Source organism: Egretta garzetta, unplaced genomic scaffold, assembly GCF_000687185.1.
Source record: "Egretta garzetta isolate BGI_Z169 unplaced genomic scaffold, ASM68718v1 scaffold325, whole genome shotgun sequence".
Classification (NCBI taxonomy): Eukaryota; Metazoa; Chordata; class Aves; order Pelecaniformes; family Ardeidae; genus Egretta; species Egretta garzetta.
The window spans coordinates 1,562,638-1,630,115 of record NW_009259833.1 but is presented as its reverse complement, the minus strand read 5'-3'; the positions used below and the strand labels follow the sequence as shown (position 1 = coordinate 1,630,115).

Below are 67,478 nucleotides of genomic sequence, written 5' to 3'. Positions count from 1 at the left end.
CTGACTATGACCCTGAGAAATATGTTATAACTTTGAAGTTGGATCTAACCTCCGGCTTGCCCTGCTTTGAATGGGGATTCAGACCAGAAACCTCCCGAGGTCCCTTGTGAACTGCATCACTGCTCAAATCTGCCCAGGACAAGCTCCCAGTGGCAGGGGCTTCAGGTGTTCTTTCCAACACTGGATGTAAAGGAAGCTTTAAGGAAGTTCACACCAAGCTCTGCAATCAAAGGTGACTGCCCATCGCTGCTCAGAGCTGTGCTGAGTACACATCGGGCACACCCAGCGGTGTGAAGCGACTCTGTTATCTCATACACAAACAAGGGAAGTATTAATTCTAATTTATTTCTTGGCAGCAAGTGGGGGAGAGAAAAAACCAAACTGCCTGATGATGTTTATAAATGGTCATAAGAATCCAGATACTTCAAAGTACAAAAGTACTGAGTGGTTTTGCCCGCTCTGAAACTGCTAAGACAATGCAAACCAACGCTCTCGCAGGGTAAAACCCTCAGGTTACAAATATTCAACAAAGCCACAACCAACAGAGGCACCATTAAAAAGTTTATTACAATAATATCTGTAAATCAAACAGTGCCTTGTCCATTCTCTGGGACTTGGTCTTCCTGATACAGAATCCCAGAATCACAGAATGGCCAGGGCTGGAAGGGCCCTCAGGAGATCACCCAGTGCCACCCCCCTGCCCAAGCAGGCTCACCCAGAGCAGGGAGCACAGGACAGCATCCAGGTGGGCTTTGAATATCTCCAGAGAAGGAGACTCCACAGCTCCCCTGGGTAGCATGGGCCAGGGCTCGGGCACCCTCACAGTCAACAAGTTCTTCCTCATATTCAAATTAAACCTCTTATGATTTGAGGCAAGTAGTATGTTGTTCCCCTCTCAGCCTTCTCTTCTCCAGGCTGAACAAGCCCAGCTCCCTCAGCCTTTCCTCATAGGGGAGATGCTCCAGTCCCCCCATCATCCTTGTTGCCCTCCTCTGGACTCTCTCTAGGAGTTCCTCATCTTTCTTGAACGGGGGAGCCCAGAACTGAACACAGTATGGTTTGGCCATGTCCCTACTGTCAAATTCAGCCTTCAAAACAGGGTGGTCCTTTTGAAGGACTCCTGATCCACAGCTGGAAATTGCTTGTGAGAGTGGTGCAAGGTAATGCTGACACCATGTCAGGGACTTGACATTAGTTATAGTAGTAGCCAAAGTTGCCAGTCACTCAAGTAAGTGGTCTGGTCATCCATACACACACTCAGACACACTTTTGGACTAATTCACTCCTTATATTTACCAGTGCATTCCCGGTGATCCTCGGGGCACCTCACTACTGGGAGTAGAAAATGTCCTGTTAAGAATCTTCACACCTCTCATTAAAGAGTTGACGAGGTCACTTCAGTGAAGAGTCAGAGCTGGGCAAGGCGGTGACCTGCCCACAGCAGCAGAGGTGGAGGATTAATGAATCAAAACAGTGGGTTTGGAAGAAGAGAAGTGTAAAGGCTATCCTTGCTCACTGGAAGGAACCCATCTGCACTGGGGTTTGTGGCAGTGGCATAGCCAGCTTTCTGCAAAACTGCAGAACCAATTTCTCACTCCTGGCCAGACTGTCAGACCCAACATTATTATAATACTTAGCATCATGTGAGGGGTTGAATTCTGGATTAATTTCAGTGGTCTGAAAATCATAATAGCTCCTTCAAGTGTAATCTCCTTACTCTAGATTAATACTACGGTGATGGAGAATCTGTATCTAAACTCGGTGCCCTGAAAGTCCAAAGCAATGTAAGATACAAGTAAAATCAGTAACAATATCTTTTGCAGCCATGAAAAGGACTGAAGTCTCAGTTTTTTGTTTAACTTTTCACCTTTGACGTGGTGTAAGCATACCTTGAAAAGGTTGGGACAAAGACATCACACAGAAATTGTCTGGACGGAACCTGAGACCTGAGACCAGGGCCCAAAATCACATTGCCTGAGCTAAAGAGTAGTCCCTTGAGCCACTCTTATGACAGAGCAAATCCTCACACACCTTGGCATTGCAAGTACATGTGCGTTGAGTAAAGTTGTTTGCTGCAGCGAACCACAGGCACGCGTAGGGGCGAGCACCGTTTCGCCGCACACTGGCAGGAGCAGTGGGCAGGATCCCCTCTTGCCTGCCGGCCTCAGGGGAGCACAGGGATATTTACCCGCCGCACTCAGATCCCTGTTTGGCAGGGGATGGATGGATGTTGTCATCTTTATTACAAAACAGGGAAGCTCTTCAGCAGCTCACTGGGAGGTAGGGTGAGGGCATGATTTCATACCAATCACACCAGTATGACTATGCCAGCAACCCTACCAGACTTGTTCTGCTGGGCTGCGCTCCCAGACATTTTGCCCAGAGCATAGCAGAGCATGACTGCTCCTGGTGTCCCCAGCAACCACAGTTCTAACAAACCCTTCCCTCCTGGGCTTTTCCCAGCCTGGGGCAGCTCTCAGACCACCACGGACTTTTCTGCCTGTATTTACACATGATGCAAATTGTACTCCCTCCCTGAAACAACATCTGCCTACTATGGCCTTGATTTTGAACTAACCATCCCATACTCTTTATGTAAAACCTCTCTGGAGGCATCTTTTCCTTTCCATTGGCAGGGAAGACCCAAAGGTTATGACACACCTTACTTAGACAGCTCGGGAAGGTCTTAAGTGAATGTGGGATGAACCTGGGGATGACCAGGCTGCAGAGGTCAGATAGTGCTTTGCAGGGAGTCCAGGTGTGGGCCTTGTGATGGGGTAAAGGAGGCTGTCAGTGCTGGGCTATACATAGGATGGGAGGCTGGGTTTCATGTGCTGGGCTAAAGGCATCTTCTATTCACAGAATCATAGAAACGTTTAGGTTGGAAAAGACCTTTAAGATGATTGAGTCCAACCATTAACCTAAGACTGCCATCCCACCACTAAACCCTGTCCCTAAGCACCTCATCTGCCCTGCTTTTAAATACCTCCAGGGATGGGGACTCAACCCCTTCCCTGGGTGGCCCGTTCTAGCACTTGACAACCCTTTCGGGGAAGAAATTTTTCTTAATGTCCAGCCTAAACCTCTCCTGGTGCAACTTGAGGCCATTTCCCCTCATCCTAAGGCCATTTCCCCTTGTCCTACTGCTTTACCCAAAAGAGGCCTGAGCTGAGGCCATCCCACGGTCTGGATCTGACCCACTAGCCGTCATGCTATAGGTGTAATCACTAAATGCTCAGATGAAAACTGTGCATCAAAAGTGCACATTTTGGGATATTTCTTCTCCTTCTGGTCTTGGGGTGCTGCTCTCCTCTCAGCTTCCCCCCATGCTGGGGAGACACAATGGGCAAATGGCTCATCCCGGACCACATGAGCTCAGCCCTCCATTTCCTTTCATCTCCTTGAGGAACTCCTTCATCTTCCCCACCACTCTTTTAGAGGACATCCAGGTGGACACTGCCCTGCAGATCTTAAACTCAATTGCAGGGGTCTCACCCTGGGAGCTCCAGCAGGAGCTTGCACCTCATCCCTCTGCAGTGGCTCATTTTGCGGTCATGAAGGGCCTTTGGGCTCTGTGAGAGGCTTTAGGAAGCCAGAGCCAAGATCTGGTGCCCCATTAGAAAACTACTGACTCCCATTAGTGGCTATTTCCAGGGGAAAATGAAGTGAACCAAACTCGTCCTTGAAGGTGGAAAGCAAAATAAGGAGAAAAAAAAAGAGAGAGGGTCTGAGAAGATATTCCTTACGATCTCCATTTACTCTGTAAATGCCTACAGCTTCACTGGATGAATTCAGGCTGATGCAGATGACATTGTGGAAAAAAAATAACTATGAAAATCTCTGCTTTGCAGAAACTACCTTTGGAATGAAGGCAAGCCCTCAAAGTGGAAGTGTTATGGTATGGCTAGAGGAATCAGTTAAAACTGCTTGCAAAGCAGCTGATTCCTGCTAGGAGCTTGCATCATCTAAGGAGAATAGAAGACATCAAGTCTGTTGCTGACATGCAGCTGTATTTTAGTATAGCTGCAGGAGATGAGGAATGAGTGCTGGAAGGCACAAGGACCAGGCGAGAATGGAGCCCTTTAAAGCATGGTCATGTGGTGGGCGGGGGTGTGGATGTTACAGGACTAATCAAGTCCCTAATGCTCTTAGTGCTAATACATTAATGCCTTAGCATATAAGGCAGTTGTCTCTTATACAGATTTTGGGTACAAGGAAATTAGTAGGAAAGGTCTATCATCTCTCGCCCTCGTGTTCTGCATCGCACCTGTTGCTCTCTGCATTGTACGGTCCATTGCAAGACACAGCACCTTGGAGGGTGAAAAACCCCAGTCCTGAAAACCCTTACCATTACCTGCTGCAGCTGTAACTGCCGTAAGGCCAGAGACCTTCACCTCAGCCCAATGAGGCTTGTGGTACTTCAGCTGCCTCCCAACGGCAACCTGAGATCCTAATCTCAGGGCCCACTGCACAGAGAGCGTGGTAAGGGCAGGGGTGTTGGACCGAGGCAGCAATATCACCCCGTGCATCTGCTGGTAGGCTTTGCCTGGCTGCGTCACAGCGCTAAGAGATGAACCTGTAAAGATATGTCAGAGGCTGTGCTCCAGACAAGATAAGATAAGCGCAGCAAAGCCTGGCAAAGCTCCAGCTCTCCTTTTGGTTCACTCAAAAGATCTGATGATGATGGAGGGTCCTGCTCAGATCTCCCGCTGTGGTCATGGCCCCACCGGAGGGCCAGGGTTGTTCTTAGAGAGGCGCCCAGGCAGAAGGTGAGGTCTGGTGAGATGCTCGAGCATCCCACAATGATCTCTTATCTCTGTAATGGACCAAAGCAAGGTAATCTCACCGTCCTGCCAGTCAAATGCCCCCAAGGTGATTGGCATTTTGAAACCTGTGGTTTTGGCCTCCCCGCTATCCACCTTGATGGGTCTAGTCTTTTTGGTGCTGTGGGGCAGCAGAAGACAGCATGGCCATTGCCTGTGGCCTGGCTCAGAAAAGCCACATAGCTGCGTTCAGAAAGGTGCTTCCCACCTTAGGGGTAGCAACGCCTTTGTAACAAACTTCATCAAATCTGCTTGATTTTACCTATGCCTTTTTAATAATTTAATTTTTTCTGTCCTTGTCCTGAATTAATAACCTGACCATCCCTTCAGCTGCTGAGGGATAAATTCCTCCATCTTCCCCAGCAGCGCAACTCCAGAGCCATTTTATGAAAGTGAGCAGAGGGCGATGGAGTAACTTCATCTTCACTCATGCTGGCCCCAATAGTTTAATACATTTACACAGCTGCATTTCAGGACAGAACGGGGTTTCCTAGTTTGGTTTTCAGGCATTTCTATTTTTATAAAACACAGGAGTGAATGAAAAGTTTTTTCAAATGACCCTGCAACGTTGAAGTAGGATGTATGTTTGGTGAAGAAGGAGGAGAGATTTGGCAAAGAAATAAATTTAGCCTCAATGGGAAAGAGGGCTCTACTGTAGCTGGGATTCCTAAGTTTCTAGACTCTCCAGAGGGCATCATATAGTCTTGGTAACTCCTAGGCTTCATAGTCCTACTAGAAGTTGGTTATCCACAGTTGGGATGATCTGAGCAAACCAGTCCTTAAGTACAGTCTGCCTAAAATTATACAATATTGACATACTGCCATAGACAGGGGGACTGCAGTGAGCATTATTAGTTCTGGGAATTATTTTGGGAGAGAGCAGTAACTGATAACTGAGACAAACATGGAGGTCTACGCTCATTCTCTTCTGCTGTGCAACACCATTACCTCTCCATGAATACCTCTGGGAGCTGGGACTGAGATCCTTTCACTACATGTAAAATAACACTATATAGAGAAAATCAGGCCCTATTCAGCAGAAGACAAACTAGGAGGAAGCTAAGCACCTCCTAGAAACGAGGTGCTGGCTTGTATTTCTCTGTGAGTAAGGAGTAAGTGATTTGCCCAAAGTAACCCCAGTTGTACTGTACTCAATTTTTCAGAGTGAGACCTAACACCCTTGGCCATTTCAGCTGTTGAGTGTAAAACCTTTAAATAATGGATTAGAAACAGGCGTTAATAATACCCAAACGTAAGGAGGGGTTTATGGGAGTCAAAGAGCTTAGGTTCTCCCTGTCTCCCAGTCAGCAAATTCCTCCTGTCTTCTACTAAATTTCTCCTTGTGGGGCAAGAGGTGTTTATTAACGGAGGAGGGGGATTAGAAAAGGGGACCCCTGGGTTTGCAGCATGACCCGCTGCTGTGCCACGTTCAACGTGCAGTTTCATCTGCCATTCTCTCACTCTCATTGCAGAGCATCATGGCTTTTTCTTGGCCTCAAGACCTTGTAGGAGTCTTTATTCAGAGAGGAGACAGAGTCGGGGCAGCCACCGTGGTGTGGAGCTGGGACCTACAGCATGATTCTTAATTTATTAAAAAGACTTGAATCCAGGTCAATAGTTATCCACCCTGGGTCTTTTCTCTCCCCTGTAGATTTGACTAGGGTTCAGCCCTGAATTTGAGAAATGTTCCCAGCAGGAGTTTTCTCAAACCTAACATGTTTTCCAAAATGCCTTTCCCCCCCTGAATTCTCCCTTAACACTTAATAAAAAAAAATCCTCAGCCACCTCTGCGGGTGAGTCCATTTTCATTAATGCTATGAAGGTGCATGGAGATTTACAGGCAAAATAAGCCAGGGAGGCTGCCAAAATGCAAGTAACGTTAATAAACAATTAATTATTAAGACAACCTCGGAGGAGAAAAGCAGTGGAAGTCCCGCTCTGAGTAACTCGATGTGTAATCTTCTTTTGGAAAAAAAAAAAAAAAAATCCAGTCAAGAACTGCAGCATAAGGTCAAGCTGATCATGTGCAGCTTTAACTTAGGAAGCCATTGCACAGGCTAAAGCTGGGGAGATTCCCCTTGTTCCGATGGTAAACAGCCCTCAATCCCTGGGGAGATTTAACACGACACCCAGCCGAAGTTGCAGCCTGCGCCATGTGGAGCCCTCACACATGTCTGAAGCGAGCCCTGTTTTCAGCTCCAGTTTGAACATCACTGCAAATGTTATTTAAGTTTCAGATGGGACAGGATGAGGAAGGAGGCAGGAGTACGGCACACGGAAAATCTTTTTACGCCACTATTCCTACACAGAAGGAAAATCTTTTTACACCACTATTCCTGTGGCCTTTTTGGAGTATTATTTTGGGCAAATCGTGCAGAATTAGATACTGCTCTAGTTAAACCCGTTGAATAATACATTGCAAACAGCCTCTGGTCTGTCATCGATGGGGCAACAGGCTCTTCCAAGGGCAATTTAGAACTTGGCTGAGGTCTTTCCCTTTTTCCTTTCACGTAGAAGAAACAGAAGCACCTGAAGGTAGATAGTGATTGCTGCGACTACTTATTTGCTGCCACAGCTCATGTGGGGTAAGGATGGGAATCACCGTATAAGCTCAGACATTGAACTCTTTATGCTTATACTGTATGCGTTTTGCATATGATGTTCCTCCTAGATAAGACATGGTCAACAGAGCGTGGAAAATCACAGAATCACAGAATCACAGAATCGTAAGGGTTGGAAGGGACCTCAGGAGATCATCTAGTCCAACCCCCCTGCTAAAGCAGGCTCACCTAGAGCATGCTACACAGGACTTCATCCAGGCGGGCTTTGAATATCTCCAGAGAAGGAGACTCCACAACCTCCCTGGGCAGCCTGTTCCAGTGCTCTGCCACCCTCAGAGTGAAGAAGTTCTTCCTCATATTCAACTGAAACCTCTCGTGTTTCAGTTTGCATCCATTGCCCCTAGTCCTGTCGCTGGACACCACTGCAAACAGACTGCTTCCGTCCTCTTGACTTCCGCCCTTAAGATATTTGTATGCGTTGATGAGATCCCCTCTCAGTCTTCTCTTCTTCAGGCTGAACAAGCCCAACTCTCTCAGCCTTTCCTCGTAGGGGAGATGCTCCAGTCCCTTTATCATTCTAGTAGCTCTCCTCTGGACTCTTTCTAGGAGTTCTTCGTCTTTCTTGAACTGGGGAGCCCAGAACTGGACACAGTACTCCAGGTGGGGTCTCACCAGGGCAGAGTAGAGGGGGACGAGAACCTCCCTCGACCTGCTGGCCACACTCCTCTTAATACACCCCAGGATACCATTGGCCTTCTTGGCAACAAGGGCACATTGCTGGCTCATGGTCAGCTTATTGTCCATATGGCAAGGAAGCATGATCTATGGTGAAGATATTAAGCTAGGCTTTAGGACACTTGGGGTCTGCACCTGGCCTGACTGGAAAAGAAACCCCAGAATTTGAAGATGCCTCTTTTCCCACTGGTGAATGAGGAATAATATTTCCCCTCCTCTCTCTGGGGTTGTGATTTTTGTCATTCCTTATAATTTATAGGTGCCCTTTAAGATCCCCTGATGGAACATATCAAACTTGTCCTGGATTCTGAGTTTTCCTTTTTGCCACTCATGAGGGGTTTTTCAGGTTGGGAAGGACTTTTGCAATCATTTAATCTGATTTATTTACTGTGTATCACAGGCCAGAGACTTAAAATGTGGGCTCTGTGATGAGAAAAGGCAAGAAAGCCTTTGCCACCAGGAGCCAGCTCATGACTCAAACATGTGTTCAGAGGAGAAGGAGGCACTGGGTCAGGTTTGCCAAGCAGCAGAGACCACGACGCAGACATTGCTGTAAAATTTCTCAGTCATCAGACCTGTGTGAGGGGCAAGAAAAACACCCTCTTTAAAAGCTCATTAGTTAATTATCGTCACTGCAGATGGTGCCCAGCTGTAAGCTCCTTTCTGCTCATCTTAATCCCATTCCAAGTGGCTACCCTAGGCAGAGGAGCCCCTTTGCTTCTTTATCTGGAGAAGTGGTTGAGCGCAGGAGCACATGGCAGTGGGGAAAGCTGGGGGGGAGAGATGTGAATCTTTAGGAAGGGAGGTGGGGGCCCACCCCCCTGCGTAGGCAGCAAGAGAGCAGAAGCGTTCTGTCTTTTGTCTGTAGGGCTGAGAAACGTGAACCAGGGCGATTTCTCTGCCTGGCTTTTGATCTCCGCTGTGAGCCCTCAAGGGAGGCCTGACCTGGGATGGATTATTGATCTGAGCAAAGCTATGTACCTGGATTACCTTTGCTGTGGTGAGTTGAATCTGCCTCTCTCTGTCCCTCTATACCCTTGTGGATCGATACAGGGAAAAGGAACAACAAGGGAGACACTGGAGTGATGGAGAGCAGGCAGCAGCAGGAGGTCTGATGTTAGTATCGATTGCCTTTTTTTCTTACACCTCTGTTTCTTTTTGGGTAAGTGAGATGTGGTTGATGTTTGCATGGGAAAAATAGGTGCTCGTGATAAATAAGAGTTGTACTTATGGGGGCAGGTTGCTGACGTGATCAAGCCGTAGCTGGTGGCTGTATTTTGCGTTGTTGAGCAATGCAGATGTTGTCCCTGGATGATTTCCAAAGGCTGGGTTTGTGTTTTCCTGGGAGGCTTTGCAGTGGGCTCTGGGTCCATCCTTACTGAGGCATTTCCCAAGCAAACAGGTCTCTTTTCTGACCAGAACTGGATTCTAGTTTTCCTGATATAACTTGCTGCGGCCACTTAAAGCCTCTGCTGCTATTCATGGACAGAAGGAGATTGAGTGGGTCAAGCCCGTAAGAAGATATGGGCTCCTGTGCACAGAGAGGGGACTCCTGTCCCTTTTAAGCAGTGCTGCCCAGACAGGGAGCCAGGCTGGTTGTGGGCTTGCTCCAACACCAGTTCCCCATGGGAGAGATTGTGACTTTCACCATAATCCCAGCTGGAGTCTAAACCAGAATTTCTGCTCTGATTTTATCTGTAAGATCTGAATAGCCCACGAGGCCTTTTTTTTTTTTTCTTTCTTTTTCTTTTGTTGGCAACACCTCAGTCTCCCTAAGCAAAAGCTAAAAGGGGACCCTTGTGTTTTTTGGTTAATGCAAGCGCCAGGTCATTAACCCTTGACGGTTCTTCAGTGAATTACTATTAAAAAAAAAAATTCATTTCTTGGGCTGAAGAGAGGCTCATATAGTTGGTGACATAAGGGTCATTTAGGTTGTCAGATCTGACCCCTTGCATAGTAGGGGCATGGAATTTCATCCTGTAGCTCCTGGCCTTTCATTTATGGTCTTTGTACACAGCGTTAGGAAACTCATAATGTCAGGACCATGTAACTGTAGGGGCTGAGTTAACATGGAAGAGAAGAAGAGTGCTGATATAAATTTATTGGGAGGCCATAGGTCAGTAGCTCATTGAGCCTTTCAAGAGAGGAACCTGACAATACTCAGTTGCCTCTTGCTTAAAACCCACCTGTGTCATCTGTCTGCTATGGAAGATTATTGCCTGGTGGCCATACTCCTGATCTGGGAATTTCTGCATATCTCTGACTCTTGTTGTAGGGTTGGGAACAAGATTTGTATTTGCTTTTGAATGTGTGAAACTACAGTAGGTTCTTTGCCTGCCTATAAACACTATGAATTATTGGTTGTGATGGTGATTTATTGGTATTTATCTTCTACTCCCCCAAATTGCTCCTTACAGAAACTGAGGACTCAGGATAATATTTCTATCTCCTGCTGCTTTGGTGTTTGTTTTTTGGGGGTTCCCCCCCCCCCTCCCCCGCTTCACTGGATCTCCCTTGGCTCTCCTTTGGAGCTTTAATAGGCTTTTTTTTCTCATGTCTTTAATTTATTTCCTTGTAATCATGGCTGTTGTCTTATCGTGTCTTGGAGAAACATGAATCATTGGCCAATAGGTGAGTTTTATTGCTATCAGTTGTTGTTGTAATTAATTTGCGCCCATTAATGTGAAAGAGGGACAAACTGCATGTTTAAGTGTAAAATGTCATTTAGTCGGCTTAGGTGGGTTTAATATATGAAAAACTTAGTTTGGAGAGATAAACAATGGATGTCTTCATCTCTTCCCTTCATGGTGCAATTTTTTTTTTTTCCCCTGAAGTCTACTGTCCCTTAAAAAAAGAAAACCACCTTCCCCATTCCCCCCCCGCCCCCAGTCTAGTTTTAAATAACCTGTGAGAAGGGGCTTCCACTACTTCATCTGAAGATTATTCCAATCTAAATGACCTCACTTGCCCTTTTCTCAGTTTTATCCCATTGCATCTATTTATACCCTCTTGCTCTACATTAAGCGGTTCCTCCGCACGCTTGGGAAGAATTAGCGCCTTAACATTTTGACCACGCAGAGAATGAAAAACACAGGAGAAAATCAAGACCCAGGTGCACTTGGGTGTCCAAAAATGTTTCAGAAAGGACTTGATTTCATCTGTTTGTGCAGTGCCTCCTCTCCTTGGCTTCCTCTCAGCCTAACTTATCTCCTGGATCACAGCACAGAGTCATTCCTCATCGTTCACTTACAAGGGCTGAGAGGTCTTAACAATGGAGATCCTACTTCTTCCTTGGCTTTCAGCTCCCTCCTGTCTGCCAGCTCTTTTATTTTCCCTCGAGCATTAGTTGGCCAGGCAATGTATATTTAGTGCTTTCAATATCTTTTTTTTTTTTTAATCCCTCCTTCGTCTAACCAACCCTTCAATCATTTTGTTGCTCTTCTCCAAAACCTCTCAAAATTGTTGGCATCCTGCAGGCTTGTGGCTGTCCGCTGTTACCCTCAGTCTCCCTCCTCCTGCAGGGCATGGAAGTTAAGGTTGTTGCCTTACTTTCTTAGGTGTTTCCACTGATGTTGGTGCCCTGGATTGCATGAGCAGAGTTCTGTGTGTACTTAAAGGCTTAGCGGGAGAGGTGGGCTACCAAGATGGCAATGCAAATCCTTCCATGCTTGTTCTGGAGCAGCTCACCCGGGAACAATGCACTTCTGTTGGAAATTGGCTTTATCTCTTTCTCGTTGCTTTAATGAGGTCGTGTAAATCACTGTATTGGGACCAAGGAGACAAAGGCTGTGTTCCTAATGCTGTCCCAGTGGCCAAATAAGTGGTACTGGGCAAGTCACTTGATCTGTCAGTACCTCAGTTTCCCTTTGTCTGCCTCTTCTGTCTGATGCTCTGGGAACTGTGATTATCACTTAGGTTCGTGTCTATATAGCTCTGAGATGGAGAGAGACCCTAAGCACCACAGGCTCCCCAAGCTGCCTGCTTTCTACCCACCCTGTGTGCTGGGCTTCAGCTGGGTCTCAGCATCCACAACAGGCTTGGAAGGAGCCAGGCTTGGATATCTGGTGATGGCACATACAGGACGACCTGGATGTTGCCCAGCAAAGAGAGGTTGGCTTGTGTTGCAGCAGCCAGAGAGCAGAGGTGACTTCTTTGTGCATGCATGCCTGATCACAGCACAGTGGTGGGCAAGTCTGCTCCTGACAGCAAGCCTGGGCCCGTGCTGGTTGGCGGTGTGGATGTCCTAATGTGTGCATTTACCATCAGACATCTCAGCAGCAGCCTCTGAGCGCTGCTGGAATCCAAAGGCGCAATAAATCTGCAGAAATGATATCTGCTTACTCAACACACCTGACTCGCATCCCAGAGCCACGTTGTGCCAGTTCTACTCCTTAAACAAACATGGGTTTTTAGACTTTTTATCCTGGTGCAGTCAGTAAAGCTGTGAGAAATTGATTCTTTGCTGCCTAGAGAGAATCCAGAGGAGGGCAACAAGGATGATGAGGGGACTGGAGCATCTCCCCTATGAGGAAAGGCTGGGGGAGCTGGGCTTGTTCAGCCTGGAGAAGAGAAGACTGAGAGGGGATCTCATCAACACTTACAGATATCTCAAGGGTGGGTGTCATGAGGATTGGAGCCAGACTCTTTGCAGTGGTGCCCAGTGACAGAACAAGGGGCCATGGGCACAAACTGAAGCAGAAGAGGTTCCAGTTGAACATGAGAAAGAACTTGTTGACTGTGAGGGTGCCCGAGCCCTGGCCCATGCTGCCCAGGGGAGCTGTGGAGTCTCCTTCTCTGGAGATATTCAACCCCCGCCTGGATGCTGTCCTGTGTCCCCTGCTCTGAGTGAGCCTGCTTGAGCCGGGGGGGGGGACTGGGGGATTGCCAACCCTTGCCATGCTGGGATTCTGGGATTCTTATGGAGACATAAGTATAGGTGCCAGTTAATCTCCAGTTGCTGTGCTGGGTTGCACTGGGTAACAATGGGGCTGCCAGAAGAGCAGAGCCTGCCTTTCAGAGCCCAGAAAGCAATAAGGATCTGTCAGGTGATAAAAATAACCTATGGAGTTGTAAGTTTAGAATATTTGATCTAGAGTTACAAAGAAGAAACATATTTACAGTAACCCTTGGTACTAAAAATGTACCTAAGAATAATGAGATATATATCCTAAGCACAAGAGGTGACTTAACAGCCACTACCGTTCATTCAATAAATTACAACATTTTGGTGGAATTTTTTTTTGTCCTACTTGAGGGAATATTCACTGCTGTGAAAAAGTTTATTTAGAACTATCCCGTGCAAATGGTTCACATGTTTCTGTTGCTCAGTGGCTTGGTTTCATCATATTTGCATTCTTTCTGTATTAGCTGACCAGGCTTAGTCACCTGGTGTTGTCCTTATTTCTTGACTGCACAAGCCAATCTTATGTCACTGAGATCTGGCCATGAGGTCTTGCAGGGAGGGAGTTCTGACTTGCCCTCCTCGAACACCTCAGCAAGCCCATAAGCACATTTGGCAGATGCCCTTGCCATTTAAAGTTCAGGCAAAGTGAATGCTGAAGTCAGAAAAATGTGGCACTTGGCCAATCCATAGAGAAAAATCAGCACAAATAACCCTAGATATATTTTGCAGTACTTTTCCAGACCTATATTTCCCTTTTTGTTGGGGTTTCATTTACTCACTTCGACATGCTATCACTTTAAGCTTCCTCAAAGGTACACAAAGCCTCTTAATAAATAATCTTGCTATTTCTTATCACATCTGCCTTTGAGTGAGAGACAGGACAAATGGGGCAGCATTCACATCTGAATCCAGGTCAGGAGCAGATGTAGGCTGGGAAATGGTGGTGATGAAGAGCTGAGTGATGACTGTGGTGTTATATAAGCTTTGCATTAACTCCTACGTGTTTCAGGAGATCTGTGTTTTTAGGATGGGTACGAGGCCAGGGAAGGGGAGTGGACAGCAGCAAGGAGGACTACATCTCTCCCTATGCTTTCACATGTCACGTAGTGCCATAGTATCTGAACAGCTTCTGTTCTGTGGATTGCAAGGTATGAGCTGAATTGGCCAACCCTGGCAATCTTCAGGAGAAGCCGGAGTAAGAAAGAAGGTGAAGACCTTCAGAGCTGCTGAGGGTGATAAGGGAAAATGTAAAAATAGAGAAAAACAGAGGGAAACCATCAGATTGCAGAAGTGAAGAATTTTATAGGCAGAATTTTGAATAGACCTTGCATAACATTGTGAAAGCTGGTAAAGTTTATAAAGGTTGAGATAAGCTAACTCAAACCCAGGTATTTTAGGAGGAAGGGGTGGCAGGAGATTTTGGAGGGATTACAGTCAAGAATCTGTAGGATTTGGCAACAATCCAGATACGAGTGTTTGGTGTGAAGGAGCTGTGGGTGTTGAACACGACACGGAGATTGTAAGTTTGAGTGTCAGATGAGTGCGGGTTATTTGCAGCAAGGCGGGCTGGGGGAGGGAAGAGTTTGTGGTGAAAGATAAGGAGGTGTTCTTTTAACCGCGATAAAAGAGTTGGCAGACCCACATCTGGGAAAGAGCTCAGAGGAAGGAGAGGAGAGACCCAGCAGTGGAGAGTTACACCTGTTACCGTGAATGTGGAGAATGATGTCACCAGCTGATGTCACAGGGAGCGTGATGTCAACAGGAGAGGATGAGGAAGAGGAAGAAGTACCAGGATGTTCAGAGAAGATGTGGAGGGAAGGCAGCAAAAGATGGCCAGTAACTCCCAAAGCAGCCTGAGGTTAGCAAATGTGGTGTCCATTGCCATGGAGGAGAGCTGGATCTCAAATACAGCCCAGCCAGAAGAGGTGGCGCTTTTTAGCTTTTTTTTTTTTTTGGTCAAGTTCAAATGTGGAGTCTTTCAAATATTTTATTGCTTTGAGATTTTTGGCAGTTAGAAATTAGCCCAAACCATTCTGTTAATGAAGTTTTGAATGTTTCAATATGAATTTCCTATTTTTCTTTCTTTTTTTTTTTTTTTTACAAATGCTTTCAGCTGCTTTGAAAGAGTAAAAGGAAAAACAAGATGAATAAAGATTTTCTTTAACTTAAAAAGGCTTTTTTACCTTCTCATCTCTCGAAAATATCAAAGGAATGTTATTTGAAGCATCAGCCCTGGAGAAAATGTGGCACTTTTTCCCCCCTTCTTTCTTCTCAGTATTTCAGGTCTTCATTTCTGGTGATTCTTTTCCATCCAATTTTTTTAAAAAAATTTTTAAAAATGTTCTTTAAGGGGTCAGTGTCAGCCAAGGAGAATCCCTCTCCTCCCCTTCTTTGTTAGCATTTCGAGTATTCATTTCTGGTAATTTAAAGACAAGACATAAGGAATGATATGCATCTGGTGAAACATCCTTATTGTCACTGTGTTCATCACCTTCAGCTTCTTTTCCAGACAGTGGAGAGAGACAATAGCTTTAAGATAGAATTCATCTGAGACATCCAGTTCAGGATGAGATGGACACAGCCTAAAGGACACCACATCTTTCTGGTGACTCTGAAGGAAGCCTGGAGTGTTTGTCTCAAGTAGAGATATTACAGATATCCACATCCAGCCCAAAGTATCCTTCCCAGCTAGGAAGAGGGCTCTGCAGAGAGACCTGGATGGGCTGGATCCATGGGCAGAGGCCAACTGTATGAGGTTCAACAAGGCCAAGTGCTGGGTCCTGCCCTGGGGTCACAACAGCCCCATGCAGCGCTCCAGGCGTGGGGCAGAGGGGCTGGAAAATTGATATCTGCACCTCCAGCATCTTCTGCCCCCTCCCAAATTAACCCTGTCGTTTTAACCAATTCCCGGGGTGGGAGGAGAGGCATTTAAGAGCAAGCGGCACCTCCTTGGGGACACCATTAAGGAGGAGAAATGGGAAATGCAGTGATGAGGGCAGAGCTGGCAGAGCAGGGGAGCAAAGAGGGATTTCTCTGTCTTAGAGAAGGCGACCTGGCTGCTCCAAGTTCAGCCCCGTAGAGATGCAGGTGTGGGTTACAAGGTCCAGCCCTGCTCCCCAATTATTTAGGTTGGACATTAGGAAAAATTTTCTCACCTAAAGGGTTGTCAGGGACTGGAAGGGGCTGCCCAGGGAAGGGGTCGAGTCCCCACCCCTGGGGGGATTTAAAAGCCAGGCAGATGAGGTGCTTAGGGACAGGGTTTGGGGGTGGGATGGCAGGGGTAGGGGAACGGTTGGGCTTGATGATTTTAAAGGTCTTTTCCAACCTAAACGATTCTCTGAGTCTGTTCTATGATTCTATGATATATTTGTCCCATGGTGCCCAAGCATTGGCTGATCTTTGTCCCTGTTCCATGGTTGCACATGATCTCTTGGACCCTCTTTGGGGTTGAGCAGTTGTGGAGCCACCTGACTGTGCTACCGCACCATAACACTTTGTTCTTCCAGAATGGCCTGAACACATCTAGGAAGAGATGTGCATGTAGGGAATACCCACCATTGTCATGCAGCTGGCAGCGGAGGGAAAGCATTGTCCCTTCTGCTCCTGCACAGTGCCCAGAAGGAGCAGGTGTTCAGCAAGTGCTAATCCCAAGAGACCTTGTGAGCTCCAGTGAGTCCTGCTGGCTCATCCGATCCAAGAATCTGGCACTGAGATTCAATAGATAGGGAAAAGAAAGAACAGTGTATTGTGTTAAAAGTGTAGGCAAGCAAAAATTGCAGAAGTTGCCAAATTTAGACTTTGGCTAGGGTACCAGTATTGGAAATGCTACCCTTGATGAGAGGTCAAAGTTCTGCTGGCATGAATTAAAATCAAGAATAAGCAAAACTGGGGGCAGACCAAAAGTAGTGGAAAAAGCAGGATCATTAATAAATGAAAAAGGAGGACAATGATTCAAAACTGGCTGACTTACTGAACAACTTCAGAAAAAATCTATCCTAAAGAAGGAAACTATAGGAGAGTAGTTTGGGCAGGATTTAAAGAGAGGAAGGAAGTCACTATTAAAACAAAAAAAAGATAAAGAACAAGTGGAGGAATTCTTGAAAAAATTGGAAAGCACACAGATCAGCTTTGCTGATCGTGTTGGCATTTTGGACATCAGAGAATGAACTGAGAAACCAACCGTATCAGTTCTCAAAGGCAACTGGTGCTAATTGGGATGAATAAAGGAGAAAGGGCTAGGATAATATCCCTGCTGGGGTTTTTTTTTTCCCTACTACTCAAAGCCAAAAGGAGAGAGCCACTCCAGGTAAGACATTGTGTCTCCTAATGTAATGGAACAAATATTAAGGCAGAAATAAGTGCACAGCTGTAGGGCAGAAGAATTGTAGACAAAAGACCAAACAACTACACAATGCCAGAGAAACTTGACTGTTTCTACTGTTTATCAGATTTTATACAGTGCTTAGTTTGGCTTGGAAAATTATTTCAAAGGGTTTTAGAAGATTGTTGGATGAATAAAAGCTGACCACAGATTCAGTAATAAACATATTGAAAAAGTGAGAGCAAATGAGTATGCATGTTGAAATGTGGAGGGATCTGATTTGATTTAATATCTTTTGAAATATTTTTTAAGGGTGCAAAACACGCTGTACTGAAAATCAAAATTGATAATCACTGGGAAGGAACTGAGGGCATCAGAAAGGAAAGAGAAATGGTAGAAAGCGGCCTAGAAAAGTTAGAAAAGGTCAGAGAAATGAGATCCATACTGGAAAACAGCAAACGTCACATATCAAGGGTTTAATAATCTCAAGTGAACATTTTGTTGGAAATGTAAAATTGGGAAATGGTGGTGATGTAGAGGAAATTAACTTGTGCCTTATGGCCTATGAAAACACTAGGATGCAGGTAGTTGGGTTTTTGTTGCACATGTGGATAGCCCCACAGTGAACTTGGGAGGTGATGTGCAATGAAGTGCATGTGTGCTCGCAGCATTGGGCACTTCCCTGAGGAAGAAGGGTTGGAGCGGGTTTGCATGGAAACTGGGAAAAAAATCTTCCAATGCCTGCAGTTGCTGGAACCTCCAGTGAGTTTCTTCTACTGACAGAGAGCCTTGAGCTGCCAAGCCCAGATCCAGTTGTAGATTGAAACCTCTTCAAAGCTTGTGGTGACTTTCTTGGTTCATCTCTCAGCAACTGGCTCCTGGGTGTCACGTTTTAGGCATGCCTTGCCTCCAGTCCTGGGTTTTGTGCATATTCCTAGTTCTTCAGCTGCTTGCTTTAGCCAGCTGGTTTGCTTTCCTGGACACTCACCTAGTCAGCTTTGTTCAGCTTGTTTCTTCATCCCCCTTTACAGAAAGGAAGATGAGGAAGCAAAGCCTGCATTCTTAAGGGCAGTGGGTGTGTTAACCAGCCCAGGAAATCTCAGCTGGTAGTCCATAAGACAACTTCTGTGCCTGAGCTTTCATATCCTCCTTGGAGATGGAAACAGCCCTGGGATGAGAAATGAGAGGTGGAGGAGCCACCTTGTGTGGCTGTGGTCACATAATCAAGGGACATGCATACCAGGCAGCCTTCCTGAGAAGTCAAAATGACTGCTAACACCCTGCCAATCACACCATAATTAATCCTTGTGATACATGTACGTTCTTGTGGCCTTGTTCCCTTCATGTAGTCAACTGTGTCAATTCCAGGTTTCTGGCCCAGACCTTGTCAAGCTGCTCCAACCTTGCCATGCTGTCACCTCCATCTGATGCGATAAACAGCACAACTGTTTATCAGTTTCCTGGCACAAGCATGCTGATCAGAGGTGGGGGTCGGGCTCTGCTCCCAGGGAATGGATGATAGGACAAGAGGAAACGGCCTCAAGTTGTGCCAGGGCAGGGTGAGGTTGGCCATGGGGAACAATTCCTTCCCCTTGGGGCTGTCAGGGGCTGGAAGGGGCTGCCCAGGGAAAGGGTCGAGTCCCCAGCCCTGGGGGGATTTAACAGCCGGGCAGGGGTGGTGCTGAGGGCCAGGGTTTGGGGGTGGGATGGCAGGGGTAGGGGAATGGTTGGACTTGTTGATCTTAAAGGACTTTTCCAAGCTGAACAATTCTGTGAATCTATAAGCCCACCTCGATAGGAAATGTAAAGTTTTTCTCCCCAGTATTGCCAGAAATGTGAGTAAAGGGCAGTGCAGGTTACCTAAAATCCTGGATCTTTAAAACAGCAATATTCTTAGGAAATGCCTGGCTATGGCACTAGAAATGCCCTCTGAAGGAGAAGTGTTGTCCCCAGCTTCTAGCAATATTTGTGAGCTGTGCTGGAGCTGCACGGTGTGCAGCCTGGAGCACCCAGATGCGACTGTTGCTGTCGGAGCCTGCAGCAGAAGCGTCTGTCATCCGGGCTGTGTCACAGAGCTGTCACTTCAACAGACCACAGCTGGGGGTGACTATGTGGCAGAACTGGCCTCTCTGCCTCTGGTTTCTTAAGCTCCTGTTTTCATTTTGGGAAAGGCAAATCCTACATTTCTTTAGCAAAAGAAAGCCCAATCCTCTGTTAGGGTTTCTCTGCTCCCTTCAGTGGAAGAATGCTTTAATTTCACAGTGGACTGTGATTAACAGCATCCCAGGGGAGCTGTTATAGTACAGTTGTATTGAGGAACTCAGAGGCTGATTGATGGGGCACAACAGGGTACGTAGGGGAAGGAATAATGAATGGGCACCACCATGCCCCTGTCTCTTCCTGCTCACCAAGAGAACATAACGGATGCTGTGTGTACTCACGTACAACTATCCTTATGTTTCCTCCTAAGCAGACAGCAAATCTCGTAACTCAGAAGTTTGAACAAAGTCTCAGTATAGAGCTGAGGACCCAATTTCAGTGAGATCTGTCCAGCCTGCCCAGTTATGGTCCCAATCCCACCAGGTCTTTATGGCTCTGTCCCTGTTCTCTAAATTGCTGCTGCTACCCTGAGCTTTGATCTTCAACTTCAGAAATGCACTTGTTATTTGCATGGTAAGGGTGACTCTTTGCAAAGTAATAATGTTTCTCAACTGTATTTTGTCTCGTCTGACATATTTTGCCAGCTGGTCTGAAGTTGCGCCAGGGCAGGGTTAGGTTGGCCATTGGGAACAATTCCTTCCCCTTGGGGCTGTCAGGCACTGGAAGGGGCTGCCCAGGGAAGGGGTCGAGTCCCCAGCCCTGGGGGGATTTAACAGCCGGGCAGAGGCGGTGCTGAGGGCCAGGGTTAGTGGTGGGATGGCGGGGTTAGGGGAATGGTTGGGCTTGGTGATCTTAAAGGGCTTTTCCAACCTAAATGATTCTGTGCTTCATGTTGAAGGGACTCAGGTTCATCATTAAAGTCCATGAAGACTGATGTATCAACTTTACAGACTGTCTACAGAATAGATGCTCTTAAAAGTAAGGAGCATTGAAAAAACCTTTTTTAGCAATTTCAGAGGGCTTTCTTTTTTTGCACTCATGGTTTATGGCTGAAAAACTAATTAGATAATGCATCTAGAATAAGAGGGAGATTTGCTGTAGGTGATCTCTGAGACTAATTCTTATCCTCCAGAAAGCTGGGCTTCTTGATTACCTAGGTTAAGTGCAATGTAATCCTTTGCGTTGAAGGCAGTAGCTGGAGATTTGGACCGCTGTGCTTTGAAGATTGATTTGTTTCAAAAACTGTTATGGACCCATAAAGAAAAAACCAGTATGTTCTTTAAAAAACCCAAACAACAAAGCAAAACCCCAAACCAACCCCCCAACTTCACCCGAAACCCCAAAACATCAACACAAAAACTTCTCTACTAGGATATGCCTCACATTTATAAATGAGTATTTAATTTTCTTAGAAGTAAATCCAGTAATCACAAAAGGGAAGAGCTAATAATGTGAAATTAATTAGACGTGAAATTTTCTATCAGATCTCAGAAAACATCTCCAGGGATGGCACAATTCAGATTGCTACAAAGGACATATCATATTAAACTGGCACTTAACAGGATCTTAATTGCCACACAAGCCTGAGCCAAGCAGAGCTCAGATAACCTTTGCAGAAGCTGCCTTAGCTTTGCTGAATCACAGAATATACTAGGCTGGAAGGGACTTTGGAGATTCTCTGGTCCAACCACGCGCTCACAGCCAGGCCCAACAGCTCAGGTTGCTCATCTGAGTTTTGAATATCTCCAGGGTTGACTATTCCTCTACCTCTTGGGTTCCAGTCTTTGATCACCATCATGAAGAATTTTTTTTTCTAATACCTGAATGACACCTTGCATGCTACCACTTGTATCTCCCACCTCTTAGTGTTTTACTACGCACTCCTGGGAAGAGTCTGGCTCTCTAGAACCCTGTCCTAGGTAATTATAGGCAACGATACGAATGCCTCCAAGTCTCTCCTCCAAGTGAACAACTGTAGTGCTCTCACCCTTCCCTGCACATCACGTGATCTTATTTTGCCCTATCATTTTGGTGGCCTTTGCTGGACCCACTCTGGTATGCCAGTATCGTTCTTGTACTATGGAGTGCAAACCTGGACATGGTGTCCAGATATGCTCTCAAAAGAGCCAAGCAGAAGGGAGTTATGACTTCTCTTGGACTGCTTAGGACCGTCTTGCGAATACATTGCAGCATGTGGATGGTGTTCTCTGCCATGAGGGCTCACTGCTGACTCCTGTTCAACTTGTCCACTGGGACACCCACATCCATTTCTGCAAAGCCTCTATCAGTCAGCCTGAACCTGCGTTGCTGCATGGGATTTTTCTGACCCTGACACATGGTTGGTGTTTTCTTCTCCTGGGGGTCATGTCAGCCTATTTCTCCAGTCTTTCAATGTCCTTCTGAATGGCAGTCCTGACCTCCAGCACATGAGCTACCAACAGTTTGATGTTACTGGGGAACTCCCTGAGGGTGTTCTCTGTCACTGTCCAGGTCACTAATGAGGATTTCGGAGCAGCCATCTCAAGTTCTGCCCTGACCCTGCCATTCAAGGCCTAGGGCTCTGCAAAGAACAACCTGTCTGTTATACTGTTCCTTTGAATAAGAAAACATCCAGATCATAGGCACAGACACCGATATAAGAGCTTGAGTAAGTGCATACTCCAAGAGAGGATTTGAGAGAAGCTAACGTTGTGGGGTTTTTCTGCTCAGGACCCTGTCTGTCCTGACCCGTAAGGAACAGGACATGGGCACAGTACAGCTGTAATAGAGGAGATATCGATATGGTAGATTCCAAAATGAATTCCAGAAGAGAAGGAAAAAAAATAAATTATCTTAGGTAATGAATCCAGAGCCTCTTAGACAGATGTGCCCATGTTCCTCTCTGGGAATGGCAGAGGAAAATGGTATCAGCTGAAGGTACCATCAAATCCAGGTTGGTTTTAGCGCAGAAGAGAGAAGCTTGCATCTCCAGCGTGCCTTCTAGCTTACTGGCCCAGTGGTGTGGTTCAAGGGATGCCCGCAATGGCTGTGATTATCAGTGCACTGTTCCTGCCAAGAGGTGGTTTTTCTTGCATTTAACACCAGCCCTGATGAGGATCTGGGTGAAGAAGAGCGCTGTGTTGTAAGCTCATTCAGCCATGGAATGGAATGACAGTGTCAGCTATCAGAAACCTCTTTCCCAAACAAACTTCAAGCCCTGTACAGAGTTTGACAATGCTTTTCAAATATTTTTAGGTAACATTGAGGGAAAAGATACAATCTACCTGTTTTGTTTGCAGGGAATTCTTACGTAAGCCCAGGCAAATGGATACGCTGCCTTCCAATTCAATGCTTTTTTATGACTCAAATTCCTCAACTTTCGTCACATTCCATACAACACTTCGGCTTGGTCAGACCATAAGTACTGCTTGCTAATGAGATCACTCTGACATTTAAAAAATACGTTCCTTTCTCAAAAAGGGCACAGAGCAAATTGAAATGAGCCTTTGTAGAGAAACATGGTTAGACCTTGCAAAACAATGATTCATCTTCCTTGCCAGAAACCCTCACCTTTTCTGGGAAATAATTCAAATGAAATAATCTTGTTCATGATTTCCCTAGAACGCACACCTGGATTTTTCAACCAGCCCCATTCCAAATGTTAATGGTGACCTCTACATTTTTCTTCTGCCTGGAAGAAAAGACTTACTAAAAAGGGAAGTTACAATTACTTGTATGGGAAGAGAAACTCCCAGTAAAAGTCTGCACATTAATTTATCAACAAAAGCCATACAAAAATTGACAGTAGGCATATTCATGCTAGAAGAAAGAGCCTTCCACAAAGAACCTTCTACATTACATTACTCCAAACCTTACATTTGGAAGATTCATGCTGAGGATCAAAGATGTAAAACTTGATGAACCTATTCTTGCAGGATCCCCAAATCCCTGCCCTTCCAATAAGAGCCCTTTATGACTGTGATCTCTCTGCAAGTAATTGCTTTCTACAAAAAGAAGGTACTTGCAGCACTAAGTGACATTGGTGCACAGGTGCAATGGATACGTAAGTAATGAATAAATATTGCTAGAAGACAAGAATTCCAGTCCATACAGAAGTGGGGAGGGTTTTTTCTTTACAAAAAGGAAGTATGAGAGAAAGCAGGAAGGTTCTCATAGGTGAATTAGGAAAGAACAAGTATTTTCCCATCATTTATCATCAATGGGTTGCTTGTCTGTCCTTCTTTCATGCCCAAATCTCAGTGATCCAGCTGTTGAGCATTCATCTGAGGACCTGACTTTGTCATCTGCCATGAACTCGAAAATATTTGGGTTAGGACTTGCCTGGCTTTCCTGTTAAAATAATATTTCACTGAAAAATTGTTATGAATCTCAGCCATCTATGTCCTGAGTAACAAACTCTCAACTAGTTGAGAAGTAACAAACATATACACAAATCCTTAAGAGCTACCATCATCTTTACTCGAGTTCCGTTGATTTCCCTGGAGTTATCCAAAAGACAAATCTGATTCCAAATATGGCCGATGAGTGGGATGGCTCAAGAAAATTATCCAGATCTCTGCAGGCCTTTATGCAAGAGGAAGATATTACCTCTTTGGCCTTGAATGCATTCTCACTTAGACTGGTGTGATTTGAGAGGAGTGTCACTGAGTCAGATTTATACCTGAGTTACATGCGCGCAAGCAAGAGAAGGATTGGGCAAACTGTGCCTAAAGCCCCAGTGGATTTGAGAGCCTTCTCCAGCAGCTTAGCTAGCTTTTCTTTCTATCCTTAGCAACACAGTCCTTATTAACCCTCCAAGCTGTGGTCAGTCATTTTGAGGACAGTTTGATTGACAGCATGTAACCTGCTAATGCTTTTCCCTGCGTTGTCCAATGCATTAGATCCTGGAGGTGGTTGGTTGGCTGTGTTGGGGTTTTTTTAGATTATTTTGTTGGTTTATTTTTAACCTCTTGGATGTCCTATAAGAAAAAGTCATCTTGAGCAAGAGGCATGAAGTATTTCAATGTAAGTACAAAAATAGGCATTTGGACTCCTCTGTTAGATATCTGTAAAAATACGTATTTGGGCAAGATGACCATTTTTGTTGCTTTGCCAGATAGTCAGTAGAATCCCCTTCCCATTTTGAAACTTCAAATAGATAAGACAAAACTTCTCCCTGTGGCAACTGTGGGAATTTCATGCCAGGTTTTTGTGGAAGGCTCTTTCTTCACATTTTATAGTGCTTCGTAAGAGCAGGTTTGAAAGACCATCTAGGCTTGGGTGGGTAACCAACTCTATCACCCAAAACTTAAGGGACAATGTTCCTTTATATTGGTGATCCCTTAACAGTCCTGTGAAATTATTCCCATAGAAAATTAGCATTGGGAAAGTACTTTATGATTTGTCCTATATTTTATTTTTTGTTATACTTCTTTCAATATAATGTAACAGCTTGAAAAAAGTAGAATAAATCCTCGGGAAGCAGTTAGATTTCTGGGAGTGCAGCCAGCATATTGTGGACCACCGTTGGTCCAGGGACTACAATTTGTCTGGATAATGGGTTTGTTTGGAAATTATGCTGCTGGTGTCTGAAAGCTCTAACGTGGGACTCATGGAAAAAAAGTAAGAGCCACCTTTCTGAAAGCTGTTGAAAAACGGAGAAATGAGAAATTTTTTTTCCCCCTGGAAGATAGAGTGATAGATTGACCTTTAACTGGGAAATAAATAAGTGAATAATTGCTTGGTGAAACATACATGGAAAGAATAAATCATACTGAAATCTTTGTCAGTGTGCATGGATATATAAAAGCAGAGATTTTTCAAAATAATAATCTTTCAAATGTATCTAATGTCTTTTCTCGTCTAGCCTAGGTTAAACTTCAATTTATTGCAGGAGCGAATTTGCTGTAGTACAAAGTGCACAAATATTTCACTTAAGAATAGCATAGTAAGAAAATAATGGTTTTATTCTAAAATGTGAAGAAAATCAGCTTTCTGAGTGCTGCAGCTCTGCAATCAATGACAAAATTCCCATTAATTACAGTGGTCACCAAACTGGTTCCCCAAAGAATAATTTATCAATAGCGCGACTATTTTCTTGAAACTAGAACTTTATTCAGCTGCTGCAAGAAGTGTAACCAGGAGCGTACTGAAGGAACCATGTCATTAGAAATACATTTATTGTTTTCCAAGTCATTTGTGAACACTACAAAATTTCTTTCTTGTGAGAGATTTTTTTGAAGTTGTCATAGAAAACTGCTATCAACTAAGAACATGATTTGGAAAGTAAATTTGATGTAGGTGCTTGTAGCCAGAACCACCTTCTGCATGCTACAGGACAAGCTACTGTATTCCTTGCTGCCAATTGAAATGGGTTGCTGCCTCTATGTGAGCAGTAACGTCTGACCAGAAGGTGACATCTCTCAGTGCCATTTTGAGAGTCTCCATTTAAGTTTGAGTAAGTAACTCAAAGTGAACTGTGGAATAGCTGTTCATATTCATGAAACAGACGTTTGTCATAGTCATTACAGCCAATATTTTAGCAGTTGTAAATAGTGTTGTTTGGGGTTTTTTCCATGTTAAAAATAACACATCTTCTTTTTTGGCATAGTAGTTTTGTTCCATGTGGGGTCTGAATTTTGTAGTGATTAACTTCCAAGACAATGCATTTGATAAGGGTAAGCAAGAAAGAGTAGAGTCCAAGCTCTTTTCCACTTCTTTCCATCATGGCAAAGACATTAGAATCATAGAATTGTTTAGGTTGGAAAAGACCTTTAATATCATCCATCCATTAAGAAACAGTTGGATTCCAAAAGCTGAGTTTCAACCTCCAGACTTAAGCACTGAAGTCAAGTTAGCTTTAAAAGTGAAGGACACCAGGCGCTCCAACACAAATTGGAGAGATCGTTCTCCTCACACTTGCACTGAATTCAAATTTCCCCACTCTTTAGCAGAACCAACTTTTGTTGTTCTACTTGAGATCTTGCAATATTTCTTACCATACTTGCCTGCATAACTGCCATGGACTTCCATCCTGATTTTGCCTTAGCACACTGTGGCATGGCCACATGCAGCTGATCTGAAACCAGGCTGCTCTGCCCCTCTGTACAGTCAGGCGTGGTTGTGTGCCACAATGTGCAATCACTACATGAACAAATTTTGTTTTGTTTTGTTTTTTGTTATGCGCCAGTTCATGGGGTTACGGGTTACATGAGAATCTCAGCTCGCTGCTTGTAAAAATAAAAGCAAAGTAATCACTGGCTCTGATATTTTCAGAGAAAACCTCAAAAATATAATCAAGGAAGACATAAAATTCAAAAGGACAACAAATACACAAATATCAGTTTTTGTGGGTTTTGCTTGGGGTCTGACTCATGCTTTTTATGCCTCGGGGGTGACTGACTGAATTCTCATTGGCATCTGCAGGACAAGGACGGTTTAACTGTGAGGAGCAGGGTTATGGCTGCTCTTCCTGCTGTGTTTCCTTGTATCTACCTCAGCCAGTGAGTTCATATCTCCATGTTGGTACAACCTTCTCTTGATCAAGCATAGATGGTAAAACTGCTGTGAGGCAAACAAACCTTGCTCCCATGCTAGTCAGGCACTGATTCTGCGTGACTCAGACAAACCTTCCTCTGTTTTTGCTTCTCTCGTAGTTACCTTTAAGCAAGAGGGATGACTCAGGTGCCTACTGACTCCCTGTCAACCACCAGCTCCTACAACTATGAGCAGCCCTTTCTCTCTGTGGCTCGGGCAAGCACTGTCACAAAGGTACCCCCAGCCAAAAAAATAACCTTCTTCAAGAGTGGAGATCCTCAGTTTGTGGGAGTCAAGATGGCCATCAACCAGCGAAGCTTCAAGAGCTTCAGTGCCCTCATGGATGACCTCTCTCATCGGGTCCCACTGCCATTTGGGGTACGGACCATCACCACCCCACGAGGAATACATTGCATCAGTGAGCTGGACCAGCTGGAGGATGGAGGATGCTACCTTTGCTCTGACAAGAAATATGTCAAGCCTATCAGCATTACTTCTGGGGGACACAGGCCAGGGCCTCCACGGAATGGTCGTCCCTCCAGTAGCTTGAGAAGAGCAGCTCAGGAAGGCAAGCTGGAAGATTATTCTACACCTTTCACTCAGCATGGCCCCAGAATACCCAAGAAAATCACTCTAGTTAAGAACGGAGAAAGTGGTTTTCGGCGCTCAATTATCTTGAACCGCAGAAATGCCAGGAGTTTCAAAACGCTCCTGGATGAGATTTCAGAGATCCTGCAATTCCCAGTGAAGAAGCTCTACACTGTTGATGGAAAGAAGGCAAGTATCTCTGGTACCTGTTGCTTGTCAGTTATTCTAACACGTGTTATCACATCGGCATTTGCATCCCCTGTGGTGCAAATCCTTAAGCTGATGGGGCCAATAGTTTACCCACATTACCTTAATCCTTTGGGCTTGTGTCATTACTGTCACAGTACTTACTTCCCCACTAATTACATGAAGGGGTGATGCAGAAGAATGTTGTTCAGCTATTCAAGAACTTCATACATGAAATGTTGTTTGGGGTCAATGGGAAGCAACTTCTGATAGAAGTCCAGTTCAATGCTTTGCAACTGGGTATAAAATCCCTAAATAAACTTCTAGTAATGGAGTTTTCCACCCTCTCCCAGGAGGCATGTCCCAGTGATGGCTTAACTTTTCTGTGCCTAATAACCAGGAATTCAAGAAAATAAGAGAGCCCTTAGGTAGCACCTTGTGGTTGCATAGTTCCTAACAGATCAGGGTACTGCTCCTGAGCACTGTCATAATATAACTAATAGATGCATAAATAATTAAGATACGAGTGGTATCAGGAGATACATTTGTGTTGATGATTTTGTGACAGTTGGGGTGGACTCTTATCATAAATTCAGGGCATAACAACTACTTTTTTTTCTTCTGTTCCCAGAAGAGTTTCCTGGCAAACCTGAGATCCATCTCTTTGTAATGTAGACTAAGCTGTACTTCCATTTCTTCTGAAGAGGTCTCACATGTCTTGTCCCTGACTCATCCCTGGCAATGCAGCCAAGTGGAGCAGTTACCCCGTTCCTTGCCACATTTTCCACCTTCACAGTGCCATGTGCCAGCTCCTCAGTGGTAAAGTTACAGCCGCTTGTGGTGTTACTTTCTAAACCAGATGACTGAAGTGACTTGGGTTCAAACGACCCTCTATCCAGGAGAGGAAAAAAAAGACGGAGGAATTTTTTTAACCCAGATCGTTTTACCTGGCACAGGGACAGGAGTGTGCAGTCACGAAGGAGAGAGAGAGGGGATAATGGTGCCTTAAGCCGGCTTTCCTGGTGGAGGCAACGTGTCATACCACAGTGTTTTCTGCTATGCCCACCACTCTGGAGAGAGCTTCCAGTTCTCAGCTGGAAGATCCAAGCAAAATGTCCTTCCCAAACACCCTACTGCTACAGCTTTCCCAACCCTACTGATCCAGTGTCAGCTTGACTGCAGTCAGAGATGAGATGAAATGCCAGGGAAAGGATGTTCCACTCCACATACGCCAGACAACTGAAACTGCAACTTTGCTGAGCAAGAGAGGGAAGTTAGGTATGGACAACCCAAGCATGGCCTAGGATAAGCAAAATATATAATTCTTCTCCTCAAACTTTATAGCCTAAGAGTCGGTTGTCTAATTCCAAGATGAGCAAGCTGGCCACCCTACTGTGGGATTCTTCTTTTCTAAGTGTGTCTAGAGTCTGTGTTCCTCCTAATGGGAGAGTAGAAAGAAATGGCTCACTTGTAGGCAACTGCAAGACAAATCCCATGCCTTAGGGTATGTCTGCAGTCAATGGGGAAAAAATAGGCACTTTAGACAGCTCCTTTCCAAGTAACTGTCTAAACGACTGTGGATATCTGGAGCTGGATTAATTTCAGATTCAGGTACCTGAATGCCAGTGTCAAAATGTTTCTGTAAGTGAGGTAAGCGGTTAAGCTCCCATATAGATGTTGAGACGAAGCTGACAGCCCATTGTACTTGGAGCTGGCCAAAGACGGGTGTCTAGATGCCTTCAGAATCAGTTAGGTTCTTTTTTCTAGCTTCCACCAATTTATTTTCACGGTGAGTTTGCTGTGTTCCATGGCTACAACTATGCTACTAAATTAAAAAATGTTAGAGCAGGATCTCATCCCTCTTTTCTCCATTCTGCTAAATTCTTAACATCTTCCCTGGTTTGGTCTTGGCCCAGAGTAACAGTCTCCCAACAGTTTAGAGTTAGGGCCTGGGACCATTCACCATAGGTGGTTTGGATGTGGCCAGCCTGTCTTTGAGCAGCCAGGCTGCTTCAGTTGACCTCCATTCTGAAGAACAGGGTCTGGCACCTCTTGCTTTACTATTACAAATGTAGCCAACTCTAATGAGTTAAAAAAAAACAAACCCAACCCTGCTGCCAAGATGTGTTATAATTTATGGATAAATATTTTATTTTGTCACTGATTTCTCCATTTTTTAAGACTCGGACTCCTGTTCAGTCCGCATGAAGATAATAATCTTGTACAGTGGTAGTAAGTTCCTCTTCACTTCACATTTTCGAGATTTTTCACCCATTTATCTAAAAAAAAAAAGATTGCCTCCTACTTCTTAGTGCAATCTTAATGTTCTCATCGTTATTCTTAAAGGAGTTTCCCACAATTTTCCTTCTAGTCATCATAAAGCCTTTTCTTCTTAGTCATTATAAACACGGATATTTTAGCTGGGATATACAATAAATACATGCTCAGCACACACAATATCTTCACTATTGTTCAACCTCTATCTTTCTTTCCATCTAAAGACATGCAGTTATCTTTTACATTTTCAGCTCTGCAGTGGTGATCAACCTGCCTGAAGGGCTCTGTTCTCCCAGGGTCCGATCTCATCCCAATATGTCAAGATGCGTCAAGACATGGCTAGAATGACATGGGTACAAACTGACCAGAAGTGGTCACTGTGGAATGTTCGAAGCTGATGGCACTTACTAAGTTTTGCATGCCAACATCTTTGCTGACCGTTTAAGTGACAAGCTACGTAGGTCTCTTCAGGAGACAACGTGTCAATAGCTTTGTTACTTGTTTTGCATCCCCACTTCCAATTCAGCCTTTGTTTCTGGAAATGGTTCAGCCCAAGCGGCATATGAACATCACTTCAAAATATATTGATGCTCTTTGTTGCAGCTAGATTATCTTCTCTGGCATGCCACAGAGTTTAAGATTGTCCTTTATGTAATGATAATGATATTTGCCACAGTAAATCCCAGGAGTCCCATAGAGACCTTTTTTCCCCTGCTTTTTTTCTACATGTTTTCCATCTGCAGAAATAGGGCTGTGGATCAAACACCATCACGCAATCTCTCCATGGTCCCTTGGGATTCTTTTTTTGGATATGAAAATTGGAGATTTCATTATCATCTTGTCAATAGGCAGTTCATCTTCTGTACCTTATTAATTTAATTTGCACTCCTTTTATTCTTGTGTAGAATATTGCAGTGATAGGTAACTTTGGGTCCAACCTGACCAGTGTTATCGGCTTACGCATAGCTAGGAAATGTGTGATTATTAATATCTTTCCTGGGGAATCTTTTAAAGTTATCTTTTTGGCCATTCTTAATTTCAATCATTTAACTCTTGCTTTTTAACTGTTCATTGCTGCTCATTCAATGGTCATTCCTGTTAGGACTTCCTGGAGCTGTTACTCTAGTCTTGGATGCAAAGCATTTAAATGACAGAAAAATTCACTCTGTCTTGGATTTTCCAGTCTTTTCCTTTCATAGGGATTCTCTAAACTGTTTCTGCTCTTCTGTCTAAATTTTCTTGTCACACCTCAAGATCTCTGCTCCCTGTACACAATTGGCTGTGTCCCAGAGTTTTCATCAAATACTAATGGGGAGGGAAAATGGTGAATTTGTCGCACAGTTTGGGGGATTTCCTGAAATAATCTACTTCAACTGGTGCTGAAGATTAATTTTGACTGTACATCTTGCCTTTATACTGATGTTTTCATTTTCTGCTAGAGACAATGAAAACATGCCTCCGTTCTTCCATGACTATTCAAAGGTGTCTGGATGCTTCATATTTCTTGGGTATTTGCTTGTTCCTCATATTATTCTTTTCGAATAATAATTCAAATTGTCTTTTAATAATAATTTTGTTAACTTCTTGTATCATATGCCTATGTCTAGTCTTATAGTGGCCACTATTTCTTGGAAAGGGGGCTGGGAGTAAGAGGGACAGGAGCTTTTGACATTCATTCCCATGATTTGACAGATTAGCTGATTAACAGTAAGATTAATTCCTAAGCAATGTATCTGGACTACTGCTGATTGACTGTGCTTATCTGGTTTAGAATGACATAATTCACAGCATTTAAAAACAAGTTCACAATGTGTCTTTTCCTGGCAGTTTTTCCTTGATCTCTTGAAAACTGAACAAAAAAAGGAAAAAATCTCCTCTCCTACAGGTGAATCTCTCTCTTCCATCAATGAAAGCACTATTCATAGACCTGAGAGCGTTGCCCCTTCAATCTGCTTTTGTTTTCTTCTACTACTATAACTCCAGATCTAAACTCGAATCTTAAGTTAAATCACCTCTGCAACATAATGTGTGGCTGGCATATAGTCCCAGTGGCTCTGTTTTAATTTCTTTAATGTTTAGTTGAGTAAATCCAGAACACTTCACTATTACAAATCTTTGGTTTCCTATTATACCTTTATGTGGGTATAAACTTAGATACACATGGAACAGAATTTTTGTTTTGTGTTTCTTTCATGTAGTATAGATTTGAAAAAGCAGAGAAAAGTGTTTTCTTCCTTTTGTAGTCCACCTAGTCCACAAATGTTTCCAGTAAAACTCTAAGTTTAATTCAATCATAACTCACAGGGAAATAAACATTTTGGACTGCAACTCTCACTGGTTTTGCACATAAGTACATTTTCTTCTCCAGACAAAACTTGTATCATTTATTTTTATAGCCCTCATTTTGTCTCATTTTTTTTCAAACTGGCTTTAGCCTAAGGTTTTACCTGAGAAGGTAAAAGGAAGGAATGCTAGTGATTTCATGAAGGCAATGAACTGAACATTTTACCTCTATTTTACGGAATAAAGTCAGAAGAAGGTCATGGGCAACTATGCAGAATCCTAATACAGATGAAGTTCATAGTAAGGCCAAAGGTGGTGGTGTAACATCAAGATCCATTGGAGGCCAGCAGATCTCTTGCTTTTGGTATCAAACGTATTTTGCTGTTATTTTGTCTTTTCTTGCTCCCATTTGTCTGCTTATTTACCTTCTACGTATTTTCAAAATTATACTTTATCAACTTCTTGGGAAAGGTCAGTCTATTCGCTGCTTATTTCTTCTTTGGCTTGAATTATAGGGCCTTCATTGCTCTGGGTCACAGAGACTTTCAGTGTTATGAATTAAAAACTCACAGCCTATAATAATTATGCAAAGTTCAGGTCAGTAGAAACAGTGATTGAAAGATCCTGATTCTAATGTTAGTATAAATCCAGAGAGGTTATATTGGAATTTACACATCTGAGTTTTCATTCTAGCCCCTGAAGCCTTGAAGGAGGTGAAACCAGTATTTTTACTCTTAAGTGTCAAGCAGAATGCCTACTGGGAAGGAAGAGCTAGTCCCACTGAAGTGAATGTGTGTTTAAGTGTTTGGTCACTGATTTCAGCAGGGCCAAGAGCCCCTCTTCCCAAACTAACCATGATTTTTGTTGTCAGTTTCTAAATCAAAATTGTAATCTGATGACCATGGGGCTGGAGAGAAATCTAATTTTATTTTAGCTTAGAAAAATCAGTTAAAATTTCAGCAAGTAAAAAGTGTAAATCATCTAGTTCTTTTCAGGTCAAGACACAAGTTACTGTTTTCCAGGTGATTAAGTGGAAACAGTGCTCAAATAGAGAAATCTGTTATTTGGGTTAACATTGACTTGTCATTAACTCGCCAGTGAAACTTTGTTTGTGTGTTTGTGCACTGAAAGATAGACAGGCCTGGACTTAATTCATCTAAATCTGATCAGCTTATTAGGCATTTGAGATGGGGGGTCATTTTGCCTCTCTTTATTGACTACAGAAGATCGGAAGGCTGACTCAGACTAGTCATGTAAAATCAGGAGGAATTAACCCAAGCCCAAGGTTTCATACACTTGGTTTAAAGTACTACGGATATTTAAATATTAGCACACATAGGACATGGGACTCTACATCTGAAGATCACTAGGCTGACGAGGCAGTTGAAAATTGCAGCTTTCCTAGTTTTTACTAGGGACATCAATTCTACACTAAAAAAGAACCAGCTGTGTTACTAAGAGAAAATATCTCAATAGAAAATGTAGAGTAAAATTTGTAGGTTATCTTCACCATCAGACAGGCTTTCATCTCTGTTTTGGGAAGTTCTTATACAATCCAGTGGATTTTCTTTCTTCATCACCTAAACCACAGAAGAATGCACCTATGGGCAGATCCCTACTGCCTCTCTCTGGAGAGGGAAGAATGCCTCTAGGGGCAAAGAGGCAGACAAGAGATCATAGAAAGGCCAGAAATCCTCACAGGCAATTAAACTATAAGAAATGATATGTAAGATTACGTGAGAGCAACTGCACAGCAACAGAGGATTTCCCTTACAAATGGCAATTATCCAGGGTCCACCAGCTGAACATTCATTAAGATTTCTTTAAGTCACAGGAGCCCAGAAACATGACTATGTGTCTAGTCACAGGTGTCCTCATTTCTGCACTTACTCTTGAATCACTAGGGCTTCCTTTTACTGCCTGTCTTAAATTAAAACAAAACCAAATTCTTCCTTAAAATCCAGTAGTCCTTCTTGTATGGTGTTTGAAACCACATTGCGTAATGGCAAATAGTCTACATAGTTTATGGCTACTGGTGGCAATTACCATGAGCTTCTCAAATGGGATTTATCAACCGTCAGAAGAGTTTTCCAAGGGATGTGGCTAGTCTTATGTTTGTTGGAGTCGGGCCAAGACTGAGATTTTTTTTGCTTAGGCACACTCAAGACTGACGGTAAGTTGTTATATTTAATGAGTGAATCTGATCCAGTCTGTTATGTAGAAAAGCAGAGTAGATGACCAGAAAGATGCTCTTTTGCCTTAGACTCTACAAGTGAGAATATTGCAGAATGAGCACTGTATGCAACCAAATTTCCTTGAGGGATCAGAGAATTACAGTGCGAGTTAATCGGGGGAGCAATCATGAGTTAAGGAATGCTTCCTCAGGCACCACTAACTGGAGACTGTAAAGGATTAGTTATTAGAAACTCCTTGGGGTAAGGACCCTCATTTTCCTTGTGTGTTTATGTAGAGTTTGGAATGAGAGACACTAGATGCTGTGGCAAGACTAACCATTCTCAGTCAAATCAAGCCATCTTTGGCAATGGCCAGTTGCAGCAGTCTTGGAGAAAGGCAGAAGGACATATATGAAGTGATTCTTTCTTCAGTGTATCTTCCCAGTCTCCAGCAACCTGTTGGTTAAGATCTTCCTCAGCCAGAGGTAGCACAGGCTACAGATATTCCAGTAGACCGAACAGTATCAGGGCACATACTCTGGCCCTCCCACCAAACGGCACTGTCTATACATACTCACACTGTGTAGCCTCCGAAATAGGGTCTAATTCTCACAGGTCTAAAATTGGGTGGCTACATTCAAGACAGTTCTTAGGAAAGGTCCCTGGCATATGTTAACTCCTAGATCTGCCCAGGCATGGCCTGGGAGAGTGCCAGTTTATCCAGGCTTTAAGTGCACCAAAGACCATTCTAACAGTGTAATAGTACAGGCAACTGTGTTCCAATGCCCTGGATCCAGAATTGTTTAATTTAGCAGTAAAGACAGAACCTCTATTTTTGGCTGTTTTTACTAAAGCTATTGGCCTAACTGTTACTACTAAGTTGTTCTTGATAATAATGACTGCATTTACAGTGACCTTAGGGTGCAAGGCCAGGAAACAGGCTTGTCTGACATATTTCCTGACTCAGATTTAGGCATCCATATAGCCATTTCTAGGACATCTGTAGACTGCCCGCAGGCATCCTCTAGGCCACTCATGTTTGGGCTGTCTACCAAGCTCATCTGTCTTAATGACAGGTGTCATCAAGACCCTGATGGAACTGTAAGAGGGAAATGAGAGACGTAGGGGGAAAAGAGATGGTTTAAAATGTGGTGTGTATATAAACAAGATAATTTCCCTCCTTGGGATAGTTAATTTTTCTGTTTCCACGTTGACATATTCACTGTGACACTTGGTTTCGTGCTGTGTTCAGGTATGAATAACTGCCACCAATTTCAGCCCCTCATCTGGTGCAAACCGTTGTTACCAAGTGAGCTGTACCACTTTCTACCCACCATGCGTGTGACTCATAGTCTAAAAACAAACCACAGGTTTCAGGTTCAATATTCTCTGATTCCATGCCAAAACCACAATGACTCCAATGAGATTTACACAAGCGATCTGTAAACCTCAGCAAAACTTTCCATGAACCTGATCCATAAGAAGACTCATATCCAGGTGTGTTTTATGAACCTTTGAGATGCCCTGAAATCATTTGGCCCAGTGCCTTACTAGATGTAGTTAAACGGACCCCGTGTGCTAGACACTTTCTTATCTAACATATACCAAATCTAATTCTTTCTTATCTAACGTATACCAAATGCAAATGATTCCCTTAGCCTGAGGAGATTTTGTTCTTTCAATAATAAAGTAACAAAGTGTAATTACTTTCTAATTCTTCTGAATTTAATCCAGGGCAAAGACGTTTCCAATCATATTATCGAGTATACGCAATAATATTGGTGAACATGATGCTTCTACTTATTTGTTTACCTGGAGTACAAAGAATAGCAGAATTCCACCCTCTCCTGGAAAAACTGTGAATTTTCTTCAAGTACTCCAAGTAGAAATCACTGTTTCTGCAAAGAATTTTTGCAGGAGAGGCAGGGGTTTTTCATAGGGATATCTGTTTTACTAAATTCAGATTTTAGAATATTTACCAGTACTAGGGGAGGAAAAGATAGCATGTTTTGCATTTTCATCAATTTGCTGCTTCCTTTGTGTCCTGAACAGAGAATTCAAAGGATTCCGCCGCAACTTTTAGCAAGGTCTGGTTCTCTTTCGACTCACATCTTCTCTCAAATAAATTCAGTTAACATCAGGGGATCTACTTCTACTATGTAGAAATAAACAGCTTTCTGGCTTTCACATTTGTACCACGAACTTTGCAAATTGAGGGGGAAACCCTGGACTTGATAACAAGAAAACGCCTGTTCCATTAAACCAGAGGTTTCAGCTAAATATGTTTATCTTTATGCCCCGAGCTTCTGGAGTCTATAGGCTGTATCCATAGTGCTCGATGAAGCACAACACACAAAGAAGCACCTGGGATGGTAAATCCATGCAACAATATCATATGGATCTATAAGCTTGATCTAGAAGCAGTAGAGTTTATATACTCAGTTCCATCTCCTACAGCTCGTTGGAACACATCTATATTCTGTCTTCTACCAGTTGGACTTGATGACCTTAAAGGTCTTTTCCAACCTAAACGATTCTATGATTCCATGTTGTGCTTGCCTCTTTCCCCCCACAGCTTCCATCTGGAATAACTTTTCGTCCAAGGCGTAGATAAAAAGGGTAAGCTTTGAGAACTTCTGGTCATGGGGAAAAGCTTGAACTCGTGAACCTTATCCTTCCCACTGACTCAGTCACCACAAGGCTAATCACAAGAAACAAATGCTTAGCGTTTTTCAAGACCTGTCAACTTTTAAGCTCATCCTCTCCTCCACCAGGACAAGGGCAGGCGCTTGGGGTGGGGTGGATGTTAACCTGACTCATGACTTTCAAGTGCTGATGTTGGATGGACCAGATTTAATGTGCCCAGTGCCAAAGGAACAGGTGGTGGAATCCGATTGCAGTGTGTCAGAAGGTGGAAAATATTTGCAGCAAAAACTTTCTAAGAAAAGCCTTCCTCTCTTCCTCTCTTGTGTGTTGAATTTTCACCCTGAACAGCAATTTTCTATTTCTCTGGCTGATTTGCAACTAGAACAGTCTAAGACCCCATTTTGAGCTGCCAGGGTGGATGGGTAGGGACAAGGCCATCTAAAGCTTGCATATGAGGTCAGTGCGATGTAGGGACCTCCCCAGCTCAATCCAGCACTCAGTGGAAGTCCTCAGGAAGGCACCCATAGTCTTCTTCAGGAACCAGCTCATCCTCCACAGAGGCAGTAACGGTGGCAGCCCTTGTATGAACCTAGCAGCCTGTCTTTCAAACTGAACCAGGCTGTAAATCAGTTTTCTTCCCCTTTTTGTCCTCTTCACTTGTTTATCAAAAACTTTTTTTGCTTTTTTTTCATGCCTTTTTTTCAGGCTTTCCTCTTCCTTCCCCTTTTTCCATGCCATGTTTCTCTTCTGCTGCTACCCAAGTAATTTCCAGTGGCCACTGAACTTCTGATTGCAGTATTTCTCCTGATCTGCTGAGAGAGATGTTCATCTAGACGATTTCCAGGGCCAAAGTCAGAACATTTTTCTTTATGCATGTGCAAAGTGTCGCACACAGGAAAAAGGCATCTGTGAGTACTCCAGGAAAAGCTGCCAGCAGTGCAATAGCTTAAACATGATCTTTGCCTGTGGTCGACTGAGAAAGCAGTGCAGTGCATTATTCCTCTATCTTTCACATATTTTACTTGGCTGTTAGAGTGCTTCATGGCCTGATTTCCAGATCACAGCTCCCAAAGCTATCATTTTTTCATGCAGCTTTACACAGTGGTCAAAACAGAAAACTAGACAGCTCTTGTCTGAGCAGCTCTAGAAGATGCTGATGTTTTTAGAAGTGTTGGTATGGCAAATCATCTTATATTGCTGCATTTCAACAACTGAAGAAATGGATTGGCGACAGGACAAGGGACAATAGGGTCAATGGGCACAAACTGAAGCAGAAGAGGTTTCAGTTGAATATGAGGAAAAACTTCTTTACTCTGAGGGTGACAGAGCCCTGGCCCAGGCTGCCCAGAGGGGCTGTGGAGTCTCCTTCTCTGGAGGTATTCAAAGCCCGCCTGGACAAAGTCCTGTGCAACATGCTCTAGGTGAACCTGCTTTAGCAGGAGGGTTGGACTTGGTGATCTTCAGAGGTCCCTTCCAACCCTTGCCATTCTGTGATATTCCCATGAGATAAGCATCAGATGAAGGTAGCAGGGTGTAATTTATGTTTAGTGGATTACCTGCTATTGCAGGAGCCTAGGACACTGGCGTCTATCCTGCTTCCTGCAAGTGGATTTTGAGACTTGAGCTTTGATGTGGCGTGTAGGAGGCCATGTGAGTTTTGGTGTGCTGTGGGAGAGCTCTCTTTTGGACTAATTATTTGGGTGCTACAGTTTGTAGAGGATTAGATCCATTTCTGTGCAATAGTTCCCTGTTTTAAGTTCAATATTAGCTCTTGTTTTGCGTTCCTTCTGATGTGACGGGGAGAGCCTGCTGGCTGCTCGTCAAGTAACACACCCATGCCACGTCCACCAGCCTCTCCACAGATGGGAAAAGGAATCTTCCACTGTAGTAGGCCATGTGGGAGGTTGCCCATGATGATGTTAGAGAAAGTGAGGTCAAGTAATGCACTTTCCTCCTATACCTTCCATCTTATTTTCTTCTGCTAATTTGCTAATATGTATGTGGGCAGGGAGTGGCAACACCCCATGATTCACCTTCTGACCAACAGATTAGCATAGCTTTGAAAAACCACTCCCCAGAAGAACCACACTCTAGTTCCTCCAGTGCAAAGTCAGGGGAAGGAAGGGCAAATGGGGTTTTTGCATGAATAAAATACAAACTTCATTATTGTTAAACCGAGATACCCCGGTTCAGAGCCTGGATCCCCCTGGACTGAACAAGGCACAACTAACAAAACAAAGGGGCTGTTCATGCTCCAGAGTTGTAAATCTCAATGAAAGACAAAAGGGAAGAGATGAAAGAGCACAGGGAAATGAGGCAATGAGTCAGCATGATAGGCAATGAAATCAGCCCGTTAGCCTTTTCTTGAACATGTCTGTTACAAGCTTTTCCTGTTTCTCCCTTGCATCTCTGCACTTCTTTGGAACGTGGATTAGTTTATGGACTTGCGATCTCAACTGCGTCTTGCATTATTTCCCCATGCTGTCTTTTTCTCCCTGACTTTTTCAAATGTCTTTGCTTGGCTGGTATCCAGCAGAGTAAAAACAAAGGGTATGTCCTACATTTTACCTTCAGCAGAAACTGGTATCTATATTCAGCTTCTGAGGCGAGTAAAGTTTATGAAGGTTCTTTCTTCTCTGGGATGAGCCAGAGAAGAGCATGTTCTCCACAACAAGCAACAGATCCCTTATTTTAAAGATGTTATGTTTGTCTTTCTTCAGTTTAGGTGCTGATGACATTTTATTATTGTGTTGCAGTAGCACCTAGAGGTCCTTGTTGAGATCACATCCCTTTGTGGCAGATACTGTACAGTAACATTCACGGAGACAATCCATCCTCCAATGGATAGCACCCAAACTGAAAAAAAAAGACACAGTTCAGAAGAGAGAATGTCCTTTCATTTCCACCTCGTGCATGGTGGCCTCCCCAGTGGGGCTTAGAGTGGCGGCTATGAAACATTTTCATTGAAAAGAACAGTTCGCTTTTTTGAACCAATCCATATATGACATATCACACTGTGACAGGGAGTTCCTGTGGTATGAGATAACGAAGTATGCAAGTAAGCAAAAGTTTTACTGCTTTGAAAAATCACAGTTTTATTGCCAGAAGTACAAAGACTTCAATGAAACCTAAAGACATAGCTGACACTTCCTTGGAAGAGTCTGCGCATATAGGTTCAAAGCACAGCAAATTGCGTTTTTTTTTTCCACAAGGCAGCACCTGAACTTTAAGACACCACTGTGGTTTGTGGGCCAGAAGCTGATTGATATGGACAAAAATACTTCAACAGAGGCAGGTATTGGCAACAAGTTTTCTGCTTTCTGGTCCAGAACTTCACTCACAGCCTCCATAATTCTCTTGGTTCCTGACCCAGAGTCTGTAGAGGTCAACAAGTTTCTCTCCATTGATTACAGTGGGATTTGGATTAGGTCTTACAATAAGATTGAGAAACTTAATTTCATTTTCAGAGATTACACAATAAAACTTTAATGGAAGTTTATTTCAGCCCATTATGTGCAAACTTCTAGAGATTGTTCCCTGTAAATTTTGCTTAGTGGATTTTGTCTCTGGATTTCAAGTGTCTTAACTGTGAGCAACCCTTCCCATGAGCTCATATGATAGGGTTATTACATTGAGGGAACTCAAAGGAGGGCTTGAATGGGCCCTGAGTGATCCAAAAGAACTCTTTCCTAACCCATCAAAGATCTCTATCATAAGCTGTTCATTTTCTTCCATTTTATTCTTGACTGTTCATTTATCACAGCTTTAAATAGTCTTGAAGTTACCATGGTTTGGGATTCAGCTTGCAAATGAAGATAATTTTCTAACTATATCTATATGAATATGCTAGATGTTTCCTGCTCAGCTTTCAGGTGACAGTCTTGTGGGGCACAGTCTTGTACCCTGTCCGCCATCCTCACACACGTATTAGATGATACCCTAGAATATCTCAGATGGCTCTAGGTATCTATAGTTAGAAAACTTCATTAAGATGATTGACTTCCTCTCTAGTCAGTGAAAGAGACAGGCATGTCAAATGGGGGATTTACCACCTGCATCAGGTGGCTTTCGTGGGGTGAAATAACCTGTCTCCCGGAAATACTGATTGGTCTCCACCAATGTGTAAGAAGCCTAGATTGTAAAAGATGATTTACAGTCAAGTGTGATGAGTTAATGGAGAAACAATAGGGCAGGGCATTCCCTTCTCCATCACAACTCCTTCCAGTGATCACTGGATTTTAAGTATTCACAATCAGTGGCCTTTGGGTTTTGTGGCTAAATTGGACTGGGATATAATACCGTTTTCTTGTAATATGGTATCCTGGCATGGGTACTCAAGAATCTTGTTGTGGCAGCCAGAGGGAAGTGGGGAATCTGTTTACCAGAAGGATTTCCTTACAGGCTACTTCTCGGAAAAAGATAATGGCATCTCTGAGTGAACAAAGAAAACCTTAATGTCAGAAAAAATCTGTGCTGACCAACCAGTAGCCACCATTTTATTTCACTGGGGCATTTTCTGATCAAATCCCCACCTCAGAAGGAAGCACTGAATATCTAAGGTTTTATTGCTGCTTTAGAATGAAACACACCCCACCCTACTGGCATATATTTTTCTCCACTGATTGTGACAGCTAAGGACGATAAGAACATCTACTTTCTACTCTTTGAGTTCCAACATGCTTTTCCTCGGGCTGATGTCTATTTGAAAATAACAACCACCTCTCCTACAATAAATCACAGAATCATATTATCACTGAGGCTGGAAGAGGCCTCTGAAGAGGCCATCTCATCCAACCCCCCTTTTCAAAGCACAGTCAACTAGAGCAGGTCGTTCAGGTGTCCAGCTAGGTTCAGGTTGTTCATGTGTCCAGCTGGGTTTTGAATATCTCCAAACATGGAGACTCCATAACATGTCTAAACCTATTCCAGCGTTTGGTGACCCTTACAATGAAAAAGGTTTTTTCTTATGTTCAAACAGAATTACCTATATAAATAAATAGATAAATATTCCAATACAATAAAGGTCAGACAACAACAGCCTCTGAAGTCCTGGGTTTTCACCGGCTGCAAGGAATTTAAAGGTCCCTTTAAAAGAATTTAATTTTTACTGTAGTGATAGACTCCCTGCTTCAGGCCAGGTCTATAATGTTTGGCCAAATGTGCTCTATTATCAATTTTACTTACATTGGCATCATGCTACTTGTGATATTATAGAGTTGAAGTTAATAATGACTGCATTCTTAAAATAGCAATTAATAGCAGCAACTCATTGAAATAATATGGCCTTCAAGAAGGACCACAGGCCTGGGACCCTGGAGACTGATGCTTCCTGATAACTACTGATTGGTCATGTTGGCTGGAGTTAATCTGCCTTAGTTCATATGTCTATGTCTTTCCCCATCATTTTATGCCGAGAGAGAGAGAGAGACATCTCCAGAGCATGATTTGTCTCACAGCAGAGAGATGTCCAATGCAGAGTACAGAAATTGCCCTTTCTATGTGGACTATATAGCCTTGGTTGACTAGCTCAGTCCTGCACACATAACTTTTAGATGTCCAAAATCTGAAGTAAAATCTAGTTATTATTTTCTTGTCCTTTGTTTTCAACATTTACAGAAAGATGCCTATTACTTGTTTTTCACAAGCTATCTAAGGGAGATGATGACAATAATGTTCCTTCGCAGAAGTTGCTTATAAAATTTCTTCACCAAAAAGGTTGTCAAGCACTAGAATGGGCTGCCCAGGGAAGTGGTTGATTCACCCTCCCTGGAGGTAATTAAAAGATGTGTAGGTGTGGCATTTACGGACATGGTTTAGGGGTGGACTTGGCAGTGCTAGGTTAACAGTTGGACTCAATGATTTTAAAGGTCTTTTCCAACTTAGATGATTCTATGATTCTACAAAAGCACTGTACAAAGCCTTGGTCCCAGAACAAATAATTGTAGAGTGAGGTAACTCCTGAGAGTTAGACTAGGATTGTGTTCAGGGAAGCACATCTCAGGCTTGAAGAACATCCCATACACTAGAACTCACATCGTCCTCGCTGCAAGAACATTCCCACCCCTTACCCATCCTGAAGAGCAATTCAACATCAGATTATTTTCTCAGAATTTAACCAGATCTAACATTTATTCTCTTTTTCTGGAATATGAATAGCTACTGTGTCTGCTCTTTGCCATGGTGTTGTTGCCAAATCTTGCAATCTGATCTCTCAAGCCACTTCACCAATTTTCTGTTTGATGTTTTGTTTCCTTCCCCAGCATGATCAATGGCAGAAAGTGCATGGAAAACACAGTTTCACAAGTCATAAGAACTCTTTGCCTGGTGGTTGTTACGTCCAAGCAGAAGAACAGAATCACTTCTCTTGCAGGATAGCAAAAGAAAGCTCCTGGTTTTCATGTTGTTTCCTAGTTGCAAGCAGTGTGATGCAGACTCCAGAAAAGCCAAGGGAAATACTGCCACTGGTTGAAATGGGGCCAATATTTCACTCAGCCCATGCAGAAGGCAACAGTAGGCACTGGAGTGCCTGCAGGTTCAGTATCTGATCCAATCACATCAGAAATAATTTTTATATATACCTTGAAAAGACGCAAATCTGAGAAGCAGCACATGGACCTCGTCCTGGGACAGGCTGAGTGAGCTCAATTTGCTAAACACCTAAGAGGGGACGTGCTGTTTAGAGATAATTTAGCACTGGTAAAAAATGCCTTATTGATTGCCTTGAAGACAGATGTCCGCTGTATAACCCAGGCAGCGACGTCTTGTCGAGAGGATGGGATTCCTGCAGCAGTGTGGGAAAGGTCTGCGCTGAGCAAACTGAGATGAACTATTATTCCAGCTCCACAGCACTGCCCTGACAGAATGGATGTTGCGTTAAACCAAATCAATGTAAGAAAAATGATTTATTTAACCCTTAGGAAACACTCAGTTGTATTTACAACTACCAAAATGTTTTTCACAATGAAGCATTGCTAAGTACTGATTTCCCATATTGAGATAAATCTCTACAATCATTAATTCCAAGAGATTAAGCTTGCAAGATATTAGGAAGAAAAGCTGTGTTATAAACATAAACATTGCCATAGAGCTGATGATGCCAGAAACACTACATGACGGACCCTTTATTTTAAGTCACATAACACAAGTGTATTCTATACGAAAAGATTTGGTTTGTGCAGTAACTATAAATTGAATAACTCAGCTGGCTCAGCTCCATTGATTCCTGAAGCGCTGTCATTGGCACCGTCTATTTTCTGCACACACAACGCAGCGGTGATGAGTGTGATTGAAGGATCTGTATACAGACACGGCATCATGTGGGGAAACGTCCTGGGCAAAAAATAGCTTTCACTGAAAATATGTCCTTTACAAATAGGAATAGTTCCTAAACTTAATGGGGGTTTAAAGACAGATCATTTTACGCTAGGGGCGGAAGAGATTTCATGTCTATTCTTCTTTCTCCTCTCCCTCTTTTTCCTTTTCTCTTTCTCCTTTTTTCTAATTGTATGAGGACACAGCAAAAGATCTCACCAAAGGAATAAAAAAGAAAAAAGAGTAGGAAAGTAAAGAAGGAGAAGAAATATACAGGTAGCAAAAACCTATTCAAAATATTGTTGTTTATTAAATTATAGGCTTTCTATACGCTTATTGAGTGAGCTAGAAAGATGTTTCCTTTAGAAATATGTGGACCAAAAGTGGATTTATCGACAAATGACAAGCAGTAGACATAGGTCAACTGAGATCTGTGGGTTTCTGTTTCTGTTTCACAGTGCTCATCATGTAGACTCAGCAGTTTCGTTGCTTTACACACAGTGGTGCTTAATGCAAGCTTTAGAGAGCAGAGCCTCTCTTACTGCGGGGTTTTATAGCAACAAACTCAATGGGCCTCAGGTCTCAAGTGTTGTTACAGTGGGAACAGTAAATAAAAATAATGGGAAGTCGATAGGATTTGAGTGTATTCCCACTAAAAAGTTGATGCCATATGCTTTAGTGTAAGCAAAATTACCAGAAGTGTTTAACTGGCTCTTGAGTGTGATTCTCCGTGTCTCCGCCTTGTTCTTTCAGCCTCCACACATTCACCCACCTCTTCTTTGCACCATTATCTCAGTACGTCTCCAAGCTCTAGTGGTACTGACTAATCTCAGAAAAGCCCAGAGGCATTTCACAAACTAAGGGCTTGGGCTCTGAAGGGGGCCTGATGCTTCATTCCTTTCCTATAGCAATATTTAGAGAATGAGGTCCTTTCTTCGTGCTCTGTTATGTCAGGCATGTGTGACAACTGCAGGACTGTCATCGCAGCTCCTCTGAGATTTGTTCTCTTCCAGACTCAATTGCTAGTCAACGGGCTGATGATTAAGTGACACGGTGAGGTCAGGGTGCATCTTATGGGCAAGATAGTGCTTAGCCCACCACAGGTGCTAGCTAACATCTTGGTAGCCCATTCCATGGTCACTTCTTGTTAGTGAGTCCTGGTATGTTCTAGACATGTTCTCCTGATGTAGCAGTCTGAGGAGGATTGTGGAGACCCCTGACAGCACAAAGCTACCAGATGTTGGCCAATCTAAAGCCCTCTCAGACAGCAAGAGAGCCCTCTCATCCTTTTAGAGGCCAACAAGTGGTTTACCTGGGAGCTTAACTTCAGTCTTACAAATTATGGGTTGCAGAAGCAAGGTGGAAGAGGGGTCCAGGCTTTGTCTAGCCAGTGCTCATCACAAGACTGATTCCTGCTCCTTTAGGTCCTACGTAAATGCTGGTTTGGGGTAAAAGTGACTTTCCGCTATGTCTAGCACTGCTCCCTGTTACTACCTGCAGCTGACATGAAGGACTTGGTGTGTAATCCAGAAACAGGTCATGCAGTGAAGATGAAGAGGCGGTGTGTAAGCCTAGGTTCTTGTGGAGGAATGGAGAGTCCTTCACAAACACTTCCCACACGGAGGAATGATGTCCCACATTGTCCAGAATTGTGGCAATACTTGAGCGAATGTTTGAGGCAGTATTTGAGGTCATATTAGGGGAAATCACAGTTCTTGTCCCTTCCCGAGCGGAGGAAGGAGGAGAACTAATGGTCAGTCTGGAATGTAGCATTTACCAGGTCATAATTGCTTTCCCATATAGGAATTAGAAGAATTAGAGTGCAATTCTCTGTAAGGAAAACTGAAAAGCCTCCAGTTCCACCCCCTTCTTCACTACCACATTGATTATGTCTAAATCTTTCTCAGAAGATGTAAAACTTTGTAGTAAATGAGGTATCTTCTCCCTTAGGCAATCTCTCTCACCCCTTCCCTACCTTAGGATATCTGATTAAAACATAGCAGAGCTTCTCTTTCAGTGGAAGAATACTGCAACAGGGCCTACCAACAGGCTCTGGTAGACTCTGAAGTTCTCCAGAACCATGGTGGTTTTATTTTAGATGACAACTAAATGTCAGTTGATTCTGGACCTGGAAGAGTTTAGCTCTGCTCTATCGGCTCTTGGTGATCCACTTGCTCTTCTCTTTCTAGATCGACAGTATGCAGGCTCTGCTTCACTGCCCCAGCGTGCTGGTGTGTGTCGGCCGGGAGCCATTTAAACCTGTGTCAATGGAAAATTTGAGGAAACACTCAGTGGAGAAGCTGCCTGACCTGGCTCCCCGTTCCAATGGCAACAATGTCAATGAGAACAATGAAAGTAAGAAAACCTCTGGGGCATATTGCACAGTCGTCTCCAGGCCTGTGTCCCACAACATGGAGATTGCAGGCACCTATTGTACTGCCCCAACGTGCAGATTTCATGTGCAAAATGTACTTCCCTCTCTCTGCCTCCCAGGCCTTTCCATCCTCCCCTTCTTTTTCTCTGGTTTCCTTCTAGGATTTCCTCCCTACACCCTCCAGTCTTTCTTTTACATGCTCCCCGTGTCTGGCTGACTTCCCTTCCTCTTTCATATCTCTGTGTCTCCCTTTCCTTCCAGAACTCCCTCCTTTCCTGTGTCTGTCTCCAAGACTCCCCAAACCCTTGAGATTTCCCACGAATCCTCTATTCCCTTGCCTGTCAGTCATATAATGCCTACACTTCTGCATTTGCCTGCATCAGAGGATGCCCTGTTTTTGTCGGCAGGAGACTCAGTTTCTCCTGCAGGTTACAACTGCAGCGCAGCCCTTTGGGAACAAAGCATGTTTTTATGGAAAGTTTATATTCAGGAAGGAGTATGTTGTGGATAATGCAGGATGGTATTTCTTAGGCACTTCATCACGAGTTATCTAAGGTCACAGTTGATTAAACCAGCCACCTTTGGTAGCTTATGGAGAGGAACTTCTCGTTTCCAGAGGGCAATGCATCTCACCTATACTAGGTGTTTGGTTTAGGGTGAAATGAAGTGTGCTCCAGAGGTGCACTGTTTCTCTCCATTGTCAATACCAGGAGTCAGGAAAGATTCATTCATGTGTTGACAACTAGTTGTAGAAACTTAAGGACAGAGGCATCCCACACTCACTGCCTGAGACATAAAATATTGGAGGAAGCAGTGGGAATAAGCTGAAGCTTTGTTCGTCAAGAGACTGAGCAAATACATCAGTTCAAATGGGTAAGGATGGTTAGATAGAAGCTATTTCATGTGTTATTGATCTTGGTTGGTGTGCTCCCTGTTCAACACTCCCTTCCTAAAATGCCCTCCATTCAGCTGCATATCCATATGCCTACAGAGGCTTGTGGTTGTCTAGATATAAAACAGTAAGCTTTGAACAAACATATGTATTAGAAACAAGATAGATGCGTATCTTGCAAGTCAGCATGATAGCAATATTGTCTGCTTGAAATGAAGGGTCTAGGACCTCAATAAATCTATGCAGATCACTGCACTGGGCCATAGAGATGTGCTTCGGATTACAATTCTTACAATTCCCTTACTATAACCGATACACACTACCCTCTATAACTACCACTATTTCTTGTTGTAACTATCACCACCTTACAATTCCTTCTGCATTTGTTCTTTATGTTTTAATAAGCATTATAATTATTCTTGGTGGCACATCCCCGGAGGGACTTGAGTGCTGCTCTGGTCTACACGACCACACCTGTGTTTCCTGGCACGTGAGTGGAGAAGTGGATGATGCACAATAAATGTGTGACACTTGATTTCTAACTAAGGAAGAGGGTCACTTCTCCATGTATTTTTCCTCAACTGAGTAAGAAGGATGAAAACTTGTGCATTTAAATAAAGGGATATTTGCAATGTGATAAAATACAGAAACTCTGAGACTAAATTTCTTTGTATATATATTTTTTTTCTTCCTGGCATGCCCATAATACAACAAAAAAAAAGCGTTTGCGTTTCAATTTAGCTTTAGAAAAATAATAAAGTTAAGGTATAGAACACTTTAAAGCAGACTATTCATTCAAAACTTAACATTTATGACTGTCACTTAGCCAAAGCCAAATTTTCAAATTATGTAAACCAGCATAGGTTTAGCTTTGGTGGAATAATATCAATAGTCACTGGTTTGAGGATTTGATCTATATATTTTGTGTCATCTTTATATGAGTTAACATTTCTCTCCATCTTTCTTTTCTTTTCTTTACCTATTTCAAACTCCAGTGAACTTTGGATTGAAAGCCAAAAAGAGCGTTATCCATCCACGGTCATCATCAAGCAATAGGTCAACGAGATTTTCTTTATCATCAGAGAAGTCATATCCTAATGGTCTTGCTGCCTCACCAGATAACAGCGCACCTTTCTCAAACAGTTGCTCACATCCAAAACCTGGGGACCTGGTCCGTTCCTTGGTGAATGACGACATAGAAAAACGGGTCCATGTGAACAAGGATGGTAGCCTATCTGTTGAGATGAAAGTTCGCTTCCGCTTGCTAAACGATGAGACTTTGCAATGGTCCACCCAGATCAAAAAGTCCAATCTGATGAACCAGACGCCTTGTGCAGAGTCAGGTGTAGAGGAGGACAGTGGAGTAGACCCCATCCAGAAGATGAACCCAGAAGCCAGCTCAGAGGCAGATGAGTCATTATATCCCTGTGATATTGATTCTTACATGTCAAAACTTGAGGAATCGGAATGTGATGAGGCTCATTGTCATAGCTGTGGCAAGAAACACCAGGACTATGACATTTGGAAAAATCCCATGCACACATCCCAGAGGGAAGAGCCCAGTGTACGAAGCACCTGGCATACACGGTCATCATGCTCCAGCACATCTTCCCGGAGGAGAGTAGTCCACAAAAAAATGGCTTCTGTGGATAGCCTCCACACCACATCCAGCGAGGAATTCTCTGAGCACATTGTGCAAGAGTCCTCATCCTACTCAGAGACTATAGAGAACAGAGTGGCATATCGATCCATTAAAAAGTGTACGTGCCGAAGTGATTTGTCCACAGGTGTTTCCAGTGGAGAAGATCAGCAAGAATACACTCGGACAAGCACAAGCAATAGTCAGAGACCTTCATCCTTGGGCTTAATGTCACATTCAAGCTGTGAAAACAACCTGGATACTCAAGACGCCCCTGAAGACCATGAAGCCAGCAAAACCGATTCACAAAATGAAGATGAAAATTGTTTTGAAGTTTCCTCTGTGAAGTGCTTAAAGGATGATGTGGAAGAAGTTGAAAGCAGCAGAGTCGGGAGTGTCATGTCAAGGTCATCTCTGCAGTCCAGACAGAGCAAGAAGAATGTATGTGAGGAAACAAGTAGCGTGGGCAGGAGCATGTCCTCCTCCAGCCTTCAGAAGGCAAATCAAGAAGATAACAGTAGGTGCTCCACTCCTGCCAACAGTGTGCACAGCAAGTCTAGTAACTGTACTACACCAAGAGCAAATAGCAAACAGGATGACCGATCTGATGACAATGCAGTAGTGTCTTCCTTCTCCAGTGAGTCCTGCCCTAAGAAAGAGGCTGAAGAGGCTGAAGCAGAACAAGAAGAATATGAAATCAATGAAGTCAGCTCAGTGTCAGCAAAAACAAAGCCCAGCCGATCAATTAGAGATGAGGGCAGTGAAGGTGAACGATGCTCTACACAAGGAACCCCCCATTCCAGAGCTAGTGACAGGAACAGCAAGAGAAGTGACAGTGATGAGATCGTTCTGTGCAATGCCTCTTGCTCTTCCAGAGGTTCCAAAAAGAGCAAACATAGCCATATTCATTTGGATGCACGGTCTGAAATGTCGGTGTCTTCACTTGAATCCACTCCAAATAAAAAGAAAAATTCCCTACATGCAGATGATCTGAGATCATGCAGCAGGGCATCTAATTACTCCAAAAGCTCATGTGAAATCAAGAGAAAATCCATCGGAGACCCCATGTCTCATAATTCAGGATCTTTTCACTCAAACATTTCATCGACTAGTGAAGCAGAGGCAATTGCAGGTTTTACTGAGGAGAAAAGCTTGAAAAGCACCACCAATGGCTACAGTGAATCTTCAAAAAGCTCAAAGAAGAGAAGCCATAGAGAAGAAAATAGCAAGCCATCATCCCTCTGCTCAAGTGTTTCAAGCCCTAATGGAAAAGCTGGAGAGGGTCATTCCAAAATGAACTCAGAGACCCCTTCTTCAAGACATGGAAGTATGAGTGAGAGTGTATGTTCAAAAGGTGACATCTCAACTGAGACTGGGATTAGGAATGGGAAATCTGCAAGTGTCTCTTCAAGAGTCTCTTCAATGTCAGAAGTGAAAGATAAATGCTTGCTGACACAGATATCCCATGAAACTGATGACAGGTGTTCACAATCAAACATATCTCAGTCTTCAAAATCAAGGCAGATAAAAACTAGAAATCTTTGTGTGAAGATGTCAAACTCCAGCCGAGCATCACTGTCTGAGACTTTGTCGGTATGTAGTATGCATTGCCCTGCCCCACCAAAAGAGAAGCCAAACAGCAAAAAAATACGGTCAACCATGTTGAAGAATTCCTCCATTAGCAGCATAGGTACTGAGTCAGTGCTGACCACAGGAAAAGAGCAGAAAGAAATTATAGATTCCTCCAAAGCAACTTCCTATGGGTCTAAATCAGCTGCAACTGAAGTAAATGATCAGAAGAATAAAGAGACTGATGATTCTTGCAACAGAAAAGTGGAGGAAGAGTTAGAAGGCACAGGCATTCAGGATGAAGGGAGCGATTTAATGCCATCTACTCTACCAAATACATCTCCAGAAGAAGTTGTGCAAGAATGGCTAAGTAAGATCCCTTCAGAAACATTGCTTATGAAATATGAAATGGAGGATGATGCAGAAGATGAATGTGTAGAGGCAACCACTGAGGTATCACACTGTACAAAGGCTGAGGAAATCTCAGAGGATGAAAAAGCTAAGACAAAGAATGTGGAGGAGAATGAAAACGAGGCAAAGGATGAAGTGGGGGAAGAGACAGCAGAAGGCATTGTTATTGATGAAGAGGCTGAAGAATGCGTGAATCAGGAACAAAACTCTGAGGCTGCGTCCGAAGCCGCCAAGGCCAACCAGGCAGAATGTAGCCAGTCAGTTATATCCAGCCAAAATAACAACAGAAGAGACCTGCCAGCCTCTGTCCAGACTTCTGTTCAGATCATGAAGGCCTTGCTCAGTTCAAAACATGAAACAAAATTTGACCGATCAAACAGTTTGCCTGAAGTGTCCCCCACTATGGGGAGAAAACTGAGTAACTCTGCCAATATTTTGATTACTTGTCTTGCCAGTCTCCAACTCCTTGATGAAGAGCCAGAAGATCCACCAGATAAATCAAAACATTTGAATAAGCCAAGGTATATGGAGTTGCTAAATATTTTTCAAGCCCTGTGGCTTGGATGCACAGCTGAAAAAAGTGGTCCAAGTTCGGGGCAAGATGCAAGTGAGCAGGCAAAGACAGCCTCTGGGTTTAAAGCCCAAAAACCTGTAGGTTATGACTTCACTCCCATGTCCTCCTCAGGGGTTGATGTTAGTAGTGGTTCTGATGGCTCAGGAGAAGACAGCACAGCTGGTGCCAGGGACTCCACTTTAATGGCACAGAAAACTGGTGAACTCAAATCAGCTGGACAAGTGGAAAATGTAGAGACTGGAACTGAACTGACTGAGGCTGAGGAGCAAAGTAAAGAGGAAGAGCAGTCATCCCGACCTTCGACAGCCTGCTCAAAATCAAAAGGTGAGGGAAAAGCACAGTCTGCTAGAGAGGACTCCCTGATTCAGGAGGCAGAAGAGAATAAGGAGGATCAGTGCAGTAACTGTGAAAATGGTCGGGAGGAAGGGACAGAAAATGAAAATGAAGAAAACAGCAAATTAGCTGAAAATGGAGAACAAGAAGAAGCTGAATCTGTGAATGATGAACTCCCAAAAGAAAATCTTGAAGAGAAAGCTGATCAGCTAACCAGTACTGATGATACAAATGTTGATGATGTTGATTGTGGGACAGAACTGAGAGCTGATTTGGAAGAGCAGCTTGAAAAAGAGTCTCCAAATGACTCAAAGACCAAAGTCGATATGGCCACCAGTGTGGGCACTTCCCTTGTCCAGCGAAACTCAATGGATCCAGATCCTGTCTGGGTCCTGAGACTGCTCAAGAAAATCGAGAAGGAGTTCATGACTCACTATGTCAGTGCCATGAATGAGTTCAAAGTCAGGTGGAACCTGCAGAACAATGAGCAGATGGATGAAATGATACTGGAGCTGAAGGAAGAAGTGAGTAAAAGGATACAAAAAAGCATAGAGAAGGAGCTGAGGAAGATCAAAGCCAGAGCAGGGAAGAAGACACCAAGACCTCCGGATGAACCACTCAAGCGTGAGTTAACACTCCAAACTGAGCAGAGGAGACGGCGATTGCAGACTATGCATAAAAAGTCACTCTTCAGTGACAAGAATGGCACCCAGAGTAGGCTAGAGGACACATCAGACTTATCATTTGATGTAGATGAAAATATAGCATTTAGTGCAGGTTTTGAGGCCAGTATTAGTAAACAAACAAGTGAAGAGGAATACTGCCCATGTGACTCTTGTGCAAGGAAAAAAATGGCTTCCAAACCCATAAGAAACCCAGTGGTGGCTACCAATGCCCCAGTCATGAAAGCATTTGATTTACAGCAAATCCTCAGGTTGAAGAAAAATGATAATGAGGAAGCTTGTGTCTCAGAAGCAGCCCAGGACATCAAAACAATTTCCAGCAGTTCTGTGAAAAAAGCAGCAGAAAATGGTAATCCCAATGAGGAGAATGAGGGTGAACTTCAGCCAAGTGAAACAGAAGTGGAGGCAAATGAAGAAAAGGAGCCAGAATCAAATGAAGTGGGCAGCTCAACATTGAATGGAGATGGAGGACCTGAAATCTCAGAGAGTCAAAACTGTGAGATGGAGGATGAGGTTAAAGATGAAGAAACCAAAGAAGAAGAAAAGGAAGAAGCAGAAGAAGTGGGGGAAGAAATGAAAGAGCAAGAAGAAGAAGAGGAAGCAAAAGAGGAAGAAGAAGAGAAAGAGGAAGAAGACATTACGGAGGCAGAAGAAGAGGAGGAAACAAAAGACGAGGCAGAGGGAGAAACAAAAGATAAAGAAGATGAGGAAGTAAAAGAGGAAGCAGCAGAAGAAACAAAGGAGGAACAGGAAATAAAAGAGGATGAGAAGGAGGAGGAGGAAGAAGAAGTGAATGAGAAGGAGGAAGAAACAAAAGAGGAGGAAGAGGAGAAGAAAGACATGGAAGAGGAGGAAGCAGCAAAAGAAGGGGAAGAGGGAGAGGAGGAGAAAGACATGGAGGAGGAGGAAGAAGCAAAAGAGGAGGAAGAGGAGGAGAAAGACATGGAGGAGGAGGAAGAAGCAAAAGAGGAGGAAGAGGAGAAAGACATGATGGAGGAGGAGGAAGAAGCAAAAGAGGAGGAAGAGGAGGGGAAAGACATGAAGGAGGAGGAGGAAGTAAAAGAGGAGGAAGAGGAAGAGGAGGGGAAAGACATGAAGGAGGAGGAGGAAGCAAAAGAGGAGGAAGAGGAAAAGAAAGACATGAAGGAGGAGGAAGAAGCAAAAGAGGAGGAAGAAATAAAAGAGGAAGAGGAGGAAGTGAAGGAGGAGGAGGAAGAAACAAAAGAAGAAGAGGAAGGCATGAAGGAGGAGGAAGAAACAAAAGAAGAAGAGGAAGGCATGAAGGAGGAGGAAGAAGGAAAAAACAATGAGGAAGACATGAAAGAGGAGGAAGAAGGAACAAAAGAAGAAGAAGAAGTGCAAGAAGAGGAAGAAGTAACAAAGGAGGATGAGAAAGCAAAAGAAAATGAGGAAGAAACAAAACAAGAGGAGCAGGAAGTGGAAGAAGAGGAAGAAAACCCAAAAAAAGAGGAGGAAGGAGCAGATGAGGAAAAAGAGGGTGCAAAAGATGAGGAAGAAACAAAGGAAGAGGAAGAGGAAGCAAATGAGGAAGAGGAAGAACAAGAAGAAACTCAAAATGAAGAGCAGAAAGCTGAGAAGAAGTCCAAAGCTGAAGATGATGTTGACAATGAAGCTGAAGAAGCAGAAGAGCCAGAGGATGAGGACATTGGGGCTGATGATGAGGAAGAGACATTCAAATGCAGAGAAGATGCTGATGGCTCTGGAACTGACAACAATCCTAAAGGAGATGCTGCAGAAAGAAGTGAGGAAACTGACCAGGATGAAGCTGAGGCAGTGGAAGATGCAAATCCAGAGTCAGACGATGAGGTATGTTCAGCTGAGGAGGAAAACAGTGAAGGACATGACAAATACAATGAGAATGATGAGGAACCTACCATTGATGACCCTGACAAGGCACATGAAAAACACAAAGGCAACAGCAAGATTTCTCAGGAAGCCTCAAAGGCCAAACCCCCCAAAACCAGCAAAAGGCTAGAGACTCTGAACAAAGCAGCCGCCTTTTCTTGTTATTCTTCCGTGGGAAACTTCTCACAGCAATCCCAGAAGGGGTCTGAAGGTGAAGGTGAAGAGGAATGTGAAGATGACAACAACCCCGTGAATAACCACCCCAATGGAGAGGTTCAAAGTGATGAGAGCAGCAAACCCTCACAGATGTATCCTGACAGTGAGGAAGAAGAAGACAAAGCATCTTCATGCACTGATCCTTTAGGAGATGAGGACCAGGCAGATGCTGAAGGTGCAGACACAAAGGAGGGTGAACATACTGATGAAGTTCAGGGTTCTAAAAAGAAAAGAGACTCTGATGAGATTGACCAGGATGACCTGGACTTCTAGAACTGCTTATCAAAAACTGCTTTTTCCTTTCTTGCTTCCTTTCTTTTTTTTTAAGTATATTTTCATTACATATTACAGTATCTCCAGTGAGTTGAGCCATCATAATTGGCTTTTCTTCTGAGTTAAATGTGGTAAACTTGATCTTGAATGCTGTGAGTAACGTTGCGATTACATGCCCTCATTTCTAGAGGGCTAGTAAACTCATTAAGATATAGTGGTTTCAATAGAAAAGTGGTTTGGGGAAAGGGAAGGCTAGGATTTTTTCTGATACCTTCTTGTTCCCACTCTTTAAGCCATGCTGTTCGCTGCTTGAGTGATCTGTGGCTCTGCTGGGCATCATCTCTGAGTGACTTCAGGATGCCTTTCGTCTGTTGCATGCCATTTTCCTGGAAAGATTGCCAATCCACAGAAACATGACAAAATCTGGATTAATTGCCAAAGTCTGGTCAGAGCCCACAGAGATGTACATTCATTTTCCACCCTACCCTACCCTACTCTACCCTACCCTACCCTACCCTACCCTGCCCTGCCCTACCCTACCCTACCCTACTGTCTCTGTACCCAGAAAAGGGGTCTGAGATATCAAAGTCTTTCCCCACTTTCTCTGTTTTCCTTTAGTAGAGGTTGAGATAATTCCTCACTTCACTGGAAATCCTCAGCGCCCAAAAAGGTCGTTCCAGTAGATCTCTCCTCTTCCAGACCACCAGTCTGTTTGTACTGTGCCCATCACTGTAGGATGTAGTGATGTAGCAGTAGATAGCAAAGAAGAGTTAATTCACCTGTCAGGTGTCTGAGAAGTGGTTGAACGAAATACTGACCAAATTAGAAATTAGTAAAGTTCAGTTCCTTGTGATTACCTTTACTATGCCAATGATGGCATCTAAGCACTTTACAATCATCTGGGATCCCTCAGACGATTTTGTATGAGGCCCTGTTCCAAAGGTAATAGGATTTGCAATTGCTCAGTGCCTCACCTTGCAGAAAACTAGTATTATTTGAAGTAATTCTACCTTTAGCATGGAAAAGGTTGGGGTATTTGTGCTACAGTAAACTGGAAGAGGCTCAAGCATTTACTGGAGAGAGTGGACTTTACAAATCACGATAGAACTGCAAACTTCATTTAACAACTATTTTCTCCCAGATTATATATTTTTATCCCCAGGGGCCATATATACATTTCTGAATAAATGCCCAACTAATGCCAGGAGAAGTTTGACCATGCCTCAGCTGCATACATGCATATACCTCTTTGGGAAACAGTCCATTTTATCAACGATTTGCAAGGACAATAAAACAGCAAAAAATGGAGAGAGGGTGAAAACAAAATGCCTTAAATTGTATGGTGAAAAAGTATGCAGGTAGTGTTGTGCCAGGTTTGCGAAGGTGCATGCAGACATGTTGAAGTAATCAATATTCAAAATCAAATTATGAATATTTTTGTCGTGTTAAGAATTAGTTTCTCAAACTCTGAGCCAATCAGTTGATTTCCAGAGATAAGATTCATTTCACTCAAATTAAGAATTGGGTTCAGTTGCAGATGTGCATACTTTAGGTGTCTGAGGAATAGTGGTCTATGTGGAGTAGTCAGTGGAGAGATAGATCTCAGCTGAGCTGCCCCCACAAAGGCTTACAGTGCCATCTGAGATCCTCCGGGGAGTCCAAGACAACTACACCGTCCTCAAGACACAGGAGTTAAGATCTGGGCCTTCCTAAAAAGAAGGGCAACCCCTATCTGTCAGCCTCATGTGGATGTCTTGGGTTTCCTAGGGCATCTCAGGTGGGACTACATCTCCACCTAGATGCAGTTCGGTTGAACCCAGAACCTATCTCAAAGTCTGATATCTCGTCTCACCTGATAGTCCCAGTTCCATGCTTTCTCTGTAGACATTTCCATACCTAAGACTACTAGCTTCCCAGCAGCTTGTGGTCTATGTAGTTGTATAAACACAGAAGTTTAGTGCCAGCTGGGAGGGCCTAGGAAACCCAGTATTACACCCTGGTGTTGGTCTGAAGGGGTGCAGATCTCCTGTAGGTCCAGAGTCATATCACAAGCTCTTTGTAAATGTCAGGGCTGCTCCAGGGCATCTTAAACTGCATTAGTCATGGATGTAAAAAAACTGAATCATAGAATCATAAAATCCACCCCTAAGATTGTGTAACCAAATCCTACCTCAAGAAACTGAAGTACGAGGTTAAAAATAAATGTTAAAACTCAACTGGGTTTGAAGTACAGGGAAAAAATAATATTCTCCTCTGACACAGCAATACTTACACATTTTCTAGTGTGCAAAAAACCCCCCCCAACCAGTAAAACCTCACCAGAACTCTCCTCACCCCACTGCTTGAAAAATGGAACACGTTAATTCCCACATCTAGGGCACATGATGAACACCATACCTGCTCCAACGGCCAGTCCTGTAGCATCCGTACCATTAAAGCTCCCTTTAAGTTTCTATTTGAAGGTTTAAGCAGAAACTGTTGCGCATGAACTCAGTGCTGGGCTTCGCACATAAGTGAACATTGCTTGTACAAGCTGGATTTGATTGCAAATGCCTTCAAGCACTCACCGTTCACAACAGAGGTGATAGTCCTGCTGGATCCTCCTTGTCTAGACCTATGCTTACGGTTAAAGACAGCACCCACACGGCATCAGTGATCCCTCTGGAAGATACTGTCTGGGACAGAAAGGAACAGCACTGCTGCAGGGAAATTTTCCCCTTCTGTAGCAATGTCCCATGACATCAATATTATGACTCTGTATTAAACTTTTCCAAGGTTTCCACCAGCCAATTCAAAACCACTTTATAAGGTGTCCAGAGTGAGAAATGTCAAGAATACAGTTACATCCATTGATTTATAATTAAGGGAAAGGCACTGAGGAGAAAGTTACAGCTGGATTCATACCACTAACTCCAGGCATGCGCATCGGATGTTTTGCTCTGGGCTCTCCAGGCAATGTGAAGAGACAAGGCCTCCCAGCAATTATTCAGTGTGACACAGGACTGTCATTGGAGGGGTGAAGCCCATGGACCATAGTATCCTAACCCAGGCACTTTGAGCAGATGTTTGAATTCAAGCTGTGAACTACCCCTGCAGCTTGGAAGTTGGCCAGGTACCACCAGCGTGCCTGGTTCAAAACCCAGTCTAGGCACATTGCATGAAGGCTTCCGCACCTTTGTTCGCTGATGCCTGCTAGGGAGCTCTTCCAGATGCCAGGGAAAAGGCGTTTGCCACCAAAAGAAGCCTGGTTTTTGGTGTTTGTCAGTCCCTGCAGGAGAACAGCTAGCCCAGCAGTGTGCGTCCCTCCATGTCGGCAGTGACTGGCAGGTACACAGTCACATGTAGAAGCATTTTTGTTTCATAGGAAGCAAAATGAAATGTCTGCTTTCTGACACATTGATTCTTGCAGGATTCAGAAATGCACTGAGCCGGGTAGGCATAGCCCTGATCTTGGCACAAGACATACACTGGAAGTGGTACCCATTGACTTAAGTTTAAACATTTCTGGTGAAGATATCTCCCTCTGAGCCCACCATCCAGACTCCTGTTATGGGGAGAGAGAGGCAAAGAAGAGCCTGATTCATCTCCTGTAGACAGCTACAACAGGAGATGAATTACACTCTCAACAGGCCTGTTTCTCTGCTGGGTTCAAAGGGAGTCCAGATAAGTTGCTCAGATGGAGATGTCTCATCCAGGAAGAACTGATCCCAGTGTAGCTACCCAAAAGCATCTCGCAATGCTTAGGGTGGTGACTTGCAGACTCTGCCAGGCCGCAGCTCAAGCCAGAGATCCCATGGAAGTTTTAAAGATGTTTGTTGACTCCAAGATCACCCTTGTCTGCTATTGCTAAAAGCCACTTCTGGAACTTAGTGGGTTAGTGAAAGGCCAAACATTTCCCAGGATTTCTCCTCCAGCTGTTGACTTTGTTCATTTTAAAGCCACTTGTGCACAGTCAACATCACACCCCATCCGTGTTTAGTCAGTAAGTAACTTCCCCGCTTGCAGCACCAGCAAGGAGAAAGAAATCAAATAAAACATAAAAATGCAATCATCAAACCATGAAAATTGAAATCACCAGAGATCCCACCCCCCCAGGAACCTGTCCCACTCATGTCTGTGCTTGTCACCCTCTGTGTTTGGGCAGTGACTCATGCGTGTGCCCGTCCTTGTTGGGGCATCATGGGCTCTGCACAGAAAGCCCCGCTCAGAGGGGCTGGGGAGCAGTGGCAGTGACAGTCCAGGATGCAGACGTCACTGAAGTAGGTGTCTCTTTCCTCCGCCAGCCTCTTCCAGGATCGTCCAGAGCACCCATGGACAAAGCATGCAGCTGAAAAGGATCCCTCGCAATTATACCTCTCGCGCTTGCACGGCTTCCAAAGTTTACATTTCCCCTTGGCTATGGTATGACTCACGTGCGTGTTCGGTCTTGCAGCTTCCTTCTCCCTCTTTACAGCACGGGAACACGTGTTCCCAGCCAGCCCCAGAGCTGTCACGTTTATACCGGCTGGAAAGATAATGCTTGTCACCACCTGGAGGGGATTACAGCCGCTGTCTTTCAGCGGAGCTGAGGAGGAGGGAGGAGAGGCGATGCGAGGCTTGCACAGCTCTACGGTGTGTTTGGCCAGGCATGGCCATACGGCGTGTTTCTTGGGTGGGTTTTCTTGTACCAGCCAGACAAATTGCTTCTTGATGTATGTTCGGTTTGTTTGCTTGTCTGTTTTTTAAACAGGAAATGTGCAGTGAAAGATGATGAAAAAGAGCATGGTGAAAATGAAAGTGTAAACCACTGAAATAAAAGAATTGTGCTTTCTAAAGCTGAGGTCTTCACAGATGCCTGCAAGCAGACACTCCTCTCGCTAATGGAGGGCAATAGTCCCCCTTTCCCGGTGGGTCCTTGCTGACCTAGAACTGTATTTAGCTCCAGCCACTTGAAATCCCAGCTGCCTTACAGGAAGGGGTGGTTTGTTGTTATTTCTGGACCTCAGGCTCCTCCAGTAGGCTTTGTTATGGAGGGCAAGGAGAGTTTCCAGCCTGGATCTGTGTGTGCCCTGCAAGCTCCCTCTTTCCTTTAATTGGAAGGTGGAGAACTTGCACTACAGGGTTCAGTGGCTCCTCCTGACATGGGGTTAGGAACGGGATGGGAAAACCCAAATCCATGCACACATCAGGCTCCGAAATCAGGCATTTGGGAGTGGCAGTGTTTTGGTTCAAAAGTGCAACACTACTTTTCCAGCAGCAAGACAGACTTTGGGGTTAAGTCCATCGGTCCCATTACTCCTCCAGAGTGGTACGTCCTCTTGGATGCAGGAGGCGTGGGCTGTGGTTAGGAGATGGGATAAGGACTACACAAGAACGGCTTAAACTGTTGCAGTGGGTGTTTCACATGACCACACATTACATCCTCGGCAGTAGGCAATTTGCCCTCCTCCAGGTTAGTTACCTTGAGTACATGGAAGATAGACAACCGGGGAGGGTAGCTGAGGTCTGCAACAAACACAGGCTATTTGGGGCTGTAGGCTCTCCATCTCTTCCTTTGGAACTGTCCCACTTTTGGTGAATAAATATTCCCAGGGTCAGAAAGAGATGCAGGCCATACTTGGCAGAGAAGGGGGCTCAGGTTCTGGGTTTCTGAATGGTGAATTATTCCGTCTTTTCTATCCCAGAAAAAAAAAAAAAGCCACCTCCTGAGCTGTGTTGACCCATTGCAACCTTACCAGGAAGCGACTCAGCTGGGGATTCCCTAATTATTTCAGTCCCTATTATTTGACTGTGGACAGCTAGGTGTATACACGCCTTCTATATGCCAGGGAAAGGGAGGGAGTATTTAGGGAGGGTTTCCTGATGTCTGAGACAGAAGGGATGGTATTTTCTGTGATCCTCTAGAACATACTCAGGCTGGAGATGTCTCTGTTCTCATGCCCCTAAGCCACAGACCCCATGGCCATGTCAGGCTGAAGGAGCAACTCCTGTAACCCTGCGGCCGCCTCTAATTTTAACCCCATGCCCCCTTAACTGAGCACCAGGGTTTGTGCAGCTCCAACGGGAAGCACCCCTGTGACCTTTCTAATTTCAGGAGCTTGATGCTTGCTTATCCCTGCAATCCTCAGGAAAACCCCTACCTTAGAGCCACCTTCACAGTTTGCATTGCATTTCAATGCATTGCATTTTGCATTTGCTGCAGCTGAGAGGACACAGCCCTGCTCAGAGCAGGATATATTTATTCTGAGCCCTGTGGTGTGAAAGTGGGGTTGAACCAGGAGGGTTGAAAGGGCAGGCTGTGGCAGGCTTGTGTTTCTTTTTCCTCAGTTAAAAGGGCTGGCTCCTCCTTAGCCTATTGCAGAGTCCCAGCCAACAAAAGTGACATGTATTAACCGTTCAGCTCTTACATAAAGGATGGTGCTTGGGCTCATTTTCCAGTTTTAAAAAAGCTGATCGAGGCTCTTTCAGTCCTGTGACAGAGAGGGAGTAGGCGTAGGAGTGAGGTCAGGACAGGGCTTCCTAAGCGGATGGAAATGCTTTGCCGTGGTGCCTAATTAGCCTGTTACAGTACAGAAATCTTCCCCCTTCACCAGGCCCCAGTCTGGGAGTTCTCCATCATCCCAGGTGGCAGGGCTGCCTTAGGACAATGGCTATTTTGGCTCCTGTTCTGTCACTCCTGGTCCCTTGTGCCAAGGCACAGAGAAGACTTGCACCTCTAGGATGTAGACTCAATAAGCATCATCTCTTCACTTCCCACTGCAATGCTATCTCAAAGCAGTGCTTCTCCCGTCCAGGACAGCAACCTCAACCACCCAAGGCTAATTACATGTTAAGCTTCATGCATACAGAAACACGTCTCTGGAATATGCAAAAATCTCTTTGTTTTACACTAAATTGTTTGAAGAATAATTCGACAGTTGCTAAACTTTCAAATTTCTGTATTTCTTTCAAGCATCGATTTTTCCCCAGAGCAAGAGCTTTACTGAGATAACAGGGACAAATCCCTGATTTTGAGCATGTCACTGGGCAGCAGGACTCACCTGTGTTAGACTCTGTGCTCAGGAGCAGGCAAGGGATGCAGCCAGATCTGGCTCTCGCTTGCCTCTCTCCTGTGCTGCAGTCTCTCCTTCGCCGTGCCTCCATGTGTCAGGCACATGATTCACCAAATATCTATGTCAGGCATCACAGAGAGCAGCCACAGCCCAGTGCTGAAACCCCTGAGGGGCTCCATGCACCGGGGCCTTTCGGGGAAGGGAATACACCCTGGCTGCTGTCTCACTTCGTGGCCTCCACAACGCTCACTGACCCCATGCACCAACCAAGGTGTGGGCCGGGTAGCGTTAAGGCTTCCTCTCTTCTTTATGGTGGCACACGAGGCTGGTTTGAGCTGCTAAACCTCAAAGCCAGGGAAATGATGGGGCAGACAAGAGAAGAGAGATTCCACATTAAAATCTGCACTGGTTTGAAGAAAAAAAGGTTTTCCTGTTAATAAAAGCATCCCTATGCTTCTGAAAAGTCCGTATTATCATAGAATCATAGAATCCTAGGTTGGAAGGGACCTCAAGGATGATCTGGTCCAACCTTTCTGGGCAAAAGCACAGCCTAGACAAGATGGCCCAGCACCCTGTCCAGCTGCGTCTTGAAAGTGTCCAATGTGGAGGAGTCAACCACATCCCTAGGGAGATTATTCCAATGGTTGACTGTTCTCATGGTGAAAAACTTCCCTCTCATACCATATTTTATGGCAGAAGCCTTGATTTCTTCCTCAGTCTCCCACTTTGCCCCAAAACTGACCTTGAAAGCAGATACCCATCAGTCCTAACATGCTGCATTTTGCATAGTCTTCCTAAGAAACCTGGAGAATGAAAGCAGGACACCAAGGAGTTCCTTGGGGACAGAGCCATGATGCTTGCCTCAGAGGTGAGGAAAGCTTCATTCAGATTTGGCACCGTTATTGAACACCTGAGAAACCCACCTCAAGAAGACAAGCCCACAGCAAAGCAGTGACATCTTGGAAGTTACTCAGGGAGCAACTTTATTTTCTAAGCCACAGCCCTGGTTACGCATTTAATAAATATGGGAACTACAGGCATGAGACCGAGCTAGTGAGGGCAGAAATTCCAGGCAAAATCAGTCCATAAGAGCAACATGTGCCAGGAAGGAAGGAGAACACAGGGAGTGAAATGCACCACTCTGTGAGAGCTTTATTATCTCCCACAGCTATTGCCTACGCTGAACTGCAAGGATTTTGTTATATCAGATGTCTTTTGGGGCTGCCAGCCAGTCACCGCGAGGTACCTCATCTAATCTCATCAAGTTTCACCTTCCTGTGACATCCCTTGAGCAAGGAAAGAGGATTGTGCATCTCTGGCCGCACCCTAGATTTGCATCACATGTGGGAGTGCTGCTGCTGGAGAGGAAGGACAGAAGATGGGAAAAAGCTGAGCCTGCCTAAGCCCCCCTTTCCCGCACTTTCCTGTTGCTCCTCCCTATCTCTTCCTGCCTGGTGATCCTAGCAGTGACTGCCCATTTCCCAGCAGGATGACAGGAACCCAACGTCCCTCCTTGGACTTAGGACTATTCCCTGCCAGGGTAGCAGGGAGGGCACCAAGGGGAGTTGGGAGATCCCATGTCCCACGACCACTGAGGAAAAGAGGACGAACAGAGCATCCGTCACCAACCAGGGTTCTGGGTACATGAGAAGGTACAGGTGTCTTAGAGTCTTGTTTCCAAATTGGGAGTGGTTCAGACAAATCTGCTTGGTTCTTGCCATGTCAGAGCAGCTCGACTCGTGGAAAATGAAAGGGATGGATTTGGATTAGTGTCACTAATAATCAAGAATTAGAATTCAGGCCTATACTAATTACACCTGCAGATGATTCTAAGATGGGAAGACATTTTACAGTGTTGTGACCCTCAGGACCTTAAGACTCCATGACCTGGGTCCGTAAGAGCTTCTTACTGTTTTATGTGGATGATCCATAGAGAGAAGAAGACCCACTTTCCTCTAGAATGGGTTGTAAAAACCCATAGAGGAACTTTGACATAACCGTACTGCCTTCCCAGCCAAAGACTTTTAGGGATGGTGCTTAAACCACAGCTCTTCCCTTAGCACATACAGCTGTCTTGTTAACTCTGCAGATACCTGTCCTTCTGCTATTGATTATGCACAGCCACCCAAACCCTGGTCACACTGGAAAATACAGTGTCTACAAGCTGGTATTTCTCCACTCACCATACTCATGGACCTTGATCTGGTCAGCGTTCTCAGAACAGGTTATGTCACACACAGTCAGCAAAAGCAGACACAGAAATGCTTTCTCAAGTCCCACCAGTGGCTTTCACTCAGGGCCATTAGTAGGGAACTAAAATCCTGAGTGGTCTCATGATCTCCCATCTGGAAGCTGTTTTGCTTTGCATAGCATATCAATGGGGAGAACATTGCACTTACTGCTGAACTGCGCAGTCACTGCTATACATTGTTGGGTAGCTTGAACAGAAGAGAAACAGTGAGGAGTATCAGAATACCTATGGATTAGTGCCCTTTCTATAACACGGGAAATGTAGGTTCAAGATCCATATGGGAGTTATTTGAACAAGAGTTTCCTGAAAGTTAGGAGAGAGGGTCTAACCACTAAGAAGGAAAGAGTTTACTTCCTCCTGCTGCTGCAATTTATGCAAGGAACAGGTTGGCATCTTCTGAACACACCCACTGGATCAGTCCCCAAAGCTAAGCAGGTAAGGACATGCTTGGCTGGTGAATCCCAGCAGGGTTTAGTTGTGAGTAAGCTCCTCACTGATCATTGCTGTTGAGACTTAAGCAGCTCCAAACATGTCCAGAAATGGAGAAATTTATATGCTGGGAGGACTGGACTGATGAGAATAAAAAGCATCTGGTGCATCCAGGGATAGGTGGCTGCAGACTGAGTGTTTGGAGGATCAGAAATGAAATGCACAGAGAGAAAGTTCAAGGGCAGAAGGTTGGACTCATATATGACAGAGTACCAAAGCAAGTAAATACATTAACAAAAGAACAACACGGAGGTATGGACCACACAGATATAAATTTTGATGTAAGAAATGGATTTTGGCCATTTATATGCTTATGTCCAGTGTGAGGCCAAAGGTTTTCTAGATTTCTTATTGATGAGTCAATATGAACAATACTGATTGAGGCACCCAAATCTTTGTCCCTCTTTAGCCCTGCTGACTTCTGCCACGTCCTTTGACTTGCACCACCATGAGTTCAGAAGTGGGTGGGCTCAAGCTGCACCAGCAATGTAGCTTGAATACTGGAATGAAAATTGTCCCAAGGAAATCGGTGAGGTTGTAAAAGAGTTTCCAGAGAGGACAGTATCATCTGGGCATTAAAAATTCATCAAACAAGACATGAACTTGTCAAATATTATTAGGAGCAGGTGGAACAGACAATTGATGTGATCTCTGCTTGAAGCTTTTTGATATTTTAAAATCCTTTTTCCAGACACAGAAAATTTTTCTATTAGCCTGGCTATGGAACAAGTAACATCCTGACAACAGCACCCAGAAGGTAACTTCTCCTCCCTAGAAAACATTAAAGAAACACAAATATTTTTGCTGAGGGACATTAGAAGACAAGAGTATTACAGGAATTAGCTCGATCGGGGTTTGTTTCAGTGCTAGCAGAAAGAAAGATCCAATTTCCATCTGAATTACAGCCAGTATCGTGCTGGCATCAGTGTCATGTTTACATGGAGCAGGACATTTTGCCAGGATTTCCCAACTCAGTGAAAACATGGTAAGATTTCTTCTGCAACCTGTGCTGCAAGAGCAGGCTCCTCATCACAACTGAAAATGGGATGTTCAGGCAGTTGCCACCCAAAGAAGATGTGCTGATGGTTTCCAAGCTAGCTCTGAGCATGGGTAGATCCAGCAGCTGTAAGCGGGGACAGCAAGTCAGGTGGGCATTCAAACACGGAAGCAAGTTTCTCCACAACAGTAAGATGAGGCATCCAGAAAGAGGGAAACATTTTGGTGCTGCTTTTCTTGGCACTCCCGTATGCATCCTTACATGATTTTCAAAATCTCCATTGCAAGGTCTTCCTAGCACATAGCTCTTGCTTTTGGAACTTAACTGTTGTAAAGGTTTGCAGCGCTACGAAACCCTAAGAGAGATGGATAGCACAGAGCCCTTGCTAAGCTCAGGGAATCCAGAGCACTTTTTCTGAGGCATCGGACCCATTAATCCCTGCATCCCTGATGCAGAAGCAATTTGCTTAGCAGAACTAAGCAGGATTTGGGTTTTTGCAGTGGAAGTGCTGGCTTTGCTTCCTGCACCTTTTTCTGGTTACTGTGAATAGACACCAATTAGAATACACTAGGAGTTAGCCCAATAGAAACTGTATTTGTAAGCTTATGACGTTCTTTGAGGCAAGTATCATGCTGAGCATCTGTGGTACCTTTCCACTGAAAATAATGGGGGTATGAGAAATAACAAGCCTTTCCCTGGCCAGGGAGCTCTAACGTTACAGTCAGAAACACACATAGCAGCCTAAGTCCCACAGAAGTCAGTAGGACTTGGGATGCTACATATTTTTCTAAACACAGGTACCTCATCCAAATTTTTCATGATCTTCTCAGATGGCCACAGAAATTACTACAGCAAGTTTTCCAGAATTCCATGGTATTTAGTGGATCAGATTTTCTCATGGCAATGAAGCACTGAAGAGGTAGACATAAGGGCCACTACAAAGGCAACTGAAGTCTTCTGTGAAGGCTAAGAAATTGCCTCCCAGTTTAAGGAATGCTACGTGCGAGGTTGATTGGTGCTGAACTAAAACTTGTCCATGCCTTGTTGGAGATCCGCACTGTCACCCTGCTGGAGTCACCCATCCACACATGCACACAGTAAGGAAAGAGCATAGCAATCCTCTTCCTTACCAGCTGGAAGGGTGTGTGTCACCTCGGTACTGTACGAAGCCCTGCAGTTTAGTTCCTTTGAGAGCTGCAGCAACATTTCATCATTGCCTTGTACCCAAGCAACCCTCCCATTTCAATTCTAGCCTGGGCTCCTGCTCCGTCCCAAAGCTGCAATGGTATGTATCATAGAATCATAGAATCATAGAATCATAGAATGTTTTGGGTTGGAAGGGACCCCTAGAGCCCACCCAGCCCAACCCCCCTGCAGGAGCAGTGACACCTTGAACCACATCAGGTTGCTCAGAGCTTCGTCCAACCTGGCCTGGAATGTTCCCAGGGATGGGGCCT

The 67,478-nt window shown here is 44.1% G+C and overlaps 1 protein-coding gene across 1 annotated transcript; it reads left to right on the top strand.

Annotated features, from left to right (window-relative positions):
- Positions 1-27,096: 27,096 nt before the first annotated feature.
- On the top strand, positions 27,097-55,253 carry RP1L1 (RP1 like 1). Its single transcript, XM_035895442.1, has 4 exons — positions 27,097-27,735; positions 46,613-46,778; positions 48,685-53,411; positions 54,486-55,253. Exons 1-4 carry the CDS (start codon positions 27,097-27,099, stop codon positions 55,251-55,253), a joined length of 6,300 nt encoding a protein of 2,099 aa, XP_035751335.1.
- Positions 55,254-67,478: the final 12,225 nt, after the last annotated feature.

Bases quoted from the DNA above. Each gene is read 5' to 3' on its own strand.
- RP1L1 (XM_035895442.1), top strand. From the start codon at position 27,097: ATGACTCAGGTGCCTACTGACTCCCTGTCAACCACCAGCTCCTACAAC. The intron at 46,779-48,684 runs GTAAGAAAACCT...TTCAAACTCCAG, and splicing joins TGTCAATGAGAACAATGAAA to TGAACTTTGGATTGAAAGCC. The intron at 53,412-54,485 runs GTTAAAGATGAA...AATGAAGAGCAG, and splicing joins ACTGTGAGATGGAGGATGAG to AAAGCTGAGAAGAAGTCCAA.